General features: G+C 38.1%; 4 pseudogenes; 3 read left to right on the forward strand and 1 right to left on the reverse strand.

Moving 5' to 3' along the window:
• Positions 1–16,427: 16,427 nt before the first annotated feature.
• Positions 16,428–55,038, reverse strand: LOC149168659 (receptor-like protein kinase THESEUS 1; annotated as a pseudogene).
• Positions 55,039–59,833: 4,795 nt separating this feature from the next.
• Positions 59,834–62,182, forward strand: LOC149168660 (hyperosmolality-gated Ca2+ permeable channel 1.8 pseudogene; annotated as a pseudogene).
• A 3,621-nt stretch (positions 62,183–65,803) lies between these two features.
• On the forward strand, positions 65,804–67,898 carry LOC149168661 (hyperosmolality-gated Ca2+ permeable channel 1.8 pseudogene; annotated as a pseudogene).
• Positions 67,899–71,760: 3,862 nt separating this feature from the next.
• The window catches only part of LOC149168662 (hyperosmolality-gated Ca2+ permeable channel 1.8 pseudogene), a 1,693-nt pseudogene continuing 1,364 nt past the window's right edge, over positions 71,761–72,089 (forward strand).

Below are 72,089 nucleotides of genomic sequence, written 5' to 3' on the forward strand. Positions count from 1 at the left end.
ATAAATTATTAAGTAAAAGGGTGCTTTTAAAATATTAAATTTCTTTTTATTTTTTCATATAGAGTTAGAAAGTGTAGGTTTCCCTAGTTCATAACCATACTAGTATTGTTTACGGAGATTGTCCTTTTGTAAATGGTGAGAGGATTTGTCCAACGCAGACACTACTCAACGAAGTTGAATGGTTAAAAAACAGTGCATGATGAATGTTGAATGGTTAAAAAACAGTGCATGCTGAATGTTAGAATTGGAAGATCACAGCGAATAATAGAATTACAAAGTCAAAGGAAATTTTTGAGAAAAAATATTAAAAATAAATTTTAAAACTTTGAAATTAAAGGGAACATTGAGATAAATAAAAAAAATCGAAGTTTTTCAATTGTGAAATTACAATTAATGGAAGAGAAACCACAATTAAAAATTATGAGAAAAATTACCCTATAATTATTAAAGTTATTAAAATATTAGATACATAATAAGTGAATATGAAAGGGTGAGTATATAGGAAGAGAAACCACAATTAAAAATTATGAGAAAAATGAGAAAAATTACTCTATAATTATTAAAGTTATTAAAATATTAGATACATAATAAGTGAATATGAAAGGGTGAGTATATAAGAATAAAAAGGAAAAGAAAGAGTTTATTAATAAATGAAAAAGAATGAGGTGAATTTTAAATCTAACATGGTAAGATAAAGTGAGAGAATAATTAAAAATAAGAAAAAAGAAAAGGGGAGGGGAAATTTAATCATCACTAAATGAATGAGAGGTTTTCAAAATGTGTTTCAATTGAGAGCTTTAAGAATGATTTGGGTAGAATAGAAAATAGTTGGGGTCACAATTTCTTTTGATTGAAATATATAAGGTGTTTAGATTTAAGAATACACGATTAATTTGAGATTCATTTTGATGAAAAAAATTAAATAGATATAATTTTTTTGTATTTAAAAGATTAGAGGCTTTGAAGTTCTCTGAAAGTGCTCTAATTTGTCGATTCAATGGTTTTTGGCTGCGGCTAACAGCTCTACACAATTGGATCTCAGAGGTATGGAAGCCTCTAATCCCTGATGCAATTAATATCTATCCCTATGCTAAGGGTTTTTTTATAGTAGATTTTGAAAACCCTGAAAGCAAACAATGTATTCTAGATTCCGGCCCTTGGTTTTGGGAAAAATCACGCCTATTCATGAGGCCATAGAACCCATCTTTCGATCCCTCAACAACAGTTATAACCTCAGCACCAGTTTGGGTGAGACTGCCAAACCTACCCTTGCATCTCTGGAATTTCTCTTCGCTAAAAGCCATTGGAAATGCAATTGGAAAATTTTACTGCAGGTGCCCAGAAACAGAGGAATATGTCAGAACCACCTATGCACGCATCTGTGTGGAAATGGACTTCAGTGTCGGATTCCCAGCTGAAATACATCTAACAAGTAAAGACTATGTGTGGAATCAGAAACTCAATTATCAAAGTGTCCTCTTCAGGTGTCGATCCTGCTTTGAGACAGGCCACCTAGCCAAAAATTGCCCAAAAGCCTCCCAGAAAAATTATGCTGGAAAAAATCACCACAGATCTACATGGTGGGAAGGAGCACAGAGAGAACACTACACTGTCAACAAAGAGTAATACTCTCGAGAAAATTCTGAATCACAAGAAATCCGGCAAGAGAGAAACATCTTTCAAGACAAGCAGGGGGAAAGCCCCGCCCAACAACAAAAGAGTGAACTCGACAACCCCTCAAGCATCAACAGTTATGAGGACTTGAATACCGCACAAAATAAATCTTCATTTGACAGCGATGCAGATCTCCTAAACCAAACTTCTTCTCCGACTATCTTCAAAAAGACGAACACAGTGGATCACGAAGCTAAGACACCAATGTCCCAAGAATCAAAAGAGATGAAAGAGATGCAAGATAAAGAAAGTTGGAAGACCGTAGAGAAAAAAAGAAAGCTACAACACCAATCTCGCCAAGAAAGACGAGGAGCCAGAGAATTAGAAACTAAAAAAATTATAGGTCTGATAGACCAATTTGGTCTCAGTGGACGTTAACCATCATCATCATCATCATATAATTATTTATTTATTTTAATTATGATTAATTAATCAATTTATATTTAAAAGATTTTATATTTATTTATTTATTTATTTTAATTACGATTAGTTAATTAAATGGTTATTATGTTAAAGGATTTTATTTTGAGTGGTTTGGTAAATAATTTGGGAGGTCTCTACCAAGGTGATAATTTCGCTTGGAAAATATCTCTATGGGAATCAATTGTTTTTGGGCTACAAAATCTGAAGTTTATAGTGCTTCAATAGTGATTATGAACCTAGAAATGGGTTTATTAATCAATTTATAAGTTAAATGGTTATTATGTTAAAGGAACTTATTTTGAGTGATTTGGTAAATAATTTGGGAGGTCTCTACCAAGGTGACAATTTCCCTTGCAAAATATTTTTCCATGGGAATCAATTGTTTTTGGCCTACAAAATATGAAGTTTGTAGTGCTTCAATAGTAATTGTCAAGCTAGAAATGTATTTACTACCATCAACCCAAAGGACCCCAAATTCCATAGTTTGATAGTTGTAAGTATGATCTCCCAAAATTTGTTCAAAATCATGCCCAAAAAACCCTAACGTTTTTAGGGTGAAATTGTTTGCTAATTAGACTATGGGAATAATTTGGTTTTTGAGCTGTCTGGGAGACACGTTGTAAGTGATTCTTTGTGGCATTTATGAAATAATTGTAGTAAGTGTAATAGTGGCAACCGATGTGATCAAAATTATGGATTGTCCATAAATTCTTATTCAAGTTATATATATATATATATATATATATATATATATATATATATATATATATATATATATATATATATATATATATATATATATATATATATATATATATATATATATATATATATATATATATATATATATATATATAATTAAATTTTGTTCCACTGGAAAAATCCGTAATTTCCATTATATTAAGAAAATTACATATAGTAGATGCAGTTTGCATATGCTGTAGTGTTCATACAAAATCCACCACGCAGGGTGATTTATCAGAGTATAAACAAAAATATGAGATAGGTCATATATAAGTCTGGCTGTATAGCCTGTTCGAGATCACGCAGGATCTATTTGCAAAAGTATGATATCCATATCTATGTACAGTTTTCAACAAAGACAAAAAACTATATTACTGCCGGCTACCGGGACTGTTGTCCCGCTGTTCTCTCTGATCTATGTACGGCCTGTGGAAATATCTGTATTCTTCAGTCCCCTGCTGCTCCACAATTAGCCATTCTCCTCTGGGAAGTATCGCGGCCTCCTTGGATAATTTGTCAGCCTCGCTGTTATGTTCTCTGTATATGTGAAGACAGGAGAAATGATTAAATGCTGCCTTGAGTGTATGTGCATCATATAATATATTGCTGAGTGTGTGTGTATGACATATAGTGGCATTATTGATCCAATTAACAACAGTCTTTGAGTCCCCGAAAATATTAAGATTTGTATACTGATGTGTCAAAGAGTAATGCATTAGATTTCGAATGGCCAAGAGCTCTGCATAATTATTTGATCCTCTGCCGAATCCCATTTTCACAAAGAATCTATGGTGTTCATTTATATGCAGCACAAATCCACCCCCACAGCCAGTTTGATTTGCAGCCCCGTCGAAAAAGGCCCAAGGAGTCGATTTATCGATAATGGGCTGTGGCTGAATCGTCCTGGTTCGAGAGGGAGGGGGGTCAGGTAGTTCTTGATACGCGGCAATGATGTTTGCTTCTGTTCGGGGCCAACACACAGCCTGTTCTTCGAATATATATCGATTCCGCGCTAACCAAATATGCCAGGTTGCCACGAGGGGAAGGTTAAGCAGCTTGGAGCCCGGGTGGCAGCGATTCCAGGCTGACCACGCACAAGTAATGTCATCCCCACTCCAGTTCCCAGTAAAGCCAATATGAGAGGAGATGTTATTCCATAGAGCGCGAATGGCTGGGAAAAGTAGGAAAAGGTGGACCGAAGTCTCAGATGCCGCTTTGCAGAAAGAACACCAGGATGGTCCGTAGATGGATCTGTGAGTAAGATGTTCGCCCGTGGGAATAATATCTTTGAGGACACACCAGAAAAATAGTCTGGTGCGTGGGGGGGCATTCAGCTTCCAAATGTCACGCCACCACGACGGAGATGGTTCAGGTTTTCTGTGTATAATAAGAGCGTTGTACCCAATCTTAGGTGCGTAGATACCATTGTCCGCCTTACACCAAACAAGTTCGTCCGGTCCTTGTTTAATGCGAATATGGGATTCGTTTAATGCAAGAACATAATCACGCCATTCCTGATGCCATTGAGGAGGAAGGTCAAGTTGTTGAGCCGATTTCCATGCTTGTGTGAAAATGTCTGTACGTTGTTGATCAGCAATATGTGCAAAATTCCGGATGTCACGGTCATGTAGAAATGAAATGAGTTCTCTGTTGAGGATGTGTCTGCCCCCACTATCAATCCATGGATCCAGGCCAATCCTGCCCAGCGTTCCATCATTTATTCTCCAGACTAGATTATCTCGGATGAGGGGAAGGGAGTGAATCAGAGCCTTCCATATTGATGAACATCCCTTCGTTGTCCAGGATGGTAATCTAGCCCAATCCAAAATACTCTGAGGCCAAATGTATTTGTGATAGGATACTTGAGCCCATAGGTTTTGACTGGTTAGTAGCGACCAACCCATCTTAGCAGCAAGAGCCATAGCGAAGTCGGGTAGGTCTTTGAGACCCCAGCCACCCCATTTTTTGGGCAAGGTGATTTTCTTCCAGCTTATCCATGCAAATATTCTTTTGTCATGATTTCCATTCCAGAGGTATCGATTGCACAGTTGTTTCAATCGGCCCAGGATATTCCTCGATATCCACGCAAGTGCCATCGAGAATACCAGGGTAGCCTCTAAGACGGACTTAATGAGTACCAATCTGCCAGCCCTTGATAGGTATCTGAAGCTCCAGCCAGTGAGTCTTTTTTCCAATTTAGCGACCAACCACACCCAATCAGCAATTCTTTGACAGGTAGGTTTTAGTCTGAATCCCAAATATTTGAGTCCTCTATCCAGGGGGAGAACATTATAGGGAAATACCTGAAGAGCTAGCTGGGATTCCTGTACCGAAGTGCGGGAGCAAGTGATAGAGGATTTTGTCTGATTTGGAAGCATACCCGTAGCAGCAGAAAAAAATAGAAGGATCTTTGAAAATGACCTAGAGTCTCGAACACTGCCATCAAGTAGGATAAGTACATCTTCCACGAAGAGCAGATGTGTGAGGAAACATAAGTCGGATATGCGAAGGCCCCGAACATCTCCAGATCTCTTTGCAGAGTCTATGAGACGACTTAGGCCTTCCATGACCAGCAAGAAGAGCAGAGGAGAGGTGGGGCAGCCCTGTCTCAGGCCCCTTTCGGAATGAAAAAAGGGTGAGGCCGATCCATTTATGAGAATACTGAATGTAGGGGAGGAGTTACAGGCCATGATCCATGAGATGTAGGAGTGTGGAAATCCCAAGTGGATTAGGATCATTTTGATATAGAGCCAGTTGACCCTGTCAAATGCTTTTGAGAGATCAATTTTGAGGAGGATACCTTTTAGGTGCTTGGACCATATAGAGTGTATAGCTTCTTGAGCCAGGCCTATGGCCTCATGAATCTGTCTAGATTCAAGGAAAGCAAATTGTTGTGGGGCAATGGACCTGGAGAGGATTGGTCTGAGACGATTGGCAATAGTCTTAGAAATGATTTTGTAGAGGCAATTGCACAAAGAGATAGGCATGTAGTCATCAAAGGATTCAGGGGCATCAATTTTAGGAATGAGAGCAATGAAGGTAGAATTGATGGCATGGTAGATGGATCCCGTAGTTCTGCTCTCCTCCACCACACTCAGAAGGTCCTGCCCCAGAACATCATAGAAGGCTAAATAAAATTCAATGGTCCATCCATCCGGGCCAGGGCTCTTATCTTTTTTGAACCACTTCAATACTCCTTCAAGCTCCCCTGTCGTAACCGGATCATTTAGAGCCTCCACATCCTCTTCCTCAACAAATCTCGGGAAGTGATTTGCCACATTGATGATATCAGGTAGATTAACTTCACGGGGACACTTGTAGAGGTCCCTGAAGTGGGAGATGCCCAGGTGAGCGAGCTTGTTGAAAGAGTCTGCCATTTCTCCTTCTGGTGTGGGGAGCTTCCAGATAGTATTTGATACTTTCCTGCCCTTGGCGAAGCTATGGAAGAACTTCGTGTTATCATCCCCAGCTTGTATCCATAATGCCCTACTCCTTAATCTTATGGATTCCTCTCTCTCTTTGAGAATCTTAGCTTTTTGATTCTCCAATTCAATCAGCCTGCATTTGTCTGCTGCTGTGATGAAACCCAACCCCCTTTCATCGGTAAGAGAGCATAATTCAGCTTCTATATGGGTTAGTTGAGCGGTGTCTCGAGCCTATTTCTCCTTTGCCCAGACAATAGATAGATGCTTAATATCCGAGAGATTTCTGCAGAATCCTTTAGCAAGTGATTCTGATCCATTGATAGGGTGAGAGGACCAGTAATCAGTTATCATCTTGATATATGATGGGTCCTTCAGCCAAGTGTGATTAAATTTGAAAGGTGCTTTGGGCTTCTTGAAGGGACCCTGAATATCCAGGTATATTGGTGAGTGATCCAACCATCCTCCCGAGCCAACCCATTGTTTGTAATGTTGCAGTCGCTGAAGAAGAGAATCCTTCATAAGGAATCTGTCAAGTCTACGTGCTAGTGCAGCGTCCCCCACCCGCCTGTTCCTCCAAGTGGGAAGTATTTTCTGCATGGGGATATCCACAAAGTTTGATTGATCAAGTAGACTGGTCATGAAGTCAGTAATGGAGTCAATTTGTGCCGCCGATCCCCATGACTCCCTGAAACCCAAAGAGAAATTAAGGTCTCCTCCGATAACAACCCGGTCTTCGCTCATAATGGTAAGATGTAGAAGTTTCTGCCAGTACGATTCTCTCTGGTTGCAGGGGGCATATACATTGACTATGCGGAGGTTCATGCCTAGTTCAGCAGAGAATATGTCAAGCCCCAGATATCCTAATCCCCCCCAAGACGATTCCACTTTAATAGAGCATGGGTTAACTCCAATGGCCAGACCACCAGAACGGCCGACAGCATCGAGGGCAGTGTAGGTCCAGCCAGGAGTCATGGCTTGCATGGCTCGAGTAATCTGATCTGCAGAACAGAGGGTCTCTTGAAGCATGATAATATCAATAGGATCAGATTCTATGAGCCGCTTCATGGCTAGTTTCTTGGAGGAACTAGCCAATCCTCTGCAATTGAAGGATAGGCACTTCATGGGGGAACACCTCTCGGGGTGTGTCCTGCTCTAAGGACCCCGTCAATGGTGGATTGACGACCTGATACAACCTCTGCCCCTGCTTGCTTAATAGCCTTGGAAAGATGAGATTTTCTACCCCTGGTAGGCAAGGTCCCAACCTCTGGCACCGCAATGCCCAGGCCCGAAGGTCTGATGGGCGGCTCTTTGGCATGAGATCTGGAGCGGAGGAAATATGTATGAGGAGGGGAGGGTTCCGAGGGCGATTGGGGGGAACTAGCCAGGGGGGAGGAAGGGGCAGTTGTAGGTTCTGTGGTGCAAATGAGGGGGGGGGATGTTAATGCACAATGAACCATGGAGGTCTGAAAGGTGGAGCCACATTCATTCATAACATCAAAAGAAGAAAGTATAGGGAGTGTAGGAGTACCCGAGACCGTACCAGCTTCAGCTGCCGAGCGAGCCCTGGTCCTTGGTGGAGAGGGTTGCCGCAGTCCAGGATCGACCGCAGGTGAGGTTGTCGCTGGGGGCAGTCCCGAAGAGGTAGGTCGAGAAGTAATAGGAGATGCCGTTCTGGATGGAGCCGGTGTAATCCTCGGAGATTCCTCTGCTTTCTTGATGAGTGGACAATCTTTGATGAGGTGCCCAACTTTGTGACATCGCCTACAACGGAAGGGGACTCCTTCATAATCAAGGATCTGCACCCTGATACATCTTCCCCACTGTAGTGTGATTTGTTCTTCAAGTCCATCACGGGTGTCTAAATGAACCAGTATTCACGCTAGGGTTCGGTTCCTTGATTCAACAAATGTGCGATCATAATCCAGGTAGGTACCCAGAGCATTCCCGATCCTAATGAAGACTTCTTCAGCCCAAAACTGCAGTGGGAGGCCAGGCAGGCGCACCCATATCGGTCCGGCTCCGATCTGTTCGCGTTCTGGATCAAAAAGGGGGCTCCATCTTTTGAGGAGGACCGGGGCCATCTCAATATGCCAGTATCTGGCCAGAACCAGATTTGTGTGACTTTCCTTAGAGAAATGAAGGGAAAACCATCCTCTGGGGAGGACATGGACCACAGGAAGGTCGAATAGAACACCACCCCATATTTCCTTCACCCATTGTGTGAGCCATTTCACCGAGTATGCCCTACCCCGGACATGCCCTACCAGTACTGTGTTAGCCATGTCCATGAGGTCGCTCAGAGTCGTGGATTCGTCGAACCTGATAGTGATGTCCTTAGACGTAGCCTTGATGCACTTGGTCTTTTTCTTGCTGGTGCGAGGTGCCGACGGGTGGTCCACCAAGGGATTTGTAATACCCTCCAGAGAAGAGGGTTTTGTGGGCTTGACTTTAACGGCAGGTGTTTCAAAGCAGCCGGAAGGGCGGGCTCCCGAAGATGATGGTATTGCAGCAGAGGGTACCGGCGGGATGGGTGATGGCGCCGAAAGGAGTGGGTAGGAGAGCGGATCAAATGAGGGCGAAGGGGGAGTGTGTGTAGCCAGAAAATGGAGTGAGCCCGGCGAGAGCGGGGGTACCTCAAAATTCGGGGAGTCGATAGGGTTCGTACCTGCAATAGACTGAGATGGGCAGTGACCGGGCAGCGAGACGGTGGGCGGGTACTGAGGCAGATCCGGTGCAGCCGCTGATGTAGAAGGTGCGGTCTGAGAGCTAGCAGCGAAACTAGGGTTACCAAATATAACCTTGTCCGGTGAAGGTTCCTCCGAGTAGTCCACCGCCTCTAGCTCCATATTGTCGGCCATAACTGTCTCCTGAACGGTAACCGAAAGCGATGGGTGGAGAATCCAATGGTGGAGTCGATGCTAGAGTGTCCCAGAGCAGTGACCGCGACGGTGATGCTGAGGGCAATACCTGTAGAAACCCTAGCCGCGACGGTGCTGCAGTCAATCCCAGTGAAACCCTTAGCCGAGACCTTTACGTGCGTGCGCCATCAAAGCTCCTCCTCCTCCGATCGTAGGAGAAATTTCTGCTCTATATATAATTAAATTATTATTTTATACATTTCATATAAATTAAAAATAAAACTAATATATTCATGATATATTTAAAGAAAATTAAATATTTAAAAAAATTAACTTAATAGTAAATTCATTTGGTTGGATTTTTGAATTCAAATAAAAGAGAAAAAGTTGAGTCTGATTGGATGAAGTTCCAACATAGAGAATGGCTCTAAGCAGTGAAGCAATGGCAGTGTGTCCAATGAACATGATCAAAGCTCATAGAGACTTTCTTGGGTCAGGGTGTCGAGGAGTTTTGTATTGGTAATGGTTTGAATTTTCATTATACACTCTCGTTGGAATGTCATTTAGGGTGGTTTTTTTTGTCCATTTACTATTTTGAAAACGATTTTCTTGGGATTGGAAACAATTTGATTTGTTTTCCATATCATTTGTGCAAGAACATTTTGTTGTGACAATTTAACAAAATTCCAAGTTTCTGGATATATGATTTGGATTGAAAATTTCTTGTTGTGACAATTGAACAAAATTCCAAGTTTCTGGATATATGATTTGGATTGAAAATTTCTCCATATTTCCATGTTTCAGATGCAATGAATAGAGGTGGGACATTGGTTTGATGGTATTGTATGAGACTTGTGGTGTTTACAGGGGTTGGATGTGGTTGTGGGGGTGGAGTGGTACATTGATGATGGTGGTTGTTCATCTTTGGAAACTTTAGGTTTTCGATGTAAATTGTTTTAAGGATTATCTTGATTGTTATGTGGGCATATGCAGATACGATGTTTTTTTGTCTAATATGGGCTATTGAACATGTGCATTAATTCTATATTGAGTTGGGTTGCTTGATTTACGTATATTTTCTATGGTCACAGGGGGGTCTTCATATCAGATGTTTTATCGAACTCTTTATCTGGTTCCCATTTCAGGTGTTTACATCTTTGTGGTGACTAGTTGCTTGACTTGGAGGGGATTATAGGTCAAGTAATTCTTCGATTTTTTAGAGCGGATGTGGTTTCACAGTGCTTGTTTATGCTAGTTTTCTGCTTTTGGCTACGCTCATTCTTGTTTTTTTTCTTGCGCTGGGGGTGCACCTATTTTTTGGGTATGCAGCAAGTTGCATTAGGATGGCATAAATTTTTAAACTTTTTGTGGTTTGGATTTGTATTATGTCATTTCAACTTACTTACATGCTGGCAGGTTGATTTATTAGGCTATCCATTAGTGGTGATTTTCTAGACAAACATTTTGGTGGGAAATAAATTCTTCCTGTTTGTTTCATCGTCGACGTTAACTCTCCTTTAGGTTATTGAGTGTCTATTGTGCCTATTTTGGATGGTCTAATTTCTATCACTGATTGAGAATCCAATTGGTGCTATGCTTGGGTTGTATTATCTGACATGCATGTACCCTCTCATATTTTTAGTATTTGTTGGGCACATTTTCCTATTTATATCCAGATGAGATCTGAGTGGCGTTTCATGTTGGGTTCGACTTGGAGGCTTTTTGTAATCGCTATTGGTGAGTGATTTATTGTCATGGTGTTTTCCCTCTGTTGGTGCAATAGGTTTCCTAATTCACTAATACAAAATGGCTAATTAATTACTAAAAGAATGACTAAAATTTGCATATAAATGACCATTTTTCAGTCGGTGACCAATAGTGGCTAATTTATAGTATCTTATAATGCGACCAACTTTTAATCATATTTAGCTTAGTCATTAATTGGTTGTATCAACTATATCATCTAGTAGTATATTTAATCATAAATTTTGTCATTAATTTAGTCATTGATTTAGTCATTAATTACCACAATTAATAACCAAATACACAACAAAATATACTACTACATGATCACCTGAGAAAACCAATTAATGACCAAAGAAATATGACCAAAATGTTGGTCGCGTTATAAGATAATGTAACTTAGTTACTAATAGTCATATATATGTAAATTTTAGTCATCATTTGAAACCAATTAGTGACCAAAGAAATATGACTAAATTTTGGTCGTGTTATAAGATACTGTAAATTAGCTACTAATAGTCGTATATATGCAAAATTTAGTCATCATTTGTAATCACAAATTTATCATTTATCTTTTTTTAGTAGTTTCATATTCATTATATAAATGATTGATTTAGTAGTTTATATTCACTTCATTTACATTCATTAATAATCATTATAAACAACTAATTTAGTCGTCGTATATTCATTTTATTTGTGTTCATCATTAATCAATATAAATTACTAATTTAGTAGTTCTAAATTGATTTTATATGTTCATTATTAATCAACATAAATTAATTCATATTATTTTGCGACTAAAATTTCAAAAAAAAATGTCATACAATGTGCATGTTCGTGTAATATGAAAACGCAAAGTTACATATGTTATTTACAATACTAAATAAGATCAAATACAACTATAAATAACTTCAAACACATAAATTATATTATATGAAATGTCAAGTATTACAATATGAGTTTCCAACTAAATACTGGTTGGACTACAATTTACACATGAAATATCGTTTTATCACTTCAAAACATTATCATTGTGTTTCCAAGGAATTGCAGGTGAATTCACCAACTCTAAAGGCTTGACCATCACTCTAGGTTCGGGTTATTGGATTTAAGGGTATCACTAGACAGGTTCTCTTCTCTCTCTCTTTTTGCATTTGTCGCTCCAGTGTTATTATTATCCTTCTTCTCCAATTCTTATTTGGGTATTGTGTGCAGGAAGGGTCATACTCATTTTTTTTGCCATATTCCATAGCTCTAATAACTGCAATCAAACACAATAAAGATCAGCATATCACATATCTCAATCACAACGTCTATCATTACCAACTCTTGCAAGGAAAGAGTGCATATTAAATAAGTAATAGTTTAGAAGTCAAATACTGAATGTGACTAACCCGATAGCATCCAATTACCAAAAGTTAACAACTCTTACAAGGAACAAAAATACATATTAAATAAGTATAACTAACTTAATAACATCTAATTACCAAAAAATTTGAATAGCTTGGATGGAATACACGTGAATGGAATTTATTTCCACTATAGCTTAGTTAATGTACACATTCACCTTATTTTCCAGAATGAAAAGACCATATCCTAACATAATCTTCACTTACAACAACAAAATATTCTCCACTTGTATCCTAGCAAACTAAGTGCACAACCTTTGTATGCCTCTGAAATAATAAATATATTAAAGATACTAATCATTTCAAACTCTTTCTTTATCTAAATATGATAAATGTTTACAACCACTGAAGATATTTCCACAAAATATTTAAAAAATTAGAAGATACAGGCATCACATGTGGAAACTGCAGATACCTTAAGTAAACCAATTTTAGCAAAACTAAGAGAATCAACAAACTCATAACCTTCATCCAATATTGCTTAGAAGTTTAGTGTGGATAACAAAACATTGAATGTGAATGCAATATAACACAAAACATACCTGTAAAGAATGCAAATTGTGCTCAGTCTCAACATCAAAAATTGATACAACATTTTCTGCAGTGGCTGCAAGAAGTTTGCCAACTCCTATTTGAAATCGCACTTGACTCATACTACCCTGTGAAGTAAGTGAAATCAAGAATAAGTCTTTCATAATTTAATGTGTACAACATCTTATCTAGCATAGTGCATTCATCGCGATTAATTACACAGTTAAAAAGCTTATACTTTATAAATTGTCCACCTTAAAAGTTCTTGTGCAAATGTGTTGATTAACACTACAATAACACATTTCATTTTCTCCATCACAAGAGTAGAGAAAATCATTGTTTCGATGGAAATCAAGAGACATAACAATTCCTAAATGACTAGTAAACATTCTTAATGAATAGCTTGGTTGTAACAAATAACAATATGTTAGAATGATTTGACCTATCAAACACAAGATTTTGAAGCCACCACTCTTTAAGACAAAATTCCCATTTAGTAAATGCTTGGATGAAATCAACTTATAACAACAATCCTACACCCAAACTATTATCAAAAATTGAGAAAAAAATAAAAATCAAATCAAATCAAATCAAATGCTTGCATGTGCCAAGAAGGTACCAAAGCAGCCCAATCAATGAAAGTAGTAGCAGGTGCTAGATGGCTATCATCTAGAAACTAGTGTACTTAGACAAAAGCAATGCTAAGATTTGGAGGAAAACAAAATTATAAGCCCATTATGTCACAAAAATAAAAGACAAAATGAAAAATCCAAGCATCATTTAGGGAAAGGATGAATTGTTCATCTTCAAAGTTTAAAAGGACAATAGTATTAGAAATTTGAAACAATATATCAATTATGCTGCTAATATCTCAAACCAACCTATCATGCAGGTCCCTTGATCATTAGAAATATGCAACAATATATAAAATGTATTTCTAATATCTTAAGCAAACCTATCTTGCAAGTCGCTCAACGGGCATTATTTGAGAGGGGATAATTGAACCATCTTTTAATTTTTAAAGGAAAAACAATACTTGACATATAATTACCAAAAGTTTTAGATAGCTTTGATGAAAGACACATGAATGGAATTTATTTTCAATGCAGCTCAGTTTATGCACACATTCGCCTTCTTTTCCAGAACGAAAATACCATAACCTAACAAAATATTCTCTTACAACATCAAAATATTCTCCACTTGTGTCCCAGTAAACTGAGTGCATGGGTTTTGTATGCCTTAGAAATAATAAATATATTAAAGATACTAATCTTTTTCAAGCCTTCCTTTATCTAAATCTGATCAATGTTTACAACTACTAAAGATATTTCTAGAAGATATATAAAAAATTAGAATATATAGGCATCACATATGGAAACTACAGATACTCAATGTAAACCAATGTAATCAAAAAACTCAGAATCTTCATCCATTATTACTTAGACTTTTGGTGTGCATAACAAAAGACTGAATGTGAATGCAAGATAACACAAAACATACATGTAAAGAAATCAAATTGTGCTCGGTCTCAACATCAAAAACTGATACAAGATTTTTTGCAGCTACTACAAGAAGTTTGCCAATCCCTATTTGAAATCGCACTTGACTCATACCACCTTGTGAAGTAAGAAGTATACAATGGTTGCAAGAAGTCTACCAACTTCTATTTTTTGCAGGGGTTGCAAGAAGTCTACCAACTCCTATTTTCTACAAGGGTTGCAAGAAGTCTACCAACTCTTATTTTCTGCAGGGGTTGCAAGAAGTCTACAAACTCCTATTTGAAAATGCACTTGACTCATATCACCTTGTAAAGTAAGTAAAATCAAGAATAAGTCTTGTAGAATTTAATGTGTACAACGTTTCATCTAGAATAGTGCATTCATCGCGATTAATTACATAGAGCTAAAAAAACATGTACTTTATAAATTGTCCAACTTAAAAGTTCTTGTGCAAATGGCATGATTAACACTACAATAACGTATTTTATTTTCTCCATCACAAGAGCAGAGCAGATCATTTTTTGGATGGAAATCAAGAGACATACAGGTTCATAAATGACCAATAAACATTCTCAATGAATAGCTTGGCTTTAACAAATAACAATATGTTAGAATGATTTGACATTTCTAATACAAAAAAGGGTTTCAGGCTAATGGAAGAAAGATGAAAAATAGATGAAAACTAAACATAATTAATGGTATCTCACTTGAACCTTTTGGTGTTAGATCATTGATGGCAACATGTGGTGGTTTGATCGAGTGAATCGACAATTGATGAATCGACGTTGTTAGCCTTGACATTGCATCTTGGATTTGGATCATGTAATTGCCTAGATCAACATTATTGGTAAGTTTTATAGGTGGTTATAGTTTGTTAGTTTCGGGCCTAATTAGTTTATGGCTAGGGCATATAGAATTAACTACTCTCCATCTGGACAAAGCTTGTTCCGTAGTTTGGCTTGCTGGTACCACACTTGGTTTTCTCTTTTTCATAGCTGCCTGGAATCGATGGCTTGGGAACGAATATTTGCAACCATGGGAAGGGGAAAAAATATGTTCTACGATAAGGTAGGTGACACAATGAGGTAATACAAATGAATATATGCCACTAGGTAAGCGATAACATCTCACTTCACCGTTTGGTCCACCAAATGAAAGAGATTAAACCTTGTTGTTTACATATAAGCATATAAATTAATCCATGCCCAATTTATTTACCCATCCTAGTAGGTGAGCTATCAGAGTAGAAATTACCACCCACTATAGAGCCAACAGAACAACCAGCAACATCACCATAGCCAACAAGTAACTAGCGCGCTTTAGGCCAATAATATTATATTAAACTCTAGGATCTTAACTTAATGTTGAATTAGTGAAGTAGTTAGCAGAGTGTCATTCAAAGTGACTAAATAATGCCTATTACAAATATTTATGACGAGTGCTAAAGTCCTTATCGAGGAGAACACCTCTCAAATAGTATCCTAACTACTGCTCGTCGATGTGCTCATCATTCTCACTACCACTTGATAATGGAAGTACAACTTCATTTTCCTTCCATGTGCAGCGATTGGGGGGAACCCTTCACCACTTACCTCTCTTGAAATGGAACTTGTTACAATGGAAAAGGTAAACCTCAACCTCGTACCTCAGTTGAGTCCCCTCTGGGTCGTAGAGATGCGATCTTTGCTTCTTCGCTTTGGTACCCTTCAACACCAATAGTGATTCCCGCGAGCTACCTCACCTAATACTTTATGGGGAATAACCTTGTACTGGAGATTTTGATTAGCTTTAGGAACTCGACATATCATCCTCAAGCAATATAACCCTCCACCCGACACACTACTCTCAACTTCACCTGGTGCCTCAACGGTTGGTCTCCGTCATCCTTTTAGGCCCCTGCCACTAGAGGAGAGCTTACCTAAAGTGATAGGAAAGGTCACTTAGGTTACATATAGAACATTAAGTAAAGATGTCTATAGAAGTGTAGAAAATTAAGAGGAAATTATTCCAACATTAAAGACCAAAACGAGCATTCAAGATCTTTGAGGATTGACTGACTGGTTTAGCTAGTGCAATAAACAACCTTCATTCAGCATGCCCTCGAAATAATTTATTGTGCCTTCACCTTCCCTGAGGATTCACCAACTACGAGAAAATTGGACTTGTTGTTGCATCTTCTGATTCTTGATCGCTTCCCTTTTCACTAGCCTTATCAATTATAATGTTATCAAAAGTCTTTGTTTCGGTGAAGTGAAGAAGTTGTGCACTGCGATTAGTGTTATTCTCAACTGGATCATTAGCATGACATTTTGGAGGACCTGAATCCAAAACACAGGTGTACAACCTCAGATGTGCGCTTCTAATGATGAAACATTTTAAAAGCTTCTCACTTCAATTTGGAAAATATTATTGATGCAAAGCATATTCCAGACATCAACCAAGACAAAAAATTGTTCCATAATGAAAATTTTGATAAGATTATCCAAAACTGCAGGTGTTCACTCCTGCAAAACAAGAAGTGAGATTCCAATTCAACATGTAGCAGCAATGGAAATGGAAAAAGTAGTATAATTTCATAAGGGTACCTCAAATATTTCATGTCTTATGACTCTAGGTGCCAGCAAGATCAATTAAAAAACAAGAACCACCTGAGAAAAAAAATGAATAGTCAAGCAGTCACAAATAAATATGATCCATCTCCATCTCAATTATGCCAATCATGTACCATAGCCCAGGAAATGTCAGTGACAGTGCCCAAGATTTTGTTCTTGCACCAAAAAAAAAATTGTGCCAAGGAGTTAGGACCAAAGGCCCATGCCAGAATCCCCGTGCAACCATGAAAACATGCCAGCATGCTTAGAAGTGCCATCACACAGCCTCGTAATACCACATAGACGCCACTATTGGTGATCAAGTCTGACTAGGTCAACATTAGATCCATGCCAAAGCCATTGATCAACTTGGACTGAGTCAAGACCTACTATAACAGACTTGAAAACAAGGAGTGAGGCACCAGTCAACCTCAGATACAATGCCCAAGTCCAATCTTACATGCAATGCCTAGGGCCAACCATTACGATCCACCTTTAATTATTTCGTTACAACATTAATCAATGATCACTTGAATTGTATAAATATGTATCATATCACCATTGCTCTCTTAGCATTCTCTTTAGTAGTTAGCTATAGCGTAGCTTGCCTGGCATCTCTCATCACAAGGATCTGGCCATTGCTTGATTTTATTCCTTTGAACTAGCAATAGTACTGTACAAATTTGAGCTACATCTTGTCACTAGGGGAATGCTCATTGTGGGATGTTCATGATTCTCTCTAGTTTACCCTCTAACACTCAAATTTCTAAATATTTCTGCATTATCCTCTGATTTACTATTTATGTTGTGCAAAATTATCTAATTAAGTTGTTTATTGATATTACTGCATTATACACTGTTATTTCATTGTGCACGCAATAGATGCGCTACTCTCTAACAATTCTCTAGTTCATTATATTACCATGTGAAGCTTTATTCCTTGCCTAAGCACTTTTAGCCACTTTTGCAAATCTAACAATTTTGCATAGGACTACAATCTTCTCAAATGCAAAGTTCCCTCTCTTCCTTTAAGGGCTCAATTGCTGCTGAAGCTTGATCATATTATCAAAGCTCAAAAAAGTCTCTACAAGTACACTGATATTTGGACCACAGTAGAAATTTCTGAAGCAACAATGGTGATTTGCATTGAATGTCCACATGGATGATATCCAAGTACATGAAGCACAAATTCAATCCTACTCCCCACACTCCAAATTATCTTTAGTGGTAGGAAATCTCAAACCCAATAGTCCTATCATTGTCAATCATGCCTGCATGAAGAAATGTATGAGAAATTTCCCAGATTCTTGATAGAGTTCAACTATCGATTATAATTTCTACATCTGTGAACACTGGATCTGATCTGTTTGGTGAATGTACTACCCTAAAATTTCAAGTGAAAATCAACATCTTGTAGTTTGAAGTCAAGATCTGTGTTGAAGCATTGGATGGATGGTTGCAGAAGGTCAATACCTTATTTGTAGTCAACCACTTCAGTGACAAAAACAAGATTGCCTTTGCTACATTCAAACAAACAAAAAACACATTTGGTTGGGGGAGTCTCACAACAAATAATGCGTATACAATTCTCTTTATCACAACAAGGCTCAGTATACCCAATGGAAACCATTGCACCATTGCAATGACTAGTCTACACAAGACTAAATAAACAAGTTCCATGATGTAATGGCTTATTTGGATAGCTAGGAGACCAAATGCAATAAAATCCCCAAGCATTGGAGCTGATCACATCACTACTTTTAAATGAAGCTCAATTACTTCAATATGAACTCTCGTGGTATGCATATTGTTTTCTGGCAAAGAAAAAATAACAGTTTTGTGCTAAGAACAGTGGTAAGAGACCACCCGAAAACCAACACAAAAAAGGAATACAATAGTAGGTGCAATCCTGTGCTAAAGAATCAATCACACAATTATGATAAGTTGAACAAGGACACCAACCACAATAAATCAAAACCAACGATCAAACTGCAATAAATGCCAACAATAGCAAAGCCAATGATGGACTCAGATGATGAGTGTCATGCATGCAAAACCCTTCTAGCACAGATACAACCAAATTGTCCAACACAAGACAAAGGAAATCATGTTTTCATAAGCATGAATCTTCCAATGTCTTAGTTCTCATTACACCAAGAGGTGCATTCTACAACCCAATATACAATAGATGTGTCTCATGGGCTATGCCAACATCATCATACATTGCCAATAAATCATTTCCCAAAAAAAATTAAAAAACTCTACTGAAAGGGCTAGTACCAAGAATTCCTCTTTCCTAATTGAAGTGATGCATCATTCGAGTTCCCTTTATAAACTAATAAATAAAAATTCCATTGTTGGTTTTAACCCCATACAGAAATTACCTACATACGAATTCTAAGACACAGAAAATAAACAATGCGAGAGCATAACATATAAAACACATATATAAAGATATTTTCCTCTGGATCCCAAAACTGGGACTACCAGCTTGATTTTTCATCATGTTCCCTTCAATGTTATAATACATATTTATACATGCCGAAGCATCCAATACCATGGACCGAAAACCATCGCGTCCAAAAAACATGTGTGAAAATCATGCACAAAACCATAGGTGGGTCCGCGCATCCTAATATAGGGTCCAAAACCAAAATTTTCCGGGGCGCTGCCCTGGACCCCATAAAGTGGGGTTACGTGTATGCCTCAAACCCCCCTATGACCCCCCCTGCTACACAATCGGTGCAACGAAGGGGGGCTCTGCCCCCCCCCCCCCCTCTAATCCCTCGGTTAACTACGTGGGCTAGTCGTGGAAAGAATATAACACAACCCAACATTCTCCCACTTGTTGCTTTCTTTCCATCGGGGGCCAGAAGAGAGCTTAGTCATTTTTCCAGCCCTGAAACACCCATTGTCTCTCTACACCAAGAGAACTTCTCAGAGCTCACAGATTTTGTCAAGGCATCTGCAGTATTCTTCAAAGTGTCCACCTTTACTAGCAACACCTTTTTGTCTTCTATCATATCCCTCACAAAGTGATACTAAACATCAATGTGCTTTGTCTTTGAATGATATACGGGGTTCTTTGCCAAGAAATTTGCACTTTGGTTGTCACAGTCTATCCTTATAGCTCCCTATACTAACCCCATCCTTGAACACAATCTCTACAACCAAACTGCTTCCTTGCTTGCATGAGTGGCTGCCATGTATTTTGCCTCTGTAGTTGATAGTGCCACTACAGATTGTTTCTTATTCATCCAACTGACTGCACCTCCAAATAGGTTAAACACATACCCACTTGTAGATCTCCTTTGATCCAGATCTCCAGCCCAGTTTGCATTAACAAAGCCATGAATATCCAACATTCTGTGCAATCCTAGTCTTTCTTGGTAGCACAAACCATAATCACTAGTGCCACGCAAGTACCTAAAAACCCGCTTCACTGCTATCCAGTGCTCCTTCCCTGGTTTTGACATAAACCTGCTCAATACTCCCACTGCATGTGCAATGTCTGGTCTAGTACAGACCATTACATACATCAGGCTACCAACTGCACTTGCATATGGAACACGGTACATGTCCTCTTCCTCTTCTTGTGTCTTAGGACACTGTTCAGCAGATAACCTCACACCTACAGGAATAGGAGCCTTCACCGGTTTACTATCTTGCATATTAAACCTCTATAGTATTGTCTCGACATACTTCCTCTGGTTTAACCAAAGCTTCCTCTTTGCACGATCTCTTTTAATTTCCATGCCCAAAATATAGTTTGCAGCACCAAGATATTTCATGTCGAATTTGGAGGACAATTGGGTCTTCAAATCCTGGATAATTTCTTTGTCATTTCCAACCAGCAACATAGCATCCACATACAAGACTAGATAAATAACATGGTCACCAATTAATTTAAAATACACACAGTGATCTGCTTTGCTTCTGGTGAAGCCAAGTCCCCGTGTAAATGTATCAAATTTCTGATACCACGTCCTCAATGACTATTTTAACCCATACAGAGACTTCTTTAACTTGCATACCAGTTCTTTCTTACCCTTCACCACAAAGCCTTCAGGTTGCTTCTGTAGATTTCCTCTTCTAGATCCTCGTGAAGAAATGTTGTCTTCACATCCATCTATTCTACCTCAAAATCAAAAGTAGCAACAACAGATAAAAGTAATCTAATAGAAGTTACCTTGGCAACAAGAGAAAAAATATCACCAAAATCAATTCTTTGCACCTGGGAATAACCTTTTGCTACCAACTGATCTTTGTATTTCTCCACCTTTCCTTTTGCATTTATCTTCTTCTTGAACACCCATTTGCTGCCAATGGCTTTCCTTCCAGTCGGAAACTCCACCAGATCCCAAGCCTCATTTTTGTGCAAAGATGCCATTTCATCAACCATGGCCTCTTTCTAGAGTTTTCCATCCTCTGAATCTACTGCCTCCTTCACAATTATGGGATCATCATCAGTAAAAAACAAAGCAAAATTTGAACAGAAAGCAGATGGACTATACCTTTCTGGTTGCCTTCTTTCTCGAACTGATCTTCTCAAACCCGGAGTTTGTGGCTCTTCATCTTCTGATTCCTCCTCTGCTGTAGAGTCTGATTCTTCCTCCTTTAGCTCAGACTCTATCTTCTTAGGTTCCTTTGGTTGGACTTCATGTTTAATAACATCTTTTACCTCTCTAAACACCACATCTTTGTTGTACACAACCTTCCCTGATACTGGGTTCCAAAGCTTATAACCCTTTCAACCATCCTTATACCCAATAAAGATGCACTTTTTAGATTTATTATTCAACTTGGTTCATTTCTCCTTTGGAACATGTACATATGCATCACATCCAAATACCCTGAGATATGAAAGAGAGGGCTTCTTACCAGTCCATGCCTCTTGTGGAGTCTTATCCTCCAATGCTGATGAAGTTGACCTATTGACCAAGTAACAAGTAGTATCCACTGCGTTTTCCCATAATTCTTGTCCTAACCCAGCACCATTGAGCATGCTTCTTGCCCTTTCCATCAATGTCTTGTTCATTCTTTTTGCAACTCCATTTTGCTGAGGTGTATATGGAGCAGTCTTCTGTCGTTCTATACCACACTTCTTACAGAATTCTTCAAATTCCTTGCTGCAAAACTCTCAACCATTATCTATCCTCAGCACCTTTTTCTTCTTCTCTGTCTGATTTTCCACAAGAGCCTTAAATTCTTTAAACTTATCAAAGACTTCAGATTTCTTCTTAAGGAAATATATCCATGTATTCCTTTAGAAGTCATCTATAAATGATAAATAGTACATAGACTTACCTAGTGATGAAACCTTCACAGGTCCAAACACATCACTGTGCACAAGCTCTAATATTTGTTTCGCCCTCTTACTACCAGAGGGGAAACTCACCCAATTCTGCTTCCCATATACACAATTTTCACAGAAATCAAAATCCAGAGAGCTATTACTCATACCTTCTACCATACCTTTACCATGAAGTATTGGAAGGCCCTTCTCTCCAATATGTCCAAGCCTTTGATTCCACAGCATGGTCTTCTCTCTAGAGACCACTAGATTTTTTGCTCCACTTTCAGGAACCACTGAACTGTTGCACCCATCAACAACAATGCTACCTTACAGCTTGTACAGAGTTCCAATTGGAACTCCCCACATCAATACCAATGCTCCTTGAACCATCTTGCAGGTATCCTTCTCGAACATTGTTTTTACACCTGCATCATCCAGCTTGCTTACAGAAATTATATTTATGGCTAATGCAGGAATATGTAGAACACATGGAAGCATTCTAACCCTTCCACCTTGCAACTTCAACTTTACTTTTCTACGACCAACGATTCTAGCCTTCCTGTCATCCTACAAGAAGACATCACCACCATCATATTTCTCATACTCGCAGAACCACTCTCTATGGGGATTGAAGTGAAAGGATGCACCTGAGTTAATCAACCATGCCTCATGATCTACATGTGTACTTGAAGAAGCCAAGTACACATCCCCACCTTCATCTGAGGTGGTTTTCGCCTCTGCAGAAGGAACCTCATCAGATCCCTTTCCTTTGTCGGGAGCTTTAGATTTACAGTCCCTTTTGAAGTGGGTTTCCTTTCCGCATTTCCAGCACACCACCTTTACAAGTTTTCCTGGATATTTAGAACTCCCTCTAGATTTAGATCTCCCACTCGATGACTTATTTTTGTTTCTGTTCTGGGACCGTCCTCGTACAGACAAGGCATCACCATTCTGGCTCTCCAGATTTTTCCGTCTCATCTCCTCCGTCAGCAAGGCTGAGACTATTTCATCAAACTGTAGGCAGTTGCATTGCTACCTATTGCAATAACCAGACTATCCCATGAATCTGGTAGAGAACACAACAAATTGATGCACTTATCTTCATCTGAAATTTTAATATCAACAGATGCTAACTGACTTACCACAGTATTAAATGCATTCAGATGCTCTGTCATCGAGTCTCCATCTTTCATCCTCAGGTTATACAACTTTTTCTGCAAGAACAGTTTATTCACCAGAGACTTAGACTGGTACAAAGTCCCTAACTTGTCCCACAAAGCCTTGGTCGTAGCTTCCCCTGATACATTCAACAATACTGAATCTGAGACACACAATCGTATTGTGCTCTTTGCCTTCTGGTCCAACTTCTTCCATTCTTCATCAGACACTCCCGTTGGTTTAGTACCCGGATCTACTGCGATCCACTGATCTTTATCCACCAATAGATCCTCCATCTTGAGTTTCCACAACTCAAAACTCTGACCATTAAATTTCTCGATCTCTATCTTTCCACTGCTCGCCATCTTCTTTCAATACCAGAATCGATCTCGTAGATCTCCTACTGAACAGGGTCTACCACAGGCCTGAGCGAAACCCCTTAGCAACAAAGGTGTCCCCTTGAAGCCAAAACAGCTCTGATACCAAATGTAGGTTTTAACCCCGTACATAAATTACCTCCATATGAATTCTAAAACACAGAAAATAAACAATGCGAGAGCATAACACATAAAACACATATACACAAATATTTTCCCCTGGATCCCAAAACCGGGACAACCAGCTTGATTTTTCATTATGTTCCTTTCAATGTTATAATACATATTTATACATGCTGAAGCATCCATACCATGGACCGAAAACCATCGCGTCCAAAAAACATGTGCGAAAATCATGCACAAAACCATAGGTGGGTCTGCCCAGTCTAACATAGGGTCCAAAACCAAAATTTTCCGGGGCGCTGCCCCATACCCCATAAAGTGGGGTTACAGGTACGACTCAAAGCCCCCTGTGACCACTCCCCCCACTACACAATCGGTGCAACGAAGGGGGGCTCCACCCCCCCACTAACCCCACAGTTAACTACGTGGGCTAGTCGTGGAAAGAATATAACGCAACCCAACATCCAGATCCATCTTACGTAGGGTCTAGAAAAATTCGAGAGGAATCAAATCCCTCAAGATGCAAACCTTTATTCAAGTTTTTTCACCTCAAGTTATTTAGGGTTAGGAACAATTTTATTGGTTACATAAACAAGTCCAGGGACAACCAATCTCACTAACATAGAGGAAGAAAAATAGTGCTTGTTCCACTCCTAATTTTCACTACATAAACATGCTTTGCAATCCACCATGGAATCATGGATAATGGATGTTTAAAGATTATGATTTATATGGCCACTTTCAAGTGACTCAACGTAGTGACAACACTGCACCCTCAATCATACACCACTGGTTTGTTGAATCCATGTAAGGAACTATTGATGACATAGTAATGCATATATTAGTGTAACATCAAGACATGCAAGGATAAAGTCCCCTATGATGTGACCCCACTGGATATCTATGATTTGTTGCATGGAAAATTCTTTGTGTCAAAGCAACCTAGAAGGTACAAGTTGTGACCTCAAAGTATCATCCTAAACATTGTGAATCAACTCTATAGAGATCCCAAGGTAATCTCAAATGTTGAAGTATATTTAATTTCTGCTAAACAATGATGCAAGTTAAGCTATCATTTGCAAAAGTTCAACTTGTTGATTATCTTCCCACAAGTCACACAAAGACCATCACATAGACCCAACTGTCCTTTGTCATGTAATCTATGTAGTAGAAGCAGCACTATGTGACTTTAGAGGAATACACTAACAAGGACCCTATCAGTGCTCTTCTAGAATAACAAGTCCCACATTCAGTTGATGTATCCCTAGAGCTCCATTGCCAAATTGACCAATATATTGCATATACATCTTAGAAAACATGAAGATCAAGTGCCAAATCTAGGCATAGATACAGAAAGGATACATCATCTTGAGCAGTTCACCCTATAGAAGCCCCATTGTGCTCATGGCACGGAAATAAAATCCATGGTTCCTTTGCATGATCATTGTAGCTTGAAGAAAAACAAAGTAAAGAATTGTTATTCTATTGCACACATTACCTTTGGGGTTTGCCCGAGAAGCACAAATTACTTCACCAAAATTGATCTAAAGTTTGGGCATCATTAGGCTCTGGTTGACCTTCAGATGTTTGGAAAACTACATTCAAGGCAAACTATGGTCTATATGAATAGTTGGCAACGACATTCATCATGGGTTACCTCAATGACAATATTCAACAAAACATGGGATGAGCACCTACAACATATTGTGCAAATCTCATAAACTCTATGACAACTCAAACTCCACCAATTTGGGAAAATGTTTCTTCTCAATAAAGGGAATTCACTACCTTGGATACATTGTTGAGGAAACAAGAGTTCGCATCAACCCAAAGAAGATATAGATCAATCAAAACCCACCCCAACCACCATTCTTAAGCCACAAATTTTCTTGGCATGGGAAAACTTCTACGATAAATTCATCTTGGTTGCCTTTCGTGTCACCTTTTCCAAACCAAATTTTGAGTAGCATCAAACATAGTTCTCAAGTGGAATAAAATACAACAGTAAGAATTAGAAGAAATCAAAGACAAATTGTGCTCCATGCCTAATTTTATACCTGCCTGATCTACAACAACCATTTGAAACCCAAATAATTTGCTTCTAAGCATGCAATGGGAACAATTTTAATCTATTTTAGTCATCCCATTACATGGCACTAAAAAACATTCAATGATGTTGCCACAATTGTTAATCTTATGATTGTGATTCTATTGAATTCTATAGTCTATCACCAAATGGAAGGATTGCATACTGGGTAAGGAGACAATTCTTCACTCTAATGGATCATTCAAAGGCATACTCCAAGTTCCATATCACATCCCCCATAACAGGCCTATCAATACCTTGCTCGGAAAAACACTTCTCTGCTGTCTCAACAAACTTTCACAAGGAGCCATGATTTATTGTATCCACAAGATGAGGATCAATGATATGGTCAAGCATTCCTCTTTTCTGCCAATGCATTTCCCACTTTGCAATGTTGACTTGCTCTCTTGGAAGAGCAAGATTTATTGCAGGCCTTGCAAAGAAAACCTCCATGAGCACCACACCAAAAGAATATACATCAAACATCTTAGTGAGTCACTGCCTTCAGAAATACTCGAGATCAAGGTATCCAAAATTGTCTTTCACAACAGTGCTCACATGTGTCTGGTCTAATGTATGTCTAGTTTTGACAAACCAAAACTTGCCACCTTAGCAAGAAGATTCTCATCCAACAAAATATTTGTTGTCTTCACATCATGGTGAATAATCCCTGGTGCTGCCCCAGTATGAAGGTAATGGAGGCCTCTTTCCACCCCTATACATATTTCAAGCCTCTATTTCTAGGACAGAGATGGAATATCTGTCCCATGCAAATGACTCCTCAGAGGCCCATTGGCCATGTATTCATAAACCAAAATCATTTCACAGTGTTCCTCTCAGTATCCAATCAGAGAAATAAGATGGTGTTGTCAAACTTGAGACAACATATCAATTTCTGTTTAGAATTCTGTGAGACCTTGCTCATATCTAGGATTATCTCATTGAATCGTAGTAAGATACCACCTAGTAACAAAAAAAAAGGAATACAGCAACAGGTGAAATTTTGTGCTAAAGAATCAATCACACAATTATGATAAGTTGCACAAAGCCAACAACCATAACCAGCAAAACCAAGGATCACACTGCAATCAATGCCAACAATAGCAAAAGTAATCTAGTAAATGGTGTTCATTCTAAAGTTAGAAATGGACTCAGATGATGAGTGTCATGCATAAAAAACCCTTCTAGCACATATTCAACCAAACTATCCAACACAAGACAAAGGAAAGCATTTTATCATAAACATGAATCTTCCAATGTCTTAGTCCACATTACACCAAGAGGTGTATTTTACAACCCAATATACAGTAGATGTGTCTCATGGGCAATGTTAACATCATCATACATTTCCCATAAATCATTTCCAAAAACAAAAACAAAAACAAAAAACTCTACTAAAAGGGCTAGTACCCACAATTCCTCTTTCTTAATAGAAGTGATGCATCATTTGAGTCCCCTTTATAAACTAATAAATACTCCAGATCCATCTTATGCAGGGTTTAGCAAAAGTCGAGAGGAATCAAATCCCTCAAGATACAAACCTTTATATTTTTTTCACCTCAAGTTATTTGATCAATCATGTTGTTTGATAGATTTAGGGTTAGGAACAATTTGATTGGTTACATAAACTAGTGTAGGGACAACCAACCTCACTAACATAGAGGAAGAAAAACAGTGCTTCTCCCACTCACAATTTTAACTACCCAAACATGCTCTACAATCCACCATCGAATCATGGATAATGGATGTTTAAAGGTTATGATTTATATGTCCACTTTCAAGTGACTCAACCTAGTGACAACACTGCACCTGTAATCATACACCACTGGTTGGTTGAATCTGTGTAAGGAACTATTGATGACATAGCAATGCCTATTTTAGTGTAACATCAAGGCATGCAAGGATAAAGTCCCCCTATGATGTGACCCCACTAGATATCTATGATTTGTTGCATGGAAAACTCTTCGTGTCAAAGAACCCTAGAAGGTACAAGTTGTGACCTCAAAGCATCATCCTAAACATTGTGAATCAACTCTACATAGATCCCAAGGTAATCTCAAATGTTGAAGTATCTTTAATTTATTATAAACAATGATTCAAGTTAAGCTGTCATTTGCAAAAGTTCAACTTGTTTATTATCTTCCCACAAGCCACACAAAGGCCATCGCATAGACCCAACTGTCCTTTATCACGTAATCTATGCCGTAGAAGCAGTACAATGTGACTTCAGAGGAATACACTAACAAGGACCCTATCAGTGTTCTTGTAGAATAACAGATCCCACATTCAGTTGATATATCCCTAGAGCTCCATTTCCAAATTGACCAACATATTGCAAATGCATCATAGGAAACACGAAGATCGAGTGCCAAATCTAGGCATAGATAAAAAAGCCTCGTTGTGCTCATGGAACAGAAAGACAATACATGGTGCCTTTGCATGATCATTGCACCTTGAAGAAAATCAAAGTAAAGAACTGTTATTCCATTGCACACATTACCTTTGGGGTTTGCCAAGAATCACAATGTACTTCACCAAAATTGATCTAAAGTTTGGGTATCATTAGGCTCTAGTTGACCCTCAGATGTTTGGAAAACTACATTCAAGGAAAATGATGGTTTATATGAATAGTTGGAAACGAAATTCATCATGGGTTACCTCAATGAAAATCTTCAACAAAACATGGGATGAGCACCTTCAACATATTGTGCAAATCTCATAAACTCTGTGGCAACTCAAACTCCACCAATTTGGAAAAATGTTTCTTCTCAATAAAGGGAATTCACTACCTTGGATACATTGTTGAGGAAACAAGAGTTCACATCAACCCAGAGAAGATATAGATCAATCACAGATTCACAACCTACTCCAACCAACATTCTTAAGCCACACAAATTTCTTGGCATGGGAAAACTTCTACGATAAATTCACCTTGGTCGCCTTTCGTGTCACCTTTTCCAAACCAAATTTTGAGTAGCATCAAACATAGTTCTCAAATGGAATCAAATATAACAATAAGCATTTGAAGAAATCAAAGACAAATTGTTCTCCATGCCCAATTTTATACCTGCCTGATCTACAACAGCCATTTGAAACCCAAATAATTTCTTCTAAGCATGCATTGGGAACAATTCTAATATAGTTTAGTCACCCCATTACATAGCACTCAAAAACCTTCAATGTTGTTGCCCATAATTGTTAATATTATGACTGTGATTCTATTGAATTCTAGGCATAGATACAGAAGCCACACAAAGACCATCGCACACACCCAACTGTCCTTTGTCACGTAATCTATGTTGTAGAAGTAGTACAATGTGACTTTAGAGGAATACACTAACAAGGACCCTATCAGTGTTCTTCTAGAATAACAGGTCCCACATTCAGTTGATATATCCCTAGAGCTCCATTTCCAAATTGACCAATATATTGCAAATGCATCATAGAAAACACGAAGATCAAGTGCCAAATCTAGGCATAGATACAGAAGCCTCGTTGTGCTCATGGAATAGAAAGACAATACATGGTGCCTTTGCATGATCATTGCACCTTGAAGAAAATCAACGTAAAGAACTGTTATTCCATTGCACACATTACCTTCGGGGTTTGCCGAGAATCACAATGTACTTCACCAAAATTGATCTAAAGTTTGGGTATCATTAGGCTCTGGTTGACCCTCAGATGTTTGGAAAGCTACATTCAAGGAAAATAATGGTTTATATCAATACTTGGAAATGAAATTCATCATGGGTTACCTCAATGAAAATATTGAACAAAACATGGGGTGAGCACCTTCAACATATTGTGCAAATCTCATAAACTCTGTGGCAACTCAAACTCCACCAATTTGGAAAAATGTTTCTTCTCAATAAAGGGAATTCACTACCTTGGATACATTGTTGAGGAAACAAGAGTTTGCATCAGCCCAGATAAGATATAGATCAATCATAGATTCACAACCTACTCCAACCAGCGTTCTTAAGCCACACAAATTTCTTGGCATGGGCAAACTTCTACAATAAATTCACCTTGGTCGCCTTTCATGTCACCTTTCCCAAACCAGATTTTGAGTAGCATCAAGCATAGTTCTCAAATGGAATCAAATAGAATAATAACCATTTGAAGAAATCAAAGACAAATTGTTCTCCATGCCCAATTTTATACCTGCCTGATCTACAACAGCCATTTGAAACCCAAATAATTTCTTCTAAGCATGCATTGGGAACAATTCTAATATATTTTAGTCACCCCATTACATAGCACCCAAAAACCTTCAATTTTGTTGCCCACAATTGTTAATATTATGACTGTGATTCTATTTAATTCTATAGTCTATCACCAAATGGAAGGATTGCATACTGGTTAAGGAGACAATTCTTCACTCTTACAGATCATTCAAAGGCATACTCCAAGTTTCATAGCACATCCCCCATAACAGGCCTATCAATACCTTGCTCTGCCAAACACTTAGTTGTTGCCTCTCCAAACTTTTGTGTCAAAGAAACCTGGAAGGTACAAGCTGTGACCTCAAAGCATCATCCTAAATATTGTGAAACAACTCTACAGAGATCCCAAGGTAATCTCAAATGTTGAAGTATCTTTAATTTTTGCTAAACAATGATGCAATTTAAGTTGTCATTTACAAAAGTTCAACTTGTTTATTATCTTCCCACAAGTCACACAAAGACCATCGCACAGACCCAACTGTCCTTTGTCACGTAATCTATGTAGTAGAAGCAGCACAATGTGACTTTAGAGGAATACACTAACAAGGACCCTATAAGTGTTCTTCTAGAATAACGGGTCCCACATTTAGTTGATATATCCCTAGAGCTCCATTTCCAAATTGACCAATATATTGCAAATGCATCATTGAAAACATGAAGATCAAGTGCCAAAACTAGGCACAGATAGAGAAGCCTTGTTGTGCTCATGGCACAGAAAGACACTACATGGTGCCTTTACATGATCATTTCACCTTGGAGAAAATCAAAGTAAAGAACTGTTATTCCATTACACACATTACCTTTGGTGTTTGCCGAGAATCACAATGTACATCACCAAAATTGACCTAAAGTTTGGGTACCATTATGATCTAGTTGACCCTCAAATGTTTGGAAAACTACATGCAAGGAAAATGATGGTTTATATCAATAGTTGGAAACAAAATTCATCATGGGTTACCTCAATGAAAATCTTCAACAAAAAATGGGATGAGCACCTTCAACATATTGTGCAAATCTCATAAACTCAGTGGCAAATCAAACTCCACCTGTTTGGAAAAATGTTTCTTCTCAATAAAGGGAATTCACTACCTTGAATACATTTTTGAGGAAACAAGAGTTCACATCAACCCATAAAAGATATAGATCAATCACAGATTCACAACCTACTCCAACCAACATTATTAAGCCACACAAATTTCTTGGCATGGGCAAACTTCTATGATAAATTCACCTTGGTCGCCTTTCGTGTCACCTTTTCCAAACCAAATTTTAAGTAACATCAAACATAGTTCTCAAACGGAATCAAATATAACAATAAGAATTTGAATAAATCAAAGACAAATTGTGCTTCACCCCCAATTTTATACCTGCCTGATCTACAACATCCATTTGAAACCCAAATAATTGCTTCTAAGCATGCATTGGGAACAATTCTAATATAGTTTAGTCACCCATTACATAGCAATCAAAAACCTTCAATGATGTTTCCCACAATTGTTAATCTTATGACTGTGATTCTATTGAATTATATAGTCTATCACCAATGGAAGGATTGCATATTTGGTAAGGAGACAATTCATCACTCTAACAAATCATTCAAAGGCATACTCCAAGTTTCATAGCACATCCCCCATAACAGGCCTATCAATACCTTGCTCTGCCAAACACTTAGTTGTTGTCTCTCCAAACTTTCACAAGGAGCCATGATTTATTGTATCCACAAGATGAGGATCAATGATTTGGTCAAGCATTCCTCTTTTCTTCCAGTGCATTTCCCACTCTGCCACGTTGAATTGCTCTCTTGGAAGAGTAGGATTTATTGCAAGCCTTGCATAGAAAATCTCCATGAGCACCACACCAAAAGAATAGACAACAAAATTCTTAGTGAGTTGCTGCCTTCAGAAATACTCGAGATCAAGGTATCCAAAATTTCCTTTCACAGCAGTGCTCACATGTGTCTGGTCTAATGTATGTCTAGTTTTTGACAGACCAAAACTTGCCACCTTAGCAAGAATATTCTCATCCAACAAAATATTTTTTGTCTTCACTATTGGAAATAATACTAAGACGGGGGGTGAATCAGTGTTATTCAAGTCAATAATCTTTTTCTTTTCATACTCAAATTTATATACACTACTTCAATGAAGGTAACCCACGTGTACATGCAACTGTGTTTAAGGAAACCAGTATATATCCAGAAAACTTATGATTCAGTTAATTCATCATATGTTGATCTTTAATCTATGCATCAGTACTTTATTAAACATTAAATGATAACCATGTGCAGTTAATAATAGAATGAACCATCACACATAAGTAACACACATGAACACCTAGATTTAGGGTAGAAACCCAATGTGGGTGAAAACCACCTACTGTTGTCATCTCTGTCTTCTTTTAATAATAAGAAATATGTTTACAACATTGTACCGGTGTAGACTCGTACCAGTACGCAGGCTTCTACCTACAGAAGGTTGCTACCTTCTCTCATTCTCCAGCTTCTACTGGAAGGGACCTGCAACCCCCTAGCTCTTATACTAGCCGATATGTTTACTAGTACATAGGTGCCGACCTACAGAAGGCTACAACCTTCTCTCTTCCTCCAGGGACCACGTTTCATAAATTTTTAGACTGGATGCTCCTGGTACACAATAATACACATGAAGGCCTCGTTTCATCTAATTTTCATACTGGACCCATTATCAACATTGAAGCTCAAAATCAATCACCATTGCACTACAACCATCAAATACATATGCATTAACCAATCATTGAAACTCAATCATAAATCTCTGAATCACCCACAACTGAATCACTGAAAGCCCATCGTCACTGAAGCAAATCACAATCAATCAATCTGAACATTCAGTATAGTGTCATCAAACTACAATCGCTAGAACATAGAGCAAAACCCAGAACTCTACAATAGCAAACAAAAACAACTGAAACATACTTCATAAGGTATACACTACTTCCATGTGTCGAACCAGTGTGTATACGCGCTTTTATCAAAGCCAACCAGCATACACATTTGTAAATATTAATTCATAATTTTGCAGCTATTCCAAACTTTAGTTATACCTAGATCATAAAATTTACAGAACAACACATGCGTCAATATTCAGATCTAGACTATACATGATCAAACCATATAATGATAATTCATTTCAAGCCTTAAGATCTCGATCCATCGTTAGATATTATCCCTCATCAACTGCTAAGGTTCATCCTTGGTTCAGATCAAACAAAGCACGATAAGCCGATAACCTACATACTAGATCTCACACTTAATCAGATATTCAATACTTGCACACCTTGGCCTAATGATCCTCTCCTCCTTGTATAGTTTTAGGCCTTTCTTAATACCATGGATCAAAACCACTTAGGACCAATACCTTGGACCAAATACCTAGGGTCAATACCTCGAACCAAATAGCTTGGATCAATACCATGGATCAAAATACCTTGGACCAAATACCTCGGAGCAAAAACTTAGTTTTCCAACATATACGCACTTTTCCTTCTGTGAAAGTGCATGTGTACATATACGCTACTTGTGTTTAGTGAACCTATGTGTATACACAGCTTTCTCAAGGTGAACCTGCGTATACCTCTCTTTCTTCATTCTTTTTAGTCTGATCTGTAATTCTTTGTTGTTAACCTGCTTCACTTTGAACTACCATCTGAGACAGTTGCCATTGTACATTACTTCTGAACTGATTCCTTTGAACTGCCCTGCATTTTTTCACAACTGTCATGCATTCTGTCACATCTAATATCTCTTCTGTAGATTCATATAGTTACCATATACAAGTGAGTTGTTCTGCTATAAGTGGGTTGCCATCAAGTACAACACATGCATCATAATGCCAACAATCTCCCCCTTTGGACTTGATGGCAACCATGTTGGTGTCGATTACCGCATTCTGTAGAAACTGTTAGAGATAACAAGCAACACCAAAATACTCTCCCCCTTTGACATCAAGGGCAAAGGGGGGACCAAGATATTCTGCCCTTTTTATATCAAGGGCAAAGGGCTGACCAAAAGAAAACTTTCATATCTGAACAACTGAATATAAACATTGATCATGCTCCCCTTAAGCACATGTTGAATTCTCTGATTAAACTCCCCCTTTGTATATGCTGAGATGCACTATATCATCCATGCTCCTCCTGAGCACATGTAGAGTCTGCAAATATTTTTCCAAAAGAATAACATGACTCTATAACTCAACTAAGTGACTTTGACCTTCTTATCACCAAAGACTCATACATATATCAATCTCCCAACCAAGTGGGGATATACTGAATTTGACTCATCCTCCCAACCAAGTGGGGATATGCATGATTGAAATATATCAATTATTACATCATCCTTCCCATGCATAGTGGGGTTACAAATTACATTATATGATCAAAAGGGACTCATCAAAAGACTACAACAAATAGAGACAAATTATCACATCATGGGTCTTTATATGACCTTTACATCAAATGATATACATGACATTTATAGAAAAGACCATATATCTGAACAAGACCATGATAGTCATCAGCAACTATCATACACCATGTATGATCTTCTCCATAAGCATCTATCAACAACATCCAGACCAACAACCTGTATATGTCCATCATTAGTTCCCAAGATATGACAGTGTAAATATCTATGACAAAGTATGTCTACATATAGATATCAACTCATCCTCTTGATCTCATCATGATCAACTTGCTTCGTTTCCTTAGTAGAAAGAGCCTTATCATAACCTTCCATGAATCAACTCAGCATATGTCATATCTCCAAGCAATAACACAAAATCATTCACACCATATCATATGGTAAAACACCATAGTCATCACATTATGATCTTTTACAAGAACCCTTAATATATCTACCATGTGTCATCACTAGGGAACATCCCACATCTAATAAGCATCAACCATGATAATCAACATATGTGAGTATCAACCTATCATCATAAGGTAAGAACTCATCATCATTATGTGTCTAAGTAAGCCATGTCTTTGAATATCCATATCTTCAAATAGATATGTCTTCATGTGACCTGTGATGACACCATTCTCTTGGCCAACCAACAATATTTATAAATATGCAACTTAAGTAATCATCCTTGTATCCAGCATACTGTATATCCATGAAAGAGATAGCAATATGTATCTAGTAAATCATGAGTTCATGGTCATTTGTCAATATTTCTTGATATCATCAACAACAACAATCCTCAACCTTGTGAGAGCCAAGAACTATAGGAATCCTGCATCCTATATGCACCATATGAACTTTATGCATCTTTGAAGACATGATGTCAGCAGCATAAAGAAATAAGTGGTTCATCATCAAATAATGAAGTTGTGTACTCAAGCTTTGTACTTCTCCTTGTCCTTATGAAGATCATCATGTAAGCAACACATATGTATTAAATGCATCATCAAAAGTTATTTACAATCATCCATAAATTTGATCTGAATAACAACTTATGCGATCCCAAATATCATCTGAGATTTTATCATGGGCAACTCATAATCGTAACATAGCAAGCCATGTAAGAATTATCATCATTGATTAGGTACCAAATACTTCTAACCATAATTCCAACAATTCTTTATTAGAAGCATAGCATGTTCTCCCCCTGAACCTGTTCCACTTGTCAGATCTGATCATTGCATGTACAGTAAGAAGTATCAAGGCATCATCATCAATTAGATATACATCAAGTTATCAACAACTTGTGAGGATCAAAACACTTCTAAATAACATACACAGACTATAGTCATCTACAATAGAAAAGATAACTGATAATTGTCTGAATCATATCACATCAGTTTTTCTGAGATTGTCCCACAACATTTTTCTCAAACTACATATACGTGACTGTGCAGCTTCGAACTCGCGTATATATGCGACTTGTCTTCATGAAACTTGCATATGAGATTTAGAACATTGAAGTTTCATACTTTCGGCTTCCCCTAAGTTTGTCATGTCTATACACTGTGCCATGCCACATTTTTCTGACTGTACTTCCTTCTTCTTCCATATCTTCGAGTGTGATGACGTTTTCTCCTTTTGGTATGGTGCCCAAAATTTTCTCCTGCATTCCTTTGCTATATGTCCAAACTTGTTACATGCATAACATCTTACATGTTTCATATTTCTTCTATAGCAGTCAATGGCTTTGTGACCAAACATATTGCAAGAAAAACAATATCCCTTAAAGTACATGGAAGCTGATGATCTTTCTGTGGGATGGCTTTGAACCATTCTACTTTTGCATCTCACTGCAACATGTCCAAGATTATGACATATAAAACATTCAAAATTATTCATTTGAGAAAATAACTGACCACCACTTCCATAGTTAGGAGTAAAAGATTTTCTTTGAAGAATTCCTTTTCTTGGTTTTTGATGGGATTGACCTCTCATCTCCTTGTTGAGCATTTCAGATTTTGCATTAGATTTCCTTGCCTTACTTTGTGAGCTAAATTCAACTTCAACAAATTCATGAAAACCAAGACCAGTTTTGATGGCAGGAGACCTTTGACTATTGAGAATATCATCCAAAATCTTAGTACTATCTTGAAATTGTAAAAACTTATCCTTTTCTCCTAATTTACCTTTTAGGATATTTACCTCAACTTGAAATTTCTCTTCCTTTTCAAGACACTGTTTCTTCATGATTTCTTTAGCTTTTCTTCCTTCATTCATCTGTTTCCTTAATTCAAGAACTTCATTTTCTTGTTCTTCAAGAGCTTGGAGTAGTTCTTCATTCTTCTTATTTGATTTTTCAAGATCTTCTTTTAGAGAGAGGTTCTTAGCTTCAAGAATTTCATAGTAACTGGATCTATCTTTGAGTTTCTTGATTGTTGTGCTCCTTTTATTTACTTCATTTCTTAATGATGTCACTTCATCCTGCAGCTTTTGACATTGATCTTCCTTTTCCTTATTTCCTTCCTCTAGTTGAGCTTTTAGTTTGGTAGCTTATTCTTTGAAGGCACACTCCCTTTTTTCCAATAGATCTTGTTGATCTATAATTTTGTCTGTGAGCCTTTTAAATTCTACCTCTATTTGATATCTTTCTCTCTCATCCATAAGAGAAAATTCAGTTGTTTTGCTATCACTTTCATCATCTTCAAATGGACAGAGAAATGTATCACCAGAGGATAACAAATTCATACCTGATAGTTCTTTTGTTTGTTCATCTTCATTTTGAGGTGACTCTGAATCTGAAGAGTTGCTTCCACATAATCCCCAATTGACTCTCTCACTGTCATAGTTCATTTGAGATGTATTCTTATTCTTAGGTGCTTTCTTCTTTAGCTTCTTTCCCACTATTCTATGGATCTCATTCAAGCGATCAAGCTTCTACCAAAGGACCTGCTCTGATACCAATTGTTGGAAATAACACTGAGAGGGGGGTGAATCAGTATTATTCAAGTCAATAATCTTTTTCTTTTCATACTCAAATTTATATATGCTACTTCAATGAAGGTAACCCACGTGTACACGTAACTTTGTTTAAGGAAACCATCGTCTATCTAATAAACTTATGATTCAGTTAATTCATCATATGTTGATATTTAATCTGTGCATCAGTACTTTATTAAACATTATACAGTAACCATGTGCAGTTAATAATATAATGAACCATCACACATAAGCAACACACATGAACACCAAGATTTAAGGTGGAAACCCAATGTGGGTGAAAACCACCTGCTGTTGCCGTCTCTGTCTTCTTTTAATAGTAAGAAAATCTGTTTACAACATTGTATTGGTGTAGACTCATACCAGTACAGAGGCTTCTACATGCAGAAGGTTGCTACCTTCTCTCGTTCTCCAGCTTCTACTGGAAGGGAGCTACAATCCCCTAGCTCTTGTACTAGCCGATATGTTTACTAGGACGTAGGTGCCGACCTACAGAAGGCTACAACCTTCTCTCTTCCTCCAGGGACCATGTTTCATAAATTTTCAAATTGGATGCTCTTGGTACACAACAATAAACATGAAGGCCTCGTTTCATCTAATTTTCATACTGGACCCATTATCAACATTGAAGTTCAAAATCAATCACCACTACACTACAACCATCAAATACATCTACATTAACCAATCATTGAAACTCGATCATAAATATTTGAATCACCCACAACTGAATCACTGAAAGCCCATCGTCACTGAAGCAAATCACAATCAATCAATCTGAACATTGAGAATACTATCATCAAACTACAGTCACCAGAACACAAAGCAGGACCCAAAACTCTGCAACAGCAAATAGAAACAACTAAAACATACTTCATAAGGTATACGCTACTTCCATGTGTCAAACCAGCATGTATACGCGCTTTTATCAAAGCCAACCAGCGTACGCATTTGTAAATATTAATTCATAATTTTGTAGCTATTCCAGACTTCAGTTATACCTAGATCATAACATTTACAGAACAACACATGCGTTAGTATTCAGATCTACACTATACATGATCAAACCATATAATGATAATTTATTTCAAGCCTTAAGATCTTGATCCATCATTAGATATTAGCACTCATCAACCGCTAAGGTTCATCCTTGGTTCAGATCAAACAAAGCACCATAAGTCGATAACCTGCATACTAGATCTCACACTTCATCAGATATTCAATACTTGCACACCTTGGCCTAATGATCTTCTCCTCCTTATATAGTTTTAGGCCTTTCTCAATACCATGGATCAAAACCACTTAGGACCAATACCTTGGAATAAATACCTACGGTCAATACCTCAGACCAAATAGCTTGGATCAATACCATGGATCAAAATACCTTGGACCAAATACCTCGGACCAAAAACTTAGTTTTCCAACATATACGTGCTTTTCCTTCTGTGAAAGTGCGTGTGTATGTATACGCTACTTGTGTTCAGTGAACCTGCGTGTATACACAGCTTTGTCAAGGTGAACCTGTGTATACTTCTCTTTCTTCATTCTTTGTAGTCCGATCTATAATTCTTTGCTATTAACCTGCTGCACTGTGAACTATCATCTGAGAGAGTTCCCATTGTACATTACTTCTGAACTGATTCCTTTGAACTGCCTTGCATTTTTTCACAATTGTCATGCATTCTGTCACATCTGATATCTCTGTAGATTCATCTAGTTACCATATACAAGTGAGTTGTTCTGCTACAAATGGGTTGCCATCAAGTACAACACATGCATCATAATGCCACATTCACATCATGGTGAATAATCCCCTGTGCTGCCCCAGTATGAAGGTAATGGGGGCCTCTTGCCGCCCCTATACTTATTTCAAGCCTCTATTTCTAGGACAGAGATGGAAGATCTATCCCATGCAAATGACTCCTCAGAGGCCCATTGGCCATGTATTCATAAACCAAAATAATTTCCAAGCATTCCTCTCAGTATCCAATCAGAGAAACAAGATGGCAGTGTTGAAATTTAGACAATATTTGAATTCCTGTTTGGAATTCTGTGAGACCTTTCTTAGATCTAGGATAATCTCATTGAACTACAACTTTGGTCCCATCTTCTAGTTCATCTTTATAAACTTCACAAAAAATTCCCATGTCAAATATAAAATTTTCATCAAAGTTAATGGTGGATTATTGTATCTTTGCAAATGTAAAGAATTGGCCCATACTTGAAGGTGAAGACAAAACATAGTTGCCACTACCACTCTTATGGGAACCTAGGGAAAATTTTCTGGCCATAGTTTTGGAATTCCCACCATGCAAAGGAAGAGGCAACCAGGTTGGAGGAGATTTCTTTCACTTTGATTTTGGGTGGATATACATGCAATACCCTGTTGCTAGCAGTCTTAATGCAGTAAAAGCTCCAACAATTAATCCAGTAATAGGTCCCATCTTCCCATTTTTTCCTTTGGAGTTCATAGGACTATTGCCATGAACAGGATAGGGCTCATCCAAACTTCCAGCAGGACTGCTTATCTTCATTATTTCCAACCCATTTAGTATAGCATTAACATTGGTATTAACATATAGAGGACTTGTTAGACCAACTTGGATCTGGACCAGCTTCGCCCCAACTGAAGTGTTGGCAACAAAGTCTTGATAAAAAGACACATCCAACCCCCTTGCCTTTCTAGACATATCAAAGTCTGCTAATGCAGATTAACCATTGATATAGGCATTGCAAATCAACAGATATATAGCTCATCTACCGATATCACAGAAATGCATTTGAACAAAATATGTGAGAATAGAGTCCACACTAAAAGTCCAAGAAATGTTGAAATTTTAGGTTTACAGTACTGGATGCACTCACAACCATTTCCTGTGTTGTTGCATAGACCATGTTAGGAGAAATAATGTCACTAACAAGAGCATTGTGTTTGATAAAGATGGGATTAATAGAAGCACTTTTAGCAGTAGATTTTATCTTCAAATACTTCTAAATAGTCTCCCAAACTCTTCACAAAGTATCATTCCTTGAATCGGTCTTAGTTCCTCCCATATTAATCGTATAGACTGTCTCTAGAGCTATGCCAGAGAGTGCATATCCATCCACAAGAGGCTGAATAGACAGAGCCCTCATTGGTATCTACTATCAACCCATCAGGGGCCGAGACAACCTCAATGGCATTGACAAATGCCAGAGACCTTTGCCTTTGCCATCATTCTTCCATCTTGCAGTAACATGGAAGCCCTAGAACTAGGTGTGGAGATCCATGAAGAAATAAATAGAAATGGGTTTCTGTATGATGTGGTTGTAGAAAATGCCCTCATAGACATGTATGAAAAATGTGGAAGTATATGGAAGGCACGTGAATTGTTTAACAAAATGCTTCAACAAAATGTTGTCTCATAGACAACCATGCATGTAGGATATGCACAGAATCAACTCATTGATGAAGCCCTAAATTTCTTTAAGGAAATGCCTCAACAGAATGTGGTCTCATGGAATGCCATGATTGCAGGATTTAGACAGAATGAGCATTGTAAGGAAGCCTTGAAGCTATTTTTTGAAATGAAATTGATGGGCATAAGAGCTAATTCAAAAACATTTGTTAGTCTTCTTCCAACTTGTGCTTGCTTGGAGCAGGGTATGGAAATCCATTAAGAAATAATTCAAAATGGATTTCAATTTCAATGTTGTGGTGATGACTACACTTTTTGATATGTATGATAGGCAAGTCATGGTAATTATTAAGCAAAATGCATCATAGAGACCTTAGGTCATGGAATGCAATGATTACAGGTTATACACAAAATGGACTTGTTCAGGAAGCCCTGGAACTCTTTAAGGAAATGCCTAATGTGAATGTAGTCTCATGGAATGCATTGGTAACATGATTTACATAGAATGGGCGTAGTGCAGAAGCCTTGGAGATTTTTCAACAAATGTAATCTGCAGGTATGAAGCCAGACTCAAAAACATTTGTTAGTATTCTTCTAGTATGTGTAGAATTTCCTACAAATTCTCTACAAATATACCTCTGAGATCTATGTAGAAAATTTGATTGTATATTAACTCAATAATGCAATATACTAAAGCAAAATACAATAATCTACTTCTATTATAAAACTTGCGGAAGCCTAAAGGATTTGAGCAAGATCAAGCTGAACACATATAACTTAGAAGAAGAATCAATGCACATGAAACACAAAAGAATACTCAGGGGAAAGCCTTATCTAAAAACCCCACTATCTGTATTATCATACAAGGTGGAAATATCTCAGAATTACACAAAGCCTTAGCTCTCATAGCTTGCAAGCTCTCAATACAATCCTCTTGGATGCTCACAGGTAAACAAATCTTCTCACAAGCCTTCTCCTCTGCCCTCCAAGCCTCCTATTTCCTTGTGCAGTTTCTCCTGGGTGATCCTCTTGTTACCAAGTGGAAGACTGATCACTCACATTGATCTCACACCCTGTAAAACTGCACAATCCTCAAGGAACCTTAATCCTTCTGCATGGATGAGTTTCCTTTATAGGAAAACACATGCAACTAATAGTAACCTGTCCTTTACATTTAACTCAACTGGGTCTTTCTCAGAATACACATGCATGAGTTTCTAATGAGAGAATCTTCAGTTATCTAGAGTACACTTGTTGAGTGCATGCATGCATCAACTGACTGGTAACTAACAATTAGTTCCTCAAACAGTTTGGAACTAATTTAACTGCACTTAACTTAGTAAACTGAGCTAACTAATTACAACTCAAATATAACTCAATATTATCTCCTTAATTAAGGGACAATCTCCTTAATTTAAGGATAACTGTTGCATGACTGTAGAAAGACTTCTAACTTGAATTTCTCAAACTAATTAATCCATAATGAATTAATTAATTATTTTCAAGCAGCTGATTAGACTAAATTCGAATTTAATTCACAATTTTAATTCAAGGACAAATTAAAATTGGAATATTTTGGATTCTATTTTTATCATTTCTTGTTGGTATTTTCAACAGTATGTGTCAATTTAGAAGATTTGGAATAGGGTACGAAGATCCATGATAAAATAGGTAGAAATGGATTCATGTTTGATGTCATGGGGGTGAATTCCTTTATATAAATGTATGAAAAATGTGGGTGCATTCATAAGGAAGTTGAATTATTTGAGAAAATGCCTCAAGACGATATAGTCTCACGGAATGCAATGATTGTAGGATACACAACAACGAGATATAGTCTCATGGAATGAAATGATTGTAGGATACACAATGCATGACTAGGGCAAGGAGGCACTAAAATTCTTTGAAAAAATGAACCATTATGGGATGAACCCGAATCATGTGACCTTAGTGTTTTATCTGCATGCAGCCATGCAAATTTAGTTGATGAAGGCTATAAATATTTTTACTACATGAGAGAACATTATCAAATCACACTTGCAATGGAGCACTATATATATGTGTATGTTTGACCTTCTTGGCTGAGCTAGCTGTTTGTATGAAGCACAAGACTTTATCAATAAAATGTCAATAAAACTTGATGCAATTATATGGAGTTGTTTGCTTGGTTCGTGTAAACTACATAATAATATGAACCTAGTAGAATGCATGGAAAAATGTCTTTCTGAGCTAGACCCTAACAATCTAGCCCCTTACATGCTTCTCTCAAATATTTATGTTTTAGCTGGAAGGTGGATTAACATTGAAAGGGTATAAAAAATGATGAAAGATAGAGGCCTAAAAAAGACTCCTCAGTGTAGTTGGATTAATATCAATAGACAAATACATGTTTTCCTTACAAAAAACAGATCACATGCACAAACAGAGGAAATCTATTCAATTTTATCTTGGGAGATGAAGGTGGTTGGGTGTCTTCTTAACAGGAGGTTTGTACTAAATTCTATGAAGGAGGAGAAGGAGAATTTTTTTTTCTACAATAGTGAGAAGCTTGCCATTTCATTTGGTTTGTTAAACACATCTCCTAGAACAACCATTCAAATTGTTAAGAACCTCTGAGTATGTGCTGATTGTCACTCTGCACCCAAATTAATTTCCAAGATTGTTTCCTGCAAAATCATTGTGAGGTTACCATCATTTCAAGGATGGAGATTGTTCATGTGGAAATTATTTGTGATGCTAAGTGGAGCAAGCTATAAGCATAAGCTTGAATTATATCCTTGTATGAAGAAATTAACTATACAAGGTAATGTTTGGATATCTGGTGTGTGATGTTGTTCTTTGATTGGCAGAATCAGTATGTGGATTAACTATGGAAAGTCATTGCCTACATCTACTAATGGCACATATCTTCCTAACCATTTAGCAGGATGATGATTGTTTAGATGCCATATTTATCGATCTCTAAAATCTTTGCTAGACAAGAGGCTTGAGTATAATGTGAACCTCTCAAGCCATACCGATAAATAGGAACATGAACATGGAACAAACCCTGAACAAGGGATATGCAAAGAGAGAATTGGGGTTCCTAGTACACCTGAAGTTTTTGTTGAAGCTTGAGCTTTTCCATATTAAAATCAAATAAGATTTTCCGCAACATTTCTTCTATTTCTGTATGGCCTACATTTGACTCTTTGAAGTGATTATATGAGCTAAATGAACCATGTTACTATAATGACTCAATCACTCGATCTCTCCATCCAAGCGATGACGATTTTTGTTTTTACATATATAAGCGCTTCTGCATGCGAATGAGAATGTCACTACTCTGTCATTGCAAATGAGAATGTCATGGGTCATAGGAGTCAACGAGTCCGATGAGGAGGAGCACTCGGAGCCACTCATTGTGGGAGGGTGGATGGGGTTCTAGAGGAGGTGCGTACCTCTAGACTGCAGTCATGTCGGGGAGAGACCAAGGGAGTCGACTGTGTGTAGGAGTGTGAGGGGACCAGAGTAACAAGGAGTTGAGGTCGAGCGTTAATAGTGCGAGGGACTAGTGTGTATGCCGATTCGAACTGGTGGGAGCGCTATTGTAAACTGTGATATGGAGTGGTGGTCATTCCTCCTTCAAAGCTTGTCGCGAGTTCAATATATGGATTCAGTTATGGTATGGAAGGCAAGGTCAGTTGGGAGGAGTCGACTGTGGAGAGGTGCCAAGACCAAAAACCCAACTGGGGTGCCAAGGTTGTGGGAGTTCAGGCCAACCATGCTTTGGTATGGACTGTGTAGGTATAATGTATGGAAGGGAAGAGTATGGGAAACGACACCCGATGGTAAGGGGTTGAGTGTGGTATATGTTGGTATAGTTCAAGTGGGAGGAAGTAACTGGGTTGTATGAGAAACCACCGGGGTAGCACAGGTGTACAGGAGCAACCAAATGCATACAAACACATTCAAATGCATACAAGATGCAGAGAATGGAGCAATGGAAGAGGTGTTAGTTCTGCAAAATAGGTAGAACAGGAGGGAGTTACAAGGGAAAAAAAGCTAAAATGGAGCTAGCTCTGATACCATGTCAGGCCAGGAGGTAACTCCTCAAATGGATTATTGTGTATTGCATTAAGACTGATCATGAATATATACATGGAGGGAGAGACTCTTGGGCTTCATCTCCCAGTGTCTCTTCATTTCCTATTCTCCTTATTTTCTATTTACATTATTTTACACAAATACCCTAATCCCAAAGATTAGGTGCCAACACAATCAATCACAAAAGCATTCCTTAAATAGAAAACTCACTAATTTTAACCATTCAAATTTCCTTTAATAGAAGGAACGAAGGCACAAGTTTAATCATTGTTTTGGTGAGCATGAGTTGGTGAGACCAAGAAATAGGAAGCACAAGTTTGTGTGTGTTTCTTGTGAGAGGAAGAGTGTGCAAGAGAATCTTGTGCATGGGTTGGTAGAGGGTGGTAGAGATCAATAGTCTTGCAAGGGTTTCAATCTTAGATCAAGCAGGAAAGACAAGTGTGTCTTTCAGATTGAAACAACTATATTTTGTAAGAGATCAATTACTCAGTTTTTGCTATCAATAAAATTCTCATCAAGCAGAGGGTTTTTCCCAGTTGGGTTCCCTACTAAAAAAAATTGTGTCTTGAATTGTGTGACCATGTTTTATTTTTGTTCCTAATTCTACTGCAAATTGAGTAGAGAAATTTTGTGTTTGTAAGAAAAGAAAGTGTTTTTTAGATTGTTCTTATCAACAGATCATAATTTCATGGAAATTCTACATGGTATCAAAGCTCTTGGAACAGATTTAAGATCATCACAAGTGCATCACACAAGGAAAAGGAGGTTTGTGGCAGCTAAGTCCCTTAGGTATTGGTTTGAAGTGAAAGGAGGCCAAGATAGTATTTCTTCTTGTGTTTCAAGACAATCGAGATTGGGCAGGTGGTGGTTGTGTGATAAGGTTGAAGTCTGGAAGGTTTTTTGTGCAAGATTAGTGAGCATATTCTCTTTAGAACAAGCCACAATAGCTCTATGTCTCTTAGAAATACACCGATCTTAAGTAACGAATATTTGGGAGGTTTGTAGGGCCTCAAAAGAAGTTGTTACAGGGGTCGAGTAGAACCCAGGAAAAATGCAGGTGGAAAGGGTGATAGAAGAAGGCTCAACGCAGGTGTTGAAGGTAATAACAAGTCGAGAGGAGGGTTGTAGCAGCTGCTACAACAGCCCTAACCAGGGCCAAAGGTTGTTGACACTTGTACAAGCACAGGTCCAGAAGAATTGAGAAAGAAGTTGATCCTTTAGGTGTGATATTCCACCTTTCAAGTATCATGTTGATGTTAGGTTGGTAGAGGTCATGTTTGGATAGAAGTGGGTAGCTCGTGTACAGGTTGGAACACTGTTAGAGGGCTACCAGAAGAAGCCCTAAGTTCAATCCTTGTGAAGGACTACAAGACTAATTGGAGAGGTTGAATTATTTGAGCACTAAGTACAACTTCTTATGAAGGACTACAAGACTATTAGTGGGCCACCTTTTTAGACAACTCTTAGGGGAAGCAATATGCCTTACCAAGGTTTGAGAGAAGATCACTATATAGAGGGAGCGTCGAACTTCATAGCTTGGAAAGGGAGTACCACAACAGTGCTGGAAAATAACAAGGTGGGAGAGGATATCAAGCATGCTATAGTACCACCTTAAGACCCCCAACAATTGGCCTAGCATAATAAGAATGATATCAAGGAAAAGATGATCATTATAGAAGGGGTCAAAGATCAAATAGTGCCTCATATCCATGAGAAGAAGACATCATATGAGATGTACAATACAATCCTGATCAGAGTACTAGTGATACCATGAATCTTACTCTTAAGGAGAAGTTGAGGAGTATCTAGATGAGAAAGGATGAGCCCATCGTCCCATATTTGACAAGGTTCACTTAGGTATGAGATGAACTAGGTGGGGTGGGCGAGGTTGTATTTGATCATGGTCTTGTGGGTTTTGCCTTACTTGGACTTCACAAGTCGTCGAAAGGGTTCCAGGATGTTGTTAGTGGGAGAGAGAACTTCCTAAAGTGGGAAAGGTTTTTGACTGACTGCATACAGGAAGAGATCCGAAGAGGAAACATAGAAGGGAGATCAATTATGACAGAGGATGAGGAGAATTGTGCTTTGGCAGGCAAGGGTAGCAAGGCTAAGAGCAAGAAGGGCCAAGGAGAGGTTGGGTCCAATGAGAAGGGAAAGAATAAGGATCTACGTAATATCAAGTGCTTCCATTGCCATGAGTTTGGACATTATGCTTCTAAGTGTGTTGGTAAGAAGAAGGGGGTCGAGAAGGATCATGTTGTTGCATCAGCGAAGGTACATGAATTTTCTGCCCAGTTCAAGAAGGATATCTCATTGATGTCTTGCATGGCAAGATCAACAGATAACAATATGTGGTATATTGATTCAAGAGCTTCCTTCCACATGACTGGGAATAGGAAGAGTTTCAGCCACCTGAAGGAGAAGGACATACAGTTTAGATTGAGCTAGGAGATGATGGTCAGTATGCAACTAGAGGAGTTGGTACTGTCAACTTTCATAGGGAGTCAGGTAATTCCTTTCACCTCAAAGATGTTCTTTATGTTCCAGGATTGAGGCAGAATTTTGTTTCAGTAGCCACCCATGAGGACAAGGGATATGATGTCATCTTTAGCAGAGGTAAGGCGTGCCTCCAACACTTAGCTTTTGTATGTAAGAAGTAGATAGGTTTGAGGGTGAAGAATCTCTACAAGTTGCAGGTAGAGACAGGTGCAGCCTTGAGAAACAAGGCAGGTAGTGCATAGAGCAGAGAAGTGATGGTTGAGAGAGAGCACGATAGAGCCCTCAAGAGGGAGCTGTGACCAATATCTCAGTTTCAGTTTAAGATAGTTAGAAATTGGGCTAACTAGTAGGATAATGATGATGAGTACCATATCCCAGGGTGAGTAGAGGTAGTCACTCAATCAAAGACTTCCAGTATTGGGAAAATTCGAGCCAAGTGGGTAGAAGATTTGGTTAAGGGAGATATAAAGAGATTTGAGCCTCCCAAAATCAAGAAGTAGCTGTAGGGATACACAGGGTACATGGAATTTATGACTAAAGTGGTGGACTCACAGAGCATGGTGGGAAAGAGGATGTCTTCAAAGAAGGCTCCATAGAAGAAAGTAGAGAATTCTTTTATTTCAGAGGGAACAACTGTAGTAGCGGAGAACTTGGTAGAGTCAAAGACAGATCCAGGTGTACGAGGTTGTTTCAGGAACATCTTCCTCACTAAGAGGGAGTGTTGGAAATATTAGCAAGAAAAGGGTTCCTTGATTTGTGCCTTAATCATAGGAGCCAAAACAAGTTCCTTATTGTGCATGACTCGAGTTCCTAAAATGTTGTTAATGTTCAACGTGGAGGGTCTATTGGTGGTAGGCCACCATCTATTCATGTGGATGAATTTATGGCTAGACAACATGAATGCCAATAGCCAGTAGCTTTAGCTGGTGGAGACCTGCAGAAACCTGTGCAAACACTACCACCTGAGATTGAGAGCAGTGTTGATAAAAATACTAAATCTAGAGAACTAAAGTCTCACCTTGAAGGTGACTTATAGGAAATCAATATTAAGTTGGAAGTTGTTTATGAATCAAAAGACTTGTTGAATCAGAATCAATTTTCCTTTTGATTCAAACCAATATGAATCAAACCATCCCCCCTTCCTCACTCTTTCAAGCAGCATAGTTGGATCCTTTTAATAAAATTAGTTTGGATAGTACCCCAGTTCACTGGGATTACTATTTCTTTTTGTGAATTCAAACAACCCCCCTCCCCCTCTTTCAAGAAGCACAGTTGGATCCTTCTAAGAAAGTGACTTGGAGAGTGCCCCAGTTCCCCAAGACTGGTATCATTTTTATATTCCAAACCATCCCCTCCCCCTCTTTCAAGTAGCACAGTTAGATCCTTCTAAGAAAAGCAATTTCAAGAGTGCCCCAGTTCACGAGGACTGCTATCAACGACATAATAAAGAGATATAATGTGATGATTATAAATTTTTAAGGTGCTAGTGAGGACCTTCCAAGCCACAATTGGAAGATGGGTGCCTAAGATAAGCATGGAGTTATGCTTAAGACCTGAGCTTTGTCAGGGAAAAGTAAAAAAAAAACCAAATATATGACACCTCAAACACTAGAAAATTATAACAATATTGAACTGAGGTCTCCAGACCTAATGAGTACCACTCTTAATGGCTTGCATTCAAGGTAAGGGAAAACAAAACATGCAGGAATGAACACATAATAATACCACTAATTTGAAACCTTCACTTAGTAATTTTTCAAAAACATGGACACCTATCTTATAAAGTTATTTGATCCGGATTTAAACAGGAACGCAACAAAATACAGAGATAACCATAAACACAGATATGCAATGGAAATAATACTTCATTTCATTATTGTAAAATACTAAAATATCCTTACAAACAAAAATGGAAATCAACCAGTTGGGGCGATGGTAGCTTATCTCTGAGAAGAGATGTGACGGCTACATGCCTCTGAACTGTGTTACAATGAGGCTCGAAGGCCTATTTATTGTTGAGAAATAATGGAAAACCCTTAACATCCCAAAACCTAACCCTAGAAGAAGAAATGCCAAATTGTGGGCCCCGTTTGGGTAAATTGGTACATCAATTTCCCAGGGTCGTAACTTTGGAACTTGATTTCTGTTTGATGCATACAATAGCTCGTTAGAAAGATCTATCTAAGAACTATAACTTTGGGAAGAGAAACATCGGTCCATTGACCCATGTTGCTCCCAGATTTCTCAAAGAACGTCATTTAGGGCCTCAAAATGGCTCCAAAAGTTTAGGACTTGAAAAACTGCTAAAAATAATAAATTGTGCTACAATTACATAAACTAGAAAACTAAAAGAGAAAGTTGTGGGGGTCCAAGTGGGATAGGTGGGTGGCCACCAACATCCACCTGGATCATTCCTCCCCCCTTAGGAAGCAGTTGTTCCCATTGCGTTGAGTTCCTCCATCAACTGAACTTGGTTCCTGGTGAGCTATTCTGCAATCTCGGATGTGTCCAGTAATGGTGGAAAGTATGGCCAAAGGCGGTCCACATTGAATACTTGGTGTAGGCGAAGGAATGGAGGAATGTTGTGCTCCAAATCATTATTTCCCACAGCCTTAGTGATGGTGTAAGGACCACATCGGTGTGGTCAGAGCTTATGATGGGCTCTTGTAAGGTGTTCTTTCTGCAGATGTAACCAGACTTTGTTGCCCACCTGAAGCTTGTGTGGTACCCCTGTGGGTGAGGAGAAGTTGTTCCCATGTTTTATCATGAACGTATCCCTTTGTTGCTGCTGTTGCATGGAGGAGCCCTTCGCAGGGGTCATTGATGTGGTGACGATCTTCCCCTTACTTTGGGAGCGAACCAGACAGAAAATAAATTTCCTAGTCTGTGAGATGAGCTTGCTACCTTTCTTAGCGATGATCAAAGAGGTGGCCATAGGTGGGGCTACCTCCGGTATGTTGTATAATGAATTACCCAAAGAAATAATAACAGCACGAAGCCTTGAATCATACACAGCATGTCACCTCCACAAGTATGGCTGGCCTAATAGTACATCACAAACAAAGGTGTAATATCACACAATACCCCATCTGTGAAGGGCTTGATGCTGTAGGGAAGGAGGAATTGCTGGTGAACTTTGAGATCTCATCCTTCATGAAGTCACCCAATACTATACGGTTATGGGTGCGGTGTAGTCGGTAGGCCCAATCGCTTCATGACCTCTGCTGAAATGAGGCTATTTTGGCTGCCACTATCAATAATGAATTACAGTGGTGAACTCTTCACCCACATCTATGAGTGGAAAAGGCACTCCCCCTCCTCTGGGTCTTGGGGCTTCTTCTTCTAGATCTTGGCAGTGGCAACAATGGCACTGGGCTCCGCATCAATGATCTGCTTCCCTTTTCCATTTCCCTTATCGGGTTTTGGCTCAGGGTCGGAACATGCATTTGACTCGGAAGCCTTCAACTCGGCCACTAGAAACTGCTTGGTCCGACACCCACTTGTGTTATGAGTGGGACTCTTGTGGAACTTACACCACTTTCCTGTGTCCTTCTTTGGCTTCGTGGTGTTGTTATTTTCTTGCAGCTTCGACGGGTTGTCTTGGGTCACCCCGCCTTGGCTTTGTCCTTTAGGCTTCGTATTTGCAGATCCAAAGTCTCGCTTCTTCTGTTTGAACTTTTGCTCAATTTTGACAGCATATCGGTACGCCGTGCCGAGCGAGGAGATGTTCAAGAACTCTATCTCTTCCTGGATGTATCTGTGTAGGCAGCCATGGTATTTGAGTACCAAATGCAGCTCAAAGTCCTTGATACCGAACTATGTACGAAGGGTATGAAAAATGTTTGTGAACTCCGACACATCTTGGTCTCGTCCCTGCTGCAGTGTGGTCCATTTGATGTATTTGGCCTCATAAATTTTGACAGGGTAGTACTGCTCTTTGACGACGTCCTGGAACAAATCCCAAGTGGGTGCGGCTGAAAATAGTGAGCCTGTACTTTCATCCTTTTGCTTGCAGTAGGTTTCCCACCAGTGCTTGATGTGGGGCGCTGCTTTGAGAAGAGTGAAAACAATCTTTTCTCGACTTGAAAATTCATGAACAGAAAAATACCCATCTAGCAGATTTAACCATTTATCTACAACATCTGCGTTTATTTGACCCTTGAAGATGGGAATTTCAAAATTAACTTGTACCCTAAACGGTGTGGTGTTTCCAGAGTAGTTGTTGGAAGCCGATGCATCGCCTCTGGGTAGTCGCTGAAGGATCTGCGTAAAGCTATCCATCATCGTGTTCCTTTATCGCTCAAGGGCTTCTTCAAGCAAGATTTTGATAGGATCTCTTGCGCCCTCATCTTTCTTTTCATCTGCCATGGAAGGTCATTGGGATTTGCGAGGCTAGTCTTGCAAAGGTTCGACCAGTTCGAGCCCTAACTCCTTATATCTCGACCTCATTGGGGGCATGCAAAGAAAAACAGAGAAAAAGCAGACCGCTCTGATACCACTGATCCGGATTTAAATAGGAATGCAATAAAATACAGAGATAACCATAAAGACAGATATGCCGTGGAAATAATATTTCATTTCATTACTGTAAAATACTGAAATATGCTTACAAACAGAAATGGAAATAAACCAGCTGGGGCGATGGTAGCTTATCTCTGAGAAGAGATGCGACGGCTACATGCCTCTGAACTGTGTGACAATGAGGCTGAAAGGCCTATTTATTGTTTAGAAACAATGGAAAACCCTTAACATCCCAAAACCTAACCCTAGAAGATGAAACACCAAATTGTTGGACCCATTTGGGTAAATTGGTACATCAATTTCCTGGGGTCGTAACTTTGGCACCTGATCTCTGTTTGATGCATACAATAGCTCATTAGAAAGTTCTATTTGAGAACTATAACTTTTGGAAGAGAAACATCAGCCCATGGACCCATGTTGCTCCCAAATTTCTCAAAAAACATCATTTAGGGCCTCAAAACGGCTCTGGAAGTTCAGGACCCCAAAAACTGCTAAAAATAGTAATTTTTGCTACAATTACGGAAACTAAAAAACTGAAAGAGACAGTTGTGGAGGTCCAAGTGGGATAGGTGGGTGGCCACCAACATCCACCTGGATCATTATTTTTTATTTTTTTTTTTAAATGAAACAACAAATTAACAAACAAACAACTTACTAAGGATCCAGAAGACTGAAAGGATCCATATCCACTATATCCACTATATCAAAAGTGTTGTCCAAATTTTTCAAACTGAAGTTGATCTTCTCTCGAGATCATTTGAGGATTTGAAAATGGAACATCAAGTTGTTTCTGCACAGAGGAATGAAAGGACATTAATTTTGCTAGTAAATTATACCCACCAACATTTTTGGGTGTAGGTGTCCTCGGAGGAGGATGAACATGTGTTAAAATTGGAAACTAGGGCCAATATCCATGTGGTTCATCTTATTAATGCCAGTTGATATTTTTCTTGGATCCCTCTCATCGAGAGGTGTAGGATTGATATAAATATCATCCAATTTTGATAAGTATTCATGGAGATATGAATTTATTTGCATTATGGGACAATTTGTTAAGGTCGGCCAGCAACCAAATAAACCCCACTTGTGCTCAACATTTTAGTATAAAAAGAGGTGGCCTTCAAGTCATTTCTACACACTCACTTGGGATCTCTTCCTCTCTGCTTGTCTTTGGGTTTTATTAGGAGAAGAGATCCTAAGGGATAACGCTACCCTAATGGAGATCTACGCTGCCCTAATGAAGAAGCCCTAGACGCAGGAAGGAAGGGAGATCTAGCATGTTGAAGGGAGAGCCCTAGCCATAGTCTTGAAGGAGATCTGGCCGCAAATCTAAGAAGCCTTAGCCACAATTAACAGGAGTTCTAATGCACAGCTAGAAAAGACCCTAATCTGTAGCAAAGAGGGAGCCCTATATGCAGCTAAGAAGAGACCCTAATCCATAACAAAAGAAGACCTAGCCGCAAATTGAAGAAGCCTTAATGTAGCATATGAAGAAGTAATAATACGTAGTCATGAAGGGTCTAAGGAGAGACCTTAAGACGCTATCAAAAAAGAAGCCTATACATTGTCCTAAGGGTGGTATGGATATAACCTAGCCACAACAAGCCTAGAAGAGAACAACAAGGAGTTAGGAGGCTAATCCAGGAAGCCAAGGAGCTGTTGAAGAGGGCCACAACCCATATCTTGAAATTGAGAGGGAGGGGGATTGTTTTGGGGTGGTTAGGTGAAGGAATATCCCTTAGAAGGGCTGCTGCAGCTAAGGGACAGCTTGTTGTAGCAAGCTACAGTAGATAAGAGGAGGTTGAAGGGTGGAATAGGGGTTGGAACAACCGAGCATTGCATATAAGGATTTCCTCCACTCTTAGAAAGGCAACTGTAGTTGTGGAGGGCTATTCTAGCCACATTTTGAAGGCCGTTATGACTACAGTTAGAATTCCCTAACCAATCAAGCAATGCAGCAAAGAGAGAAGCCCCAAAACAATGATGATGATACATTAAAGCAGCATGATGATGATATATTGTAGAAGCATGATGATGAATGTTGCAACATGATGGGTATAGCGATGAAGTGTATCATAGCATAACGAGGGGTAGCACAATGGCGAGGTGCAGCAGTATGATATAGCAAGTTCATGGTGCTGCAAGTATAGTACATTGGGATACCAACTTGATAATTACTGCAGTAAGTACAACAAGCATGCAAGGGACGGCAAGCATGCTAGGGACAATAAGCAAGCAATGGACAACAAGCAAGCAAGGTGCAACAAGCACATAGGTCAGTATGGAAACATGGTAGAAATGACACATAATGGGTACAGTCATGACTGATGAATCATGATGAGATGCAACATAGGGATGATGGGTGCAACATGGTGCAACACGGTGAGGTGTAGCATGATGACGAAATGTAGCACAACGATAGGTGAAGGAGTCACCTTGGAGAATTAGTTGAAGCAACATGTCTTCAACTGATCTCATGTATCATCTTCGTAGATATGATCTATGCTCCTATATAGATAAGTCAAAGACTAAAGTGTTGAATTTTGTTGTAAATGTACTATCTCTCTCCATCTCTCTGCTGAACTATTGAAGAACATATAAGAAGAATTGGTGAAGGGTTTCCCCACATTGGGGTTTGTTCCTGGATAGCGCCACATCTTGTGTCCTCTTGTCTTGGCTTGTCTTCTGCGATTTATATTTATGTTCTATCTACAGTTTACTTTAATGCTGATGTGATTGCTAATTTGGAAAAGATATTGAACTAACTGTGAAAATTGAAATAAATTTCTCTAGCATAGAACATACCTAAACTTAACAACATGAGAATTCCAGTGGTTATAATCCATATTGCATACAAAATCATTAATGCTCCAATGAAAGCTTGAACGAAATTTAAAAAATTCAGCATAAACGCCATGAATGCTCAGCATCCCTAGTACCCCATTGTAAGGAATCCTCTATCTTATAAACCCACTTTAGAAACAAGCTCAATTTCACAGAAACAAGATCAAAGTTTGTGACACAAATACAAGATCTGTAAATTGCAAATCCAATTCAGAGAGGAGCCTAATTGGGTATAAATCGAACCAAAATTAGCATCCCAAGAGAGGATTTCCTGGTCACTCACTTCAATCTGAAATGAAAGAAGATTGGTGGCAAGAATGCCATAATTGCATAAAAAAGTAAAGAATCACACAAATGTCCTCGACAAGATTTTGTGCCTCCTCCTGAACCACAATGAAGAGAAGGATGAGGGTTTATCCATTAATCCCTTTGTTTTTTTGTTATAACAATTTGATTTTGTTTGTGTTTGAAGTTCATGGGAATGAACGTTGCAATGCAAGATTGTAATCATCTAGTATTTCTAATTTTCCAATGTAATCAAGTGGACTAGAGATTAGTTTCAAACCTAGGATGTGTTGAGAATAGAGGTCAATCTCTAGAGAAGAGCACATTTGTGAATAGCTTATTTGTATTTGACACGCATCTTGGAACACTAATTTTGGATCACAGAGAATACTTTGTCAAATGACCTGAAAAATTGCAAACTTCTTCATTAATAAGGCAATATTAGAGAGTGGAACATATTTATCCAAAAAATTTATCAAACACAAGAAGAAAAAGAAACATTAAATGATAATAGAGTATAGCTTGTTAAAGGACATGAATTCTTTCAAAACTATGCCCTGGACTAAAATTTGCCAAGGTCAATATTTACCTAATAATTGAGGACAACTTGTTGAAGGACAACGATGCTTTCAAAACCACATCTTGGATGTGAATGCCTTCATGGCTACATCTTGCACTAAAATTCACTAAGCTCAATATCTACCTAATGCTTTTACAGAGTCCACAAAATTGAAAGGGCACTTTTACATCATATTTCAAACATCTTGTATAGCAATACATAGCAAAATTTAGTGGGTTAAATAAAAACAGAATAATAAATTTCCCACTCACTAGGGTTGGGAAAAATATTCAATGATCATTTGGGGCAACATAAAAAGAGAGCATTTGTAGGATCAAAAATTTCTCTGCATATTAATGAAAACTACTCCTACAAAACTCCTAGACCAGTTGCAAACTCTACATGAATTCCTCCCTATAAAACATCGACTTCTACATAAGTAAGTGGCTCAAATGAATCCACAAGAAGTTGAGATTTATGAACTACAATTTCATGTTGTTCATCATGATCTTCTTATGGTTTTGGAAGCATAGCCATTACTAGATACCTCTTAGACTTGAAATCAAGAAGGGAGTTATATTCAAGTAACAAAAAATGAGCATCATGAAATGGTAAATGTTGAATAAGATTGTTTAAATCTAATCAGCATGCACTTAGCATCAATAGAAAATATTCCATATCATCTTTGGAAAGATTAGGAATGGTATGAAGGCCCTTCCAAATGAAGAGGAATGGAGCCCAACCAAAATGGATCACTGCAGCAACCTCCATTGACAGCATCTCAATGCAAAGCACTTTCAACTTATCCAGAAGGTAGGGATCGATCTACTTTCACACTTCTAGGAAGAGGCTGGCAATGAATTCAACAAGTGTGAGGATTTTATCGGAGAGAGGAGGCTTCAACCCATATGGGATCACAATGTGATGACAATTTTAGTTTTTTGGATTTGGTTTCCATAGAAAAATAGTTTGGAGTGTCAAATTAGGCTCCAAATGGAATGTACAAAGGTGATCTTTGGTGTTTATCTGCGGCTTCATGTCTCAAAGCAAGAATGAGATAGTATTTACAGCATAACCAAAATCTAATCTGTACCAGAATGGTAGTCTCATGCTTTTAAAGATGAACTTAAAGTTGGGAATGACTCACCATGTTTTGAATATATCAAGAAGAAGACAATTGCTTTAGGGAGATAAATATTGCCAACGACAAGAAGAATAGATGTCTCCGCGTTTTTGAATGATAATGGTTCCTAGCTCTAGAAAACCCTACAGAGCTACCTTATTTCCATACGAAGCTATGGAAGTTTATTTATCTGGCACTAAACACAGTCTCTATAAGTTGGCTGATAGAACTAAGACTCTCTCTGAGTCGATCACATGACCTAAACTTTGGATCAAACTGCATACAAAAAGCATGCCCGTATTGTTCTTAGACCAAACTCCATCACCTATTTCCGAGGCCAAAAACTGCGCTCGTATGCATAGGGTTCGCCGTAATTGCCTGTTCTGATGGTAGTTTGACTCAGATGGTAGTTTAGAAAAAAAGGTGAACTATGTTTACCTGCAGCCGTGATGCGAAGAAGAGAGATACATGAGGCCAGCAAATGGATATCTCACTAGCTAGGTCAAGATGTTGAGGTAACATGAATAAATCCGATCCTTAGTATCCTCCACCAGAATCACTTCCTATCCATGAAGATTCAATTTATTCAATATTGAATATGCCGCGATCAATGGACTAAATATTAGATGGTAGCATTCGATATTGGGTCTTCTACCATCAATGGACTAAAGATTCGATATTGGCTTTCGATCTTGGGTCCGATGGTAGTAAAACCATATCATTTTCCCGTATTATGAAAAATTTGTTGGGATATCATTTTCCTGCACTGTGAAAAGTTTGTGGTTGGGAGGGATGGATTGAAGATTCAATCTTGGGTCCAATGGTAGTAAAACCATATCATTTTCCTGCATTATGAAAAAATTGTTGGGATATCATTTTCCTACACTATGAAAAGTTTTTGGTTGGGAGGGATATTGTTAAGCAAAATTAAAGTTTAAATTTTTTCAAAGTGTTAAATTTTCCAATGTTCAAAAAATAGATACAATGTTTTATTTACACTTTTACATATTTTAATTGTATTTGAGGATTTTACATGTTTTTGGTTGAGATATTAGGTAGTATTTATTATAATAATACAAATACAAATAATTTAATTTCAAAGTTATGTTTTTATGTAATTATTTTGTTATTAAAGTTTATAGAGGTAAAATGTGAGATGTTGGAAGGAAACAAGTGCTTTTAACCTAGTTGTATTGAAAACATTTAGGTGTTTTTACATATTAAGTGGGTAAAAATAAAATAGAGTATATAGTAAATGGATTTAATTAAAGTGTTAGTTTATTAACATTCATATGTCAAATTTGGAAGGAGTAGAATACACATCTTTCTTTAGGTTAAATATATTCAACTTGTTGCACCAATGAGGTTGTAAGACCTTATGTTTTCATCTTGAGAAAATGGAGTTCTCTCCTAGTCATTCACATAGTTTAGGTTGTTATAAGCAAAGTAGGTGTTTTTCCTTAAGACATGAACATTTCATTTTAAGTAGTGTGATAATGTGGTTTCAATGAAGCATTAAAATAGGGAATGAGCATGCACATTCGAGATGCTAGTGACGTTAGGTTCTGCTTCAGGTATGAGTGCACGTCTAAGAAGACTCTAAAAAAGGTTGAAGAGTTTGAATAGTTAGAGATGTTGGAGGGTTGTAGTCTCAATTAGAGGTTTAGAAAAGTAATTTAAGCACCATGAGAAGTTGTGAAGCAAACTTAATACATTTGACAAGTTGCACGAAGGAAATTTGGTAGTGGTACTAAGTGAACATTCTTTGATCAAAGTTCATACCCTCTCCTTAGCACTACCACTTTACAAGACGAAGCAGAAATTTGAAATATATGTGCAACCAACTAAATAAGTTGGCAAGGTTGTTGCAACATCTATAGGTGGTCATGTCGTGTTGCAAAAGGAGGTGTTTGCCCACTCCCCTTTTCGATAATTTTTCAACCTTTGAATTTGATTCCCCGTGAATGTGATAAAATGATATGACCCTAAAGATTCTAATAAGCTCCATAATTTTAATCATCCTTTGATCCAATAAAGAAGTGTACAAGGAAGTATAACCTTTCATCCAATCTAAAACAACCTTTGAATCCCCTATGACTTATAAGTTTAGATTGTTGAAGTGACGCAATTAAAATGACTAACATAAATGACTAATTCATATTATTGTAGTTTTTGTTAGGTAGTCATATTTTTGTTCCTGGACTAAATTAGTCATTCATGTTAGTCATTTTTAGTAGTATTACTTATTAGCTAGTCATATATTTTAACTCGTGACTAAATTAGTCATTTATGTTAGTCATTTTTAGTTGGGTCTCTTAATATTGCTAATTTTTGGTAGTATTTCACTTGGAAAGGTTATGGTGACTAACTGTTTTTATTCACCTAGTTGTAGGTTTTAACCCCGTATAGAAATTACCTACATATGAATTCTAAAACACAGAAAATAAACAATGCGAGAGCATAACACATAAAACACATATACACAGATATTTTCCCCTAGATCCCAAAACCGGGACTATTAGATTGATTTTTCATTATATTCCTTTAAATTTACAATACATATTTATACATGTCGCAACATCCAATACCATGGACCGAAAACCATAGCGTCCAAAACCATGGATTGGAAAACCATAGGTAGGTCTACCCAACCTAATATAGGTTCTGTTATCACCTAAGAAACAATTTCTAAATTGTTGACATCATTTTGATTGTAAAGGTTTAGCTTTTGTCCGAGTTTAGTTTTCTTTCAAGATTGGGCTTTTGGGCTTATATTTCTAAAGATATGGACAAAATTGGTATTACTGGGTCAAATGGAACCCCTTACAGATGACAGCTGGCAAATAAAATTGATCACCGCCAAGCAGAGAGTGCAATAGATCGTATGGATTGGATTGAGAAAATAACAGGAGTAATGGCTTCACTTCTGTGTTCTCAAATTCCAGAGCAGAAGCTGTCTTGTAGTCCAATGAGCAGTGGCACAAACAGTGAGAGCAGCTCATTGAGGGCCACAAATGATCTGGAGTCCAAAACCAAAGACAATTCTAGGACAATAAGGGATGTACTGGAGAATGTGCGATTTACCTTAATTGTGGTGCCTGCAGCAATGCTGGTTCTGGCATTTCTTGGACTTTTATTTTCTATTCTTGGACTCAAGAATCTGGTTTACTTTTTGGTACTTGGTGCATGGTTTCTTGTGGCGGGAACATTTATTCTTTGTGGAGTGTTCGTTTTATTAAATAGTGCGGTTGGAGATGCCTGCGTCGCCATGAAGAGGGATTCAGTGGTGGTGAAACTTCAATATTCACATTCTCCAGAAACTGAAGATGACATGAAGCCAGTTACCCATCTTCTCGCTGTTGATCTTACCTCAAAGAGAGGGTTGAAATTTCTTAGTCATGGACTTCGCTATCTGTTTGATGGAATCAAAAGGGTACCGTGCCAAGGCTTTAGAATTTTTAAACTAGTTAATGATTTGGTATGAAGCATAAAATTTATATAGTTCACAAACAAGTAATACCAATGTCGAAGATTTTATTGAAGAAGTTGCTAAGCTAGCAGAAGCAAATGATTTGAAGTCAGATTGCTTGAGGTCTACACTGTCAGAAATCTCATGGGTCTCTTTCAAGGATTATTTGCAAAGGGTTTCTAGTTTTTTTATCATCAGAGTTTGGACTTGGGTCAAGCGATAATGCTGTCATTACAAATGGAAGAGTGGTCCTTCACAAAGAAGACAGTTTTGTCACTGATGATTTGAAGTTTCTGGAAACTGTAGAATATGATAGAAGAATCAAACCTGCAATAACTATAATTGAGCAAGTTGAGTGGGAAGGAGTAGATCGTGGTGACCTAACAAGCAGTGATTTTCTGAGTGATGCAATAATGGCAATTTCATCTGCAATGGTTATTCGTTCCCGAGGTGCTGATAATGCACATTTTGAAGTTCTAAATGCTAAATACAGCGCTTTGAATTCTAGAGCAAGTAATATCAAGGAGCACATTTTTCATCTTTACACAAGGAAGCCGATGGGTATGATAAACCAAGAACGAGAACGGGTACTGAAAGATCCTGAGGCAATCATGCCTGTTGCGTTTGTTTCATTTAATGACACGATGGGGAGCTGCTTTTTGTGCATAAACACAACAAAGCAAGAACCCAACAATTTGGTTAACAAAGTGGGCCCCTGAGCCTCATGATGTATACTGGAGAATTCTGGCCATTCCATTTGTTGCGATCGCAATTCGGAAACTACTCATGGGTGTTACACTCTTTTTCCTTGTATTTTTCTTCATGATCCCAATTGCAGTAGTCCAGTCATTGGCCAACCTTGATGGAATTGAGAAGGTTGCTCCCTTCCTAAAACCAATAATAGAAGTGAAAATTATCAAGTCATTTCTTCAAGGATTTCCACCAGGGTTGGCTTTGAAGATATTTCTTATTTTACTTCCTACTATCTTGATGATCATGTCAAAAATTGAAGGTTATGCAACAACATCTATACTTGAAAGGAGAGCTGCTGAAAAGTATTATTACTTTATGCTGGTGAATGTATTTCTTGGAAGTATAATTACTGGAACAATATTTCAACAGCTTCATGCTTTTCTTCATCAATCTCCAACATAGATACCAAAGATTATTGGAGTTTCAATACCAATGAAAGCTACCTCATTCATCAATTATATCATGGTTGATGGATGGGCTGGCATTTCTGGTGAAATTCGCCGATTGAAGCCATTACTCATTTTTCATCTGAAGAACATGTTTTTGGTGAAGACTGAGAAGGATAGGGAGAATGCCATGGATCCTGGCAGTGTCGGTTTCCCAGAAGCAGTGCTCACACCAATACTTTTTCCTTTCATAGTCATCATTTTTGGATTTGCATACTTTGTGTATCAACATCAGGTTATCAATGTGTATAATCAGGAGTATGAGAGGGTAGCAACATTTTGGCCTCATTTTCATAGTCATATAGTTGCTGCATTAGTAATATCACAGCTACTACTACTTAGTCTGCTAAGCACTAAAAAAGCAGTTGACTCCAAGCCTATACTTTTAGCCCTTCCAGTGTTGACCATTTGGTTTCACAGGTTTTGTAAAAGTCGTTTTGAGCCTGCTTTCCGAAGATATCCACTGGAGGAAGCCATGGCAAAGGATACTTTGGAGTGGGCTACAGAACCAAAACTTAATCTCAAAGGATACCTAACTAATTCGTACTTGCATCCTATCTTTAAGAGTGAAGAGAATGAGGAGAATGAAATGTGAGAATGGAGAGACGATGATAGTTTGGTACTGACAAAGCCTCATTCAAAACTGCACACCCCTGGAGCTAGAGAGAACAACAACATTGCCTCACCATGAGGAGAAAGGTTATGTTCCAAATTTTGATGGCTTTCCTTGTTGCATTTTTCTTGAAGAATCATACGTCTCCACTCAGTTTTGAAAAGCTTTGGAGCAACAGAAAAGAATATTTAAATATAAGGAAGCCCAAGATAGCAAAATTTTGGTATTAAGCTGTGTTTTGGTGATTACACAGCAGTTTCGTGGCGCGCTACGAAATTGCTGAAGATGATGCCTAATGCACAGCAGTTTTGTAGCGCGCTACGAAACTGCTGTAGCTACATAATTAAAACTCAGTCAACCAATTTTGAGGGACCGAGGGGAAATTTTTGGAAAAGGAATCTCTTCAAAGGACCATATAACAGGTGTCAACATTCAACAAGGAAAAAAATAGGGGGAGGAAACATATATTTGAACCTTAAACCTTTTGTTATAAAGTGATCATAGTCACTACAGTTCATGATATGTCAAACAGCTTGGAGGAGGTTTGTCCTCACACAGGGGAAAGGTCGACAGCACATAAAGGACGTGGCACTCTAATACATTTTTTTATAATCAAAGAAGAGGGGCATGGTTAATTATTTCCGAATATCTTTGAGGAAACCAAAAGCATAAAAACAGGGGTGGTTTCATATTTCTCAGCAGTAGTGAAGAGATAAGATAGTAAGGGCCAGCAAAGAGCTTTAAACATCTATCAAGGCTAAAGCTGAAGGAATTCACTTGTCAGAGAATGAATCTTGATTGTAATAAATGCTATGTTCAGCATGATGTAGAATTAGAATCCTAATTGTTTTAGGTTTCTAGAGCTGTCAATTAGTAGTAAGTTGTTTTTAATAGTTAGTTTAATATGTCAATAGGTGTCATGATAAGGAGAATTCGAGTTCCCCTCATGGTTGAGGAGGAATCTGAGTTAGGCAGAAGAGCTCTATATATAGGAGAAAGAGCAATGTAATATGGGTTGGAAATTTATGGACAAAAAAGCTCTAATATTTGGCTTATGTAAAGACTCTGTTTTTTTTGGTAATACAGTATTGGCTTATGCTTCTCAAGAATCATAAAGAGTTCAATGTAATGAGTTTCTTTTGTTGTCTTTTCATGTTACCTACAGTGTTATGAGTATGTTATTATGTAGAAATCATTAACAGTGCTCTAATTTCCTTCATATACTCGTAAACTGCCTTCTATATATTTGGTGTGTTGAAATATGAATGCCTTGACTTCTATGCAAAGCCAACCCTACTGTTAATACTGAATCATATATGACTCCATAAGTCCAATGGATACTTGTTAGTTATGTTTCCACCATTTTCATTTTATTTGTTTCAAAAGAGTTAGCCATCTTGATCATAATCAAAAACCTTTAATCCTTTGAGAGATCCCTCTCAAGTTGGGTAGGCTAAACCTCAGCCTAAAGTAGGTTTGAAACAGTTACTCGAAGTCTTCCTGGTTTGCAGCCTTCCAGGGTCTGATTTTGAGATAACATTTTGGTGCGTCTGCCAGGAGCCTGAAGATTATTCATTCCCGAAAACAAAAGACTGAACTTCTGAAGGTAGCGGGAGCTCAGAAGAATTTTCAAGGCTGCAAATCTACCTTGGCGACTCCATTGTTGAAGAATTTGAAATTCATAGATTCATGGTGATTCCACTGGAGTTATGAAGGACCCAGATGCTACCATTCTTATTTCAACGTATGCATGCATAAATTTTTCAGGAATTCATGGTTTCCCAAATCATTTTCCCAAGGATGCATATTTTCTAAGGAATGGTCCAAAATTCAATGGAGAAGATTTGAGTTTAACGTTGAAGCATGTATCAAATTTCTGTGATTTTACCGAGCTTCTTAGAGTTAAACATGAGGATGTTTGCATTATGTTGTTCTATGATTCATTTCAAGGGAAATGTAAACAGTGGATTGAAAGCTTTCCTGCCAAATCTATTAAGTCATTTGAAGACTTTTAGTTGATGTTTTTGGAGGAATGGATAGATAGATCAGAGGTGGTGGCTAAATCTCCTTCAATTCAAGGTTTCAAAAAAATGGAATGATGATCATATTAATGAAGAAATAGATGAAAATTTTTCTTTGTCCTTGTCTTCGTATCTAAAATCATTTGAGCGCAAGGCAGAGGATAAGATGAAATTTTTGGATGAATTTGCTGAGGACATTGAGAAAGACATTGAAGGTATACAAGGTCAAATTCAATCATATAGTCTTGATGGTTATGATCATTCCTTTCAGAAAGTTTCTATGTCAGAACACAAGGAGAGGGTGTTGCTTCCTATCTCTTTTGTGATTGAGGAAGAATACACTGTTATTGAAGATCATTTGGCACAACTAGAAAGTTACGAGAATCATCAAGCTGATCATGTATTATGGGATCCTATAGCTAAATACATGGAAGAGTTTTACCCTCCAGTGTTTCAGCTTTTGTATGAAGATCAGAGGCAATTTCAGTGGCAGTGGTCATCACAATACAATAGTGGCTCTGAACTCCAATGCAGTAAAAAAACTCAAATATCAGATAAGAAAAATGATTGGCTACATTGGAAATTTCACATTGATTGAGCTGAAAGAAGTTTGAAATTGATAGGGTAGGTAGGTAGGAAAATTTAAATAAGCTCAAGGCTGACTGAGCATTTTTCAGTAGATGTGGATTTCTTTCTCCTATAGTGATCATCAAGCTTAAGCCCGAGGTGAAGGCCCAAGAAGCTTGAAGGGGATGCTTGTAAAGCAAATCTATGTTTGTTATAAAGAGGGCAAAGCACTGGACCTGCATATTCTTAGTGTACCACAGGGGCACACCATCCCAAGTAGAGCCACCTGTTACCACCTAAGAAACAATTTCTAAATTGTTCACATCATTTTGACTGTAAATATTTAGTGTTAGTCCGAGTTTAGTTTTCTTTCAAGATTGGGCTTTTGGGCTTATATTTCTCAAGATATGGACAAAATTGGTATTGTTGGGTCAAATGGCACCCCTTACAGAGGACAGATGGCAAATAAAATTGATCACCGCCAAGCAGAGAGTGCAATAGATCGTATGGACTGGATTGAGAAAATAACAGGAGTAATGGCTTCACTTCTGTGTTCTCAAATGCCAGAGCAGAAGCTTCCTTGTAGTCCAATGAACAGTGGACATCAACGCACAACCAGTGAGAGCAGCAAATGATCTAGAGTACAAAACCAAAGATAATTCTCGGACAATAAGGGATGTACTGGAGAATGTGCGATTTACCTTAATTGTGGTGGCTGCAGCAATGCTGGTTCTCGCATTTCTTGGACTTTTATTTTCTATTCTTGGACTCAAGACTCTCGTTTACTTTTTGGTACTTGGTGCATGGTTTCTTGTGGCGGGAACATTTATTCTTTGTGGAGTGTTCGTTTTATTAAACAGTGTCATTGGAGATGCCTGCGTCGCCATGAAGAGGGATTCAGTGCTGGTGAAACTTCAATAGTCACATTCTCCAGAAACTGAAGATGACATGGAGCCAGTTACCCATCTTCTCGTTGTTGATCTTACCTCAAAGAGAGGGTTGAAATTTCTTGGTCATGGACTTCGCTATCTGTTGGATGGAATCAAAAGGGTACCGTGCCAAGGCTTTAGAATTTCTAAACCAGTTAATGATTTGGTATGAAGCACAACATTTATATAGTTCACAAACAAGTAATACCAATGTCGAAGATTTTATTGAAGAAGTTGCTAAGCTGGCTGAAGCAAATGATTTGAAGTCAGATCGCTTGAGGTCTGCACTGTCAGAAATCTCATGGGACTCTTTCAAGGATTATTTGCAAAGGGTTTCTGGTTTTTTATCGTCAGAGTTTGGACTTGGGTCAAGCGATAATGCTGTCATTACAAATGGAAGGGTGGTCCTTCACAAAGAAGACAGTTTTGTCAGTGATGATTTGAAGTTTCTGGAAACTGTAGAATATGATAGAAGAATCAAACTTGCAATAACTATAATTGAGCAAGTTGAGTGGGAAGGAGTAGATTGTGATGACCTAACAAGCAGTGATTTTCTGAGTGATGCAATAATGGAAATTTCATCTGCAATGGTTATTCGTTCCCGAGGTGTTGATAATGCGCATTTTGAAGTTCTAAATGCAAAATACAGCACTTTGAATTCTAGAGCAAGCAATATCAGGGAGCACATTTTTCTTCTTTACACAAGGAAGTTGATGGGTATGATAAACCAAGAACGAGAACGGGTACTAAAAGATCCTGAGGCAATCATGCCTGTTGCATTTGTTTCATTTAATAACACGCTGGGGAGCTGCTATTTGTGCACAAACACAACAAAGCAAGAACCCAACAATTTGGTTAACAGAGTGGACCCCTGAGCCTTGTGATGTATACTGGAGCAATCTGGCCATTCCATTTGTTGCAATCGCAATTCGGACACTACTCATGGGCGTTACACTCTTTTTCCTTGTATTTTTCTTCATGAACCCAATTGCAGCAGTCCAGTCATTGGCCAACCTTGATGGAATTGAGAATGTTGCTCCCTTCCTGAAACCAATAATAGAAATGAAAATTATCAAGTCATTTCTTCAAGGATTTCTACTAGGGTTGGCTCTGAAGATATTTCTTATTTTACTTCCTACTATCTTGATGATCATGTCAAAAATTGCAGGTTATGTAGCAACATCTATACTTGAAAGGAGAGCTGTTGCAAAGTATTATTACTTTATGTTGGTGAATCTATTTCTTGGAAGTATAATTACTGGAACAACATTTCAACAGCTTCATGCTTTTCTTCATCAATCTCCAACACAGATACCAAAGGCTATTGGAGTTTCAATACCAATGAAAGCTACCTCTTTCATCACTTATATCATGGTTGATGGATGGGCTAGCATTGCTAGTGAAATTCTCCGATTGAAGCCATTAGTCATTTTTCATCTGAAGAACATATTTTTGGTAAAGACTAAGAAGGATAGGGAGAATGCCATGGATCCTAGCAGTGTCGGTTTCCCCAGAAGCACTTCCTCAACTTCAACTATACTTTCTGCTTGGACTAGTGTATGCAGTGGTCACACCAATACTTCTACCTTTCATAGTCATCTTTTTTGGATTTGCATACTTTGTGTATCGACATCAGGTTATCAATGTGTATAATCAAGAGTATGAGAGTGTAGCAGCATTTTGGCCTCATGTTCATAATCGTATAGTTGCTGCATTAGTAATATCACAGCTACTACTACTTGGTCTACTAAGCAGTAAAAAAGCAGCTGACTCCACGCCTATACTTTTAGCCCTTCCAGTGTTGAAAATTTGGTTTCACAGGTTTTGTAAAAGTCATTTTGAGCCTGCTTTCCGAAGATATCCACTGGAGGAAGCCATGGCAAAGGATACTTTGGAGCGGGCTATAGAACCAAACCTTAATCTCAAAGGATACCTAACTAATTCGTACTTGCATCCTATCTTTGAGAGTGAAGAGAATGAGGAGAATGAAATGGGAGAATGGAGAGACGATGATAGTTTGGTACTGACAAGCGTCATTCAAAACTGAACACCCCTGGAGCTAGTGAGAACAGCTACATTGCCTCACCAGAGTATGATGAGGAGAAAGGTTATGTTCCAAATTTTGATGGTTTTCCTTGTTGCATTTTTCTTGAAGAATCATACGTCTCCACTCAGTTTTGAAAAGCTTTGGAGCAGCTGAAAAGAATATTTAAATATAAGGAAGCCCAAGATAGAAAACTTTTGGTATTAAGCTATGTTTTGGTGATTACACAGCAGTTTCTTGGCGCGCTATGAAACTGCTGAAGATGATGCATAATGCACAGCAGTTTCGTAGCGCGTTACGAAACTGCTGTAGCTACATAATTAAAACTCAGTCAACCAATTTTGAGGGACCGAGGGGAAATTTTTGGAAAAGGAATCTCTTCAAACGACCATGTAATAGGTGGCAACATTCAACAAGGAAAAAAACAGGTGGAGGAAACATATATTTGAAATTTAAACCTTTTGTTATAAAGTGATCATAGTCACTTCAGTTCATGATATGTCAAACAGCTTGGAGGAGGTTTGTCCTCACACTGGGGCAAGGTCGACAGCACATAAAGGACGTGGCACTCTAATACATTTTTGTATAATCAAAGAAGAGGGGCATGGTTAATTATTTCCGAATATCTTTGAGGAAACCAAAAGCATAAAAACAGGGGCGGTTTCATATTTCTCAGCAGCAGTGAAGAGATAAGACAGTAAGGGCTAGAAAAGAGCTTTAAACATCCATCGAGGCTAAAGCTGAAGGAAACCACTTGTCAGAGAATGAATCTTGATTGTAATAAATGCTATGTTCAGCATGATGTAGAATTAGAATCCTAATTGTTTTAGGTTTCTAGAGCTGTCAATTAGTAGTAAGTTTCTTTTAATAGTTAGTTTAATATGTCAATAGGTGTCATGATAAGGAGAATTCGAGTTCCCCTCATGCTTGGGGAGGAATCTCAGTTAGGTAGAAGAGCTCTATATATAGGAGAAATAGCAATGTAATACGGGTTGGAAATTTATGGAAAAAAAAGCTCTGATATTTGGCTTATGTAAAGACTCTGTTTTTTTTGGTAATACAATACTGGCTTATGCTTCTCAAGAATCATAAAGAGTTCAATGTAATGAGTTTCTTTTGTTGTCTTTTCATGTTATCTACAGTGTTATGAGTATGTGATTAATTAGAAATCATTAACAGTGCTCTAATTTCCTTCATATACTCATAAACTGCCTTCTATATATTTGGTGTGTTTAAATCTGAATGCCTTGACTTCTATCCAAAGCCAACCCTACTGTTAATACTAAATCATATATGACTCCATAAGCCCAATGGATACTTGTTAGTTGTGTTTCCACCATTTTCATTTTTATTTGTTTCACAAGAGTTAGCCATCTTGATCATAATCAAAAACCTTTAATCCTTTGAGAGAGCCCTCTCAGGTCGGGGAGGCTAAACCTCAACCTAAAGTAGGTTTGAAACAGTTACTTGAAGTCTTCCTGGTCTGCAACCTTCCAGGGCCTGATTTTGAGATAACATTTTGGTGCGTCTACCAGGAGTCTGAAGATTATTCATTCCTGAAAAACAAAAGACTGAACTTCTGAAGGTAGCAGGAGCTCAGAAGAATTTTCTAGGCTGCAAATCTATGTTGGCAACTCCATTGTTGAAGAATTCGAAATTCATAGATTCATGGTGATTCCACTGGAGTTATGAAGGACCCAGATGCTACCATTCTTATTTCAAGGTATGCATGCATAATTTTTTCAGGAATTCATGGTTTCCCAAATCATTTTCCCAAGGATGCATATTTTCTAAGGAATGGTCCAAAATTCAATGGAGAAATTTGAGTTTAGCTTTGAAGCATGTATCAGATTTCTTTGATTTTACCGAGCTTCTTAGAGTTAAACATGAGGATGTTTGCATTATGTTGTTCTATGATTCATTTCAAGGGAAATGTAAACAGTGGATTGAAAGCTTTCCTGCCAAATCTATTAAGTCATTTGAAGACTTTTGGTTGATGTTTTTGGAGGAATGGATAGATAGATCAGAGGTGGTGGTAAACTCTCCTTCAATTCAAGGTTTCAAAAAATGGAATGATGATCATATTAATGAGAAATAGATGAAAATTTTTCTTTGTCCTTGTCTTCGTATCTAAAATCATTTGAGTGCAAGGCAGAGTGTAATATGAAATTTTTGTATGAAGTTATTAAGGACATTGAGAAAGACATTGAAGGTCTACAAGGTCAAATTCAATCATATAGTCTTCATGGTTATGATCATTCTTTTCAGAAGGTTTCTCTGTCAGAACACAAGGAGAGGGTGTTGCTTCCTATCTCTTTTGTGATTGAGGAAGAATACACTGTTATTGAAGATCAGTTGGCACAACCAGAAAGTTACGAGAATCATCAAGCTGATCATGTATTATGGGATCCTATAGCTAAATACATGGAAGAGTTTTACTCTCCAGTGTTTAAACTTTTCTATGAAGATCAGAGGCAATTTCAATGGCAGTGGTCATCACAATATCATAGTGGCTCTGAACTCCAATGTAGTAAAAAAACTCAAATATCAGATAAGACAAATGATTGGCTACATTAGAAATTTCACATTGATTGAGCTGAATGAAGTTTGAAATTGATAGGGTAGGTAGGTAGGAAAATTTAAATAAGCTCAAGGTTGACTGAGCATTTTTCAGTAGATGTGGATTTATTTCTCCTACAGTGATCATCAAGCTTAAGCCTGAGGTGAAGGCCCAAGAAGCTTGAAGGGGATGCTTGTCAAGCAAATCTATGTTTGTTATAAAGAGGACAAAGCACTGGACCTGCATGTTCTTAGTGTACCACAGGGGCACACTATCCCAAGTGGAGCCACCTGTTATCACCTAAGAAACAATTTCTAAATTGTTCACATCATTTTGATTGTAAAGGTTTAGTGTTAGTCTGAGTTTAGTTTTCTTTCAAGATTGGGCTTTTGGGCTTATATTTCTCAAGATATGGACAAAATTGGTATTGCTGGGTCAAATGGCACCCCTTACAGATGACAGCTGGCAAATAAAATTGATCACCGCCAAGCAGAGAGTGCAATAGATCGTATGGATTGGATTGAGAAAATAACAGGAGTAATGGCTTCACTTCTGTGTTCTCAAATGCCAGAGCAGAAGCTGCCTTGTAGTCCAATGAGCAGTGGACATCAACGCACAGCCAGTGAGAGCAGCTCATTGAGGGCAGCAAATGATCTGGAGTCCAAAACCAAAGACAATTCTCGGACAATAAGGGATGTACTGGAGAATGTGCGATTTACCTTAATTGTGGTGGCTGCAGCAATGCTGGTTCTGGCATTTCTTGGACTTTTATTTTCTATTCTTGGACTCAAGACTCTGGTTTACTTTTTGGTACTTGGTGCATGGTTTCTTGTGGCGGGAACATTTATTCTTTGTGGATTGTTCATTTTATTAAACAGTGCGGTTGGAGATGCTTGCGCCGCCATGAAGAGGGATTCAGTGGTGGTGAAACTTCAATATTCTCATTCTCCAGAAACTGAAGATGACATGAAGCCAGTTACCCATCTTCTCGCTGTTGATATTACCTCAAAGAGAGGGTTGAAATTTCTTAGTCATGGACTTCGCTATCTGTTGGATGGAATCAAAAGGATACCATGCCATGTCTTTAGAACTTCTAAACCAGTTAATGATTTTGTATGAAGCACAACATTTATATAGTTCACAAACAAGTAATACAAATGTCGAAGATTTTATTGAAGAATTTGCTAAGTTGGCTAAAGCAAATGATTTGAAATCAGATCGCTTGAGGTGTGCACTATCAGAAATCTCATGGGACTCTTTCAAGTATTATTTGCAAAGGGTTTCTGGTTTTTTTTTTATCGTCAGAGTTTGGACTTGGGTCAAGCGATAATGCTGTCATTACAAATGGAAGGGTGGTCCTTCACAAAGAAGACAGTTTTGTCAGCGATGATTTGAAGTTTCTGGAAACTGTAGAATATGATAGAAGAATCAAACATGCAATGACTATAATTGAGCAAGTTGAGTGGGAAGGACTAGATCCTGATGACCTAACAAGCAGTGATTTTCTGAGTGATGCAATAATGGCAATTTCATCTGCAATGGTTATTCGTTCCCGAGGTGCTGATAATGCGCATTTTGAAGTTCTAAATGCAAAATACAACACTTTGAATTCTAGAGCAAGCAATATCAGGGAGCAAATTTTTCATCTTTACACAAGGAAGCTGATGGGTATGATAAACCAAGAACGAGAACAGGTACTGAAAGATCCTGAGGCAATCATGCTCGTTGCATTTGTTTCATTTAATAACACGTTGGGGAGCTTTTGTTT

This window comes from Pinus tabuliformis, chromosome 4_2, assembly GCF_031772625.1.
Source record: "Pinus tabuliformis cultivar Carrire ecotype Pingquan chromosome 4_2, CPIR1, whole genome shotgun sequence".
Taxonomy (NCBI): domain Eukaryota; kingdom Viridiplantae; phylum Streptophyta; class Pinopsida; order Pinales; family Pinaceae; genus Pinus; species Pinus tabuliformis.